The sequence below is a fragment of the Adiantum capillus-veneris genome, chromosome 6 (genome assembly GCF_014529385.1).
Source record: "Adiantum capillus-veneris isolate H3 chromosome 6, ASM1452938v2, whole genome shotgun sequence".
NCBI classification, from domain to species: Eukaryota; Viridiplantae; Streptophyta; class Polypodiopsida; order Polypodiales; family Pteridaceae; genus Adiantum; species Adiantum capillus-veneris.
The window spans coordinates 12027116-12099204 of record NC_140936.1 but is presented as its reverse complement, the minus strand read 5'-3'; the positions used below and the strand labels follow the sequence as shown (position 1 = coordinate 12099204).

Below are 72089 nucleotides of genomic sequence, written 5' to 3'. Positions count from 1 at the left end.
CCAACATCCACGTGCGTCCTAGGTTTACATTGCCTTCCATAGCTCCTGCGGGCATGACTAGAAACTTCTGCAATATGCTTCCATTGTCATAGACAACAGGGGTCTGAAGGACTCCAAGAATAGCAGTTTTCTTTTTATTAATGCCCTTGACTTGCATCGTACTCGGGGATAGGGTCGGTTTCCCTAATTGACACCAAACTCCATAGGATAACAAATTGTGTTTAGCTCCCGTATCTAATAAGCCATTGTATAGTACTTTCCCATAGGGGCTATTTAGCTCAATTGGGTATTGTAGGGGTGGCTCAGATTCTAATGAGTCGTCATCTGTGTCCTCGAAAAATGCTTGCGTGATTCCCAGATTAGCCTCTCGTTGGCGTCTAAGACGTTGTTGTCGTTCTCGAGCCTCAACTCTTGCTTGGATTTTTTTAAGCTCTGCTTGTTCCTTGGCAGCCTTCTTTTAATGGATGGCTTACAACTCTTCCTGCCTTAGAGGATCATAATATCTTTTGAATTTACTCCCATTAAGGAATCCAATGGTTTCAACTCCATCTAGAGTCTCCACACGAATGGTACCTTGCGGGGTAATTTCACACACTCGATATGGTCCCTTACCAGCGTATTTCAATTTCCTTGTTTATCCTAGCTCTCACATTTGCTCGATATCATCGTCTCTTATATGACCTTTGTTTCTTGTTAAGGTTTTGATTTTGGTAAATATTTGAACTCGACTCGCTTGATAGGTCTTCGCTTGTATCTTCTTCACTCTCATATAAATTACCATAGATGGTCGTACTAGACCTTGAGTGTTCAGTTTCTATACTTGGCTCACTCGATGTTTCCTCAGGTTCTGATTCCATTTCTCCCTAAGATTCCGTTTCTGATGTGTATTGGCCTGAAGCCTTTGAGGAATCATCGGTTTCACTCTCAGGTAGGTGTGCCTCTTTCTTATCATCGGATGTTACATGCGCCACACCTAACATATTTACTGGTGCAATGTGTGGTATCTCTTCCCCATCTGGTGTTACCCAGGTTGTTCCTCTAGCTCCCCATGTATCCATAGTTGCCGCTAGGTGTACCCAATCGACATTGTCTCACTCAGCCATTCCGGGTAGGATATCCATATAAGGAGAGTTCTCCCCAATATCCGTGTCTTCGTTACACGTGTAACAATACTGTAATGGAGCTTGTGGCTTCAAGGTGAGGTCGCCCCATAAACTCCCAACAACTCTTTGTCACCATGCTGACTCCCGCACCACCGTCAAGGACCCCCTTTACAGTTAATCCTTTAGTAGTGATTGGAAGAGTAGCATTAGATTGATCACCTTCAAAGTATTGCCCCAACTTGTTAACGGGTACTTCAATTACAGATTCATGTCCCGCTAGGTCAGATGGTGGTGCTAAATGTTCCTCATCATTCATTACCGAGTCAGGTTTGTTCATATGTGCAAATTGTGGTAATCCGGCTTGTAATTCTCCATTGAGGAAGGCTTGAAGAGCTGAGACTAGCTCGGGGACTTTATATAGTTTGGACATGATGGTGGTTCTAACTTCTGAAGACATGAAATCCATCAATTTGGCAACATTTAATGGCATCTTGTGGGACATAGGACCCTGACAAGAGAATGGTAAGATGGAATCTCCACTTCCTCAAGGGGGTCGGGCATTCCCTCACCAAACATTCTCTCTAGTAGGAAAGGTGTGTGTCCACTTTCAGATGTCCTACCCTCACTCTCTTCCCGAATGATACTGGGTATAGCTAACGGCCTGTAGTTCTTGTGAGGTTGAACTTGTGTGGGAAACGCTGTGTCCGACATCTGGATATGTTTGGGTTCAGGTTCTAATGTTCGTTGAGTTTCTTCCACCAAACCCCTCAGTTGTTGGACTCGTTCAATTTCCACTGTTGGGTTTGGATAGGTTCCAATCTTTCTCTTGCAATCCCCATTTTTTGTCTCTCGTGGCTTATCTTGGGGGTTCGCAACTGGGTAGTTTAACTTTGAATACTCTTTCGGTGTTCGTCGTAATTCCCTCTCGTGATCCTCCTCACTGGCTTTTTCCTTTGTAGTAACAGTTTTGGTCTCCGTGGTCTCTATCGAATCTGAGTCATCCTCAGGGTCATTCATATACACGGGATCCTCTCCTGTCCCTATGTTAGTCTTTGAACTAGGTTTTGAGCTAGAAGCATTAAGGGATTTCTTTCTTCGTGTTTTCTTCTTTCTCGCTCGGCCAATGGATGCAGCATCTCTCTCTTCGAGGATGTAATTTTGCTTTTGGAGCATCGACCGTGTGAGTGCATTCACTGGTGCTATGTTTATAGTTGGTGGTGTCCCATCAACAATCTCTATTATGTTCAATGGTGTGATTTTCGGTGCGTTTGGATTGTTAGGACATTGTGCGATCAAATGATCTATGCCACAACGATTACAAGTGAGTATTGGCATTGCCAATGCACTCCCTTGACTTGTTTGCATTAGTGTGGCATTCTTTTGCATTCTAATGGGGCACTCAGCTACTCGATGTGGTCCACCACATTCGTAGCACTGAAGAGGTGGTCTCTTGGTAAAACTATTAATGTTTTGGCCTCTTGCTGCTAGTGCAGTAGCTTGATATACCGGTTTGATTTTTCCCCAATGGTCTTCCATATAGTACATGGGACACTCCTCAAGCATGTCGACTCCATAGGTGATACTAGAGTCTATGTCCTCTTCGCAATCTACATAAGTATCAGATGACTCGCAACCTATTTGGTTCATAGGTGTAACTCTTGGATGAGGGGGTCGCGGTCCTAGCACTGGAGGTGGCAACGGTGTGGTTTGGACCACATTTTGGGTTCTAGGGACCATGTGCTGTAATGGCAACTGTTGCTCCATGGGTGGGGTAGGCATCAATGCAAGAACTCGAGGTGAGTCTGCCCAAGCTATAGGCGGGCGGTCTATTTTCCATGATGCGTTTAAGCATTAGGCAATCCTTCGCTTGATGGCCATACCTACCACACGCGTTACAAGTCCCGTTAAACTTTACTCTGAAAGTAGGGCATTCACTCGTAGTATGTGGGCCCAAGCAAATTGAGCACCATTGTTGCTCCCTTCTTGGATACATATGAGTGTTTTGTGGAGCACGATTACCCCTAAGGCTTTCTTGGATGGCCTTGGTGAGATCTGCCAAAGTCATCTCAGATATCGTTTGCTCTTTCACGATTGGTTTTATCTTCATTGGCTCATGCCCTGATGCTTGCGAGCTACTAGACTTTGGCTCGGTAGACACTCTTTCTCCTGCAATCATTAAATTATCCTCCAATTGGATTGCATTCATGGTGACTGCTTCCCAAGTAGTGATACCTCTAATGACTAGGCCATTATAGATACTTTCATGTCGTAGTCCCCTAATGAATCTATCGAGCAATTGGTTGTTGTTGAATCTCTCGTTTGGATTGCATCGAGAGTTCAAATTCTTTAGGCGACTAATGAAGTCTCTCACGGATTCACCTTCTTCTCGTTGGGCTTTCTGGAGGTGAGAGGCTACACCCCAAAGTACTCCCTCTCGTATGTATTCTTTTAAGAATAGTCTCCTAAGAGTAGAGTAGATCGTTTTTTCTTCTACTCTTAAGGTTCTATACCAATCTCCAGCCTTTACACTTAGGGTCAAACTCAAAGCCTTACACTTATGTAGCTCATTGTGCTCTTCCAAGGAATCGCACACATGTTCAAAGACTTCCATATGCTTTCTAGCATCTCCGTCTCCATTGAATTTCTGTGTGAGCTTAGCTACTTGAACTGCCTTGCTCCTAGGCTCTCTATCAGGTGCACTACGCATGTTTTCCGCAATAGAGCGACCGATAGTTTGAGAAAATGCTGCCAAATCTCCTATTTGAGTAGGTATAATGGGTGTATGTGCTCCTGGAACCACATGTGAGATGGGAGTTGGCCTTGGCCTTGGTATACGCGCGGCTCTTGGGTCCCAATTTTCGTATGGTGGTGTACCAGACGGTGGTCCAAAGTTTACAGGCGTGGCCCTAGGTATAGGGGGTGCCTGATATGGCATGTTATTATTAAATGGCATGGCTCCACTTGTATAAGATCTTGGATAATTCCATTGTGGATTGTAAGCTCTTGGAATAATCGGAGGTGTAGGAGCTACATGAGGCTGAGGTACGACAGGTGCACATGATTGATACATACATGTAGGTATAGTTGGGGGCACTGTGCTACTAGGCATCGGCGCAGTGTTAACAAATGAACTCCATGGTGTACTTCTTGTCATGCTCACCATTGGGATATGCATGGTAGCCGTAGTGTCATTAAGAGAAAGATGAGCTAGATCTGGGAAGGTAAAGCTACCACTTGTGGGCTCAGATTGTACTGAGGCTCCTGGCCAAACAACATATGGAGGATCAATGGGGCTCACTGAGGGAGTCTCCATTTGTGACAGGGTTGGTTGGTTGGCCTTTCCCGTATCCAAGAATCTCATTAGGCTTGTTGAAGGCATGTTGATCACTGTGTTCTATCTTTCTAACTCGACAATCCTATGGAGGACATCACAGACTTTCTGTTGTTGCTCATCTATGCTAGTAGCACCCGATGTGGATTGTAGAACATCTAACCAACCCACATGATAGGTGTGTCCTGTGTACCGATCAGTTAAAGCTTCTGCTTGTAGGTCATACTCCCAATTTTCGTTTAGGAATATCCCATCTAGGCATGGCGTGCTGGAGGTTTCCCTTGAAGTGGAAGCATTATTGCTCCCCATAGCTTGCCCCTCCGTGAGTGCTACCTTGGGAGCACTCGGTTGCTCGGCTGGCATGATTGTTGTCATAGGAGCCTTTGCTTTCAGGGCTCGACTTTGTTCTAGCCCTCGTAGGTTCTCAATTTCCCTCTCCCTTGTTGCTTGCATATAGCGTTCGATCTCTTGCACTTCGGCAAGACTCCTACCGTCGGGTAGTAAAACCTCAGAGGGAGATAGTCCTAAAGGATCAGGAGGTACAGTGGATGGAACATTCACATGCACACTCTCAAGAAGCATAGGGTCCATTTTAGGCATGAATGACGAATTTACTTCCCCACTCCCTTCATTTATTTCATTAACCGCATGTTCGGAGCGAGTAGCTCTACTAAGGGTCTCTTTTAAGCGGCTAAACACGCTGGACCCGGGCCGTGGGACCATGGCATGCATGTCTTGACTTGAACTATCAGGGTTTGGTGTAGGATACCCCTCCGTGACTTCGTAGTCAGAGGAAGAATCACTAGACGCGATATGAGGATCTTGGGTCGCGCTACCTTGAGTCCCGGCCGAAGGTCCAGAACCTAGGGTGGAGGAATAATGGGTGCCCGCGTAAATGGAGGCACTACCAATATGCTCGTGCTCTAACACTCGTCCAGAGCGTAGTTTCATATGACTTGGATCCCCTAGATGTGTCAGTGAAGGCCCGTGAAGGCTGCTCACCTAGTAATTTTGGGTGTTTTGCAACCCAAGTCTTTTCTATTTTTTTGATTTTTTGGTCCTTTTTTTCTGACCTAGCTATAGAATAGAACGTATGATAGCTCAAAACGAGCGTCTCGGTCAGAGGGACGTTCCGTGCTTTACAGCCCTTCGTTTGGTCACTTTATGCCCTCGGAATCCCTAAAACCGTCAATTTCAAGTAAGGAACTAGGCCCAAATTAGAAAGTCTAAGGGTGCAAGTGGGAAGAGAAGGGAGGAGAGTGGAGGACTTGCCCCACATGCTCTCATTCCCTCTTGAGGGGGTAGGGTATATATATCAGAGTGAGTCTAGTATATATCATAAGATTGAGGACTGAGGCCTGGGCTTGGGCTTGGGCTTGGGGAACCGATCCCGATCAGAATTTTAGTGTAGCCCCCCAGTCACTCACGCTTAAATATTTTCGATTTTTTTTAAATTATTATTATTATTATTATTATTTTGGGCGACGACCGCGCGCAGATTTGGTGACCCTTTCTTGGCCACACACACTCTCACCTACCTAACCTCCTAGTCAACAGCTCACAGACAGCTCACTACCTTATCTACTTACTAACAGTGCTGCTAACCACTAACTAATCTGTTAACTGCTTGCTGACAGTGAGCTAACTGTCCACCTACTTCCTCTCTCACTACTTGTTGTGCAAACACTGTGTGCAGCCAAACCTTGACAGAAAACTGTGTGCAGAACTGTGTGCAAACAGAAATTGCTAACTGCCTTCCTGCTTATTCATTCACTGCAAACAAGCTAACGACTACTAATTGTGCAAAGACTGTGTGCAAACAGAAAACACAACATTATGCAGAAATCACAGAACTCCAAGACAACACAGAAATTAACAACTTGTAGAAAAACAACTCATTCCTCTTCCTCTTCCTCTTCTTTCCTACTACAAACAACTCATAGGAGAAGCACAAAGTGCCTCTTGGGCTTAGTGCAGGGCGATTCCCCGGCAGCGGTGCCAAAAATGTGCGCTCCTTGCCGCACTGTCGAAGCAAGGGACTTGCCGATACACCGTGTGCGAGCCACAAATGGCTCCAAGCACACAACAAGACTAATCTAGCAAGCTCAAAAGAGGGCAATGGTGTGTCACTCACCGCTCTATGCTCCTGTCGTGGAGGATTCCTCGCCGCGATGAAGAAGAAGTTGCAGTCGTGCCGCGCTCAACCGCTTCGCCGCCGTCGTGCCTTCGTAACGCTCGATCGCACACACACTCTCCCTCTCTCTCTCTCTCTCTCTCACATGCACACACACACGAGGAGGTGAAGAAGAAGAAGATGGAGATGGAGATGGAGCAAGAGCACTCTTCTATTGCACAAATGAGAGAATGAGTGAATTTTAGGTTTAGTTGGCTTTTATATGAGCTCACCCCATTCACACTTGGGCGCCCATGCTTAGCCAACTAATCCCTTGAATGTCCCAGTTAGAGTGCGCCTCTCATCGGCGATCACTCTTACCCTTTTCCTATTGGTCCGACAAGCCCGATACCTGACTCTACCAAATACATAATGCACGTCCGTCGTAGGTGATGGGGTGTCCGTGAGCCGTGAGGGTTAACAGGGACAACTACCCAATGTGTGCTTATATGATAACACATGTCTGTTGCTACTAGAGTTGTTTTTCCTACGGCTAAAAAGCCTCGTTGGGATGTTAGACATGCTCAGGCTCATGCATTGATTGCATTATTTGTGAAGCGCACTATTACTCCTCAAATTTGCTCAATTAAATCAGCAAAACAAGCTTGGGATATTCTGCCTGGTATTTATGCAAGTTGAAATGAGGCTAAAATTGCATTGCTACATAAAGATACGGAGTCGAAGATTATGCATGAGAGAGATGACATGGACACTTTCCTTGTTGGTATCAAGGACATTAATGAGTAACTCATTCTTGTAGGCAGAGTCGTTTTTGACAATTCACTTGTGAAGAGTCCTCCTCTTGATGCATTTACCAAACGTTTGCTAGTACTTGGAGACTTATGACCCAAGGAAACCCTCAAACTATCAAGTCTCCAAGTACTAGCAAACGTCTGGTAAATGCATCAAGAGTCCTCCTCTTGATGCATTTACCAGACGTTTGCTAGTACTTGGAGACTTATGACCCAAGGAAACCCTCAAACTATCAAGTTTGATGCATTATGCACATTGATGTTGCAAGAGTCGCTTTCAAGAAAGAATAGGGCTAAATAGTGTGCAGTTGAACAACCTTTTATTGTTGCTCAAAGAAAAGGTGGTAACATCACTTACTCACTTCTCATGGTTCTTTGATGAGTAGCAAATCACCTATTTCTAATGCTTCTGCTGGCAGCACCTCATCTAGGTATTTTGGTGAAAAAGGGAAAAAGAAGATGCGTTGCCATTATTGCAAGGCTAATGATCACTTGATCAAGTAGTGTCCTAAATTGAAGTCAAAATAGGCCAAGAAGAAAGAGGCTAGTTCCACTACAAGTGCAACTATTGTAAAATATTTTGTGAAAGGAGATTGTGATGCTAATGTAGATGCAGAGTGGGCATTTTGTGCAGAGTGCTCTTATGATCCTTCTGTCCATGATGTATGTATGTCAGTTGCTACAAATTCACATGTGTGGTACTTTGATAGTGGTGCTACAAAGCACATTACTTCACATCAGGACTTGTTTACCTCTCTCGAGGCTATCACTCATGGGAATACAATCACTTTTTACCTCTCTCGAGGCTATCACTCATGGGAATACAATCACTTTTTACCACTTGTGCCAACAATGCCTATTATCCCGGTTAAGGGAGTTGGAAAGATTGTGCTAACTGCTACGAATGACCGTTCTTTCACACTTGACGATGCACTTTATGTATCATGGATCAAGAAGAACCTTTTGTCTATACCTGCACTTGCGAGACTTAGACTTGTTGTCAAATTTGTGGATGATAGATGTACAGTTCATGATCTCAATTTTGGTGATGAAATTGTTGCACCTGGCATTTTGTGCCATGGACTGTATAAGCTCACTTTGTATGACAAGTGTGGGTAGAATTTTATAAATGTACCTGTGGATTCAAGAGTTGTTTTAGCTACAAAACTTTGGCATGCACGTTTTGGCATTTGAGTTTTCTAGTTTGTTGTGTTTGCAAAAAATTGATATGGTTGCTTCTTTGCCGCCTCTTAGAGCACCTTCAAAGCATGGTTGTGAAGGCTATATTTTGGGAAGATGCAACGTTTAAAATTCCCAAAGGATAGTTCACTAAGGGCTACATGCAAATTGTAACTTGTGCATAGTGATGTTTGTGGGGCTATGAAAACTCGGTCCTTAGGAAATTACCTATACTTCACGACTTTCACTGATGATTACTCTAGGCATGCATGGGTGTTAACCCTCACGGCTCACGGACACCCCATCACCTACGACAGACGTGTATTATGTATTTGGTAGAGTCAGGTACCGGGCTTGTCGGACCTATAGGAAAAGGGTAAGAGTGATCGCCGATGAGAGGCGCACTCTAACTGGGACATTCAAGGGATTAGTTGGCTAAGCATGGGCGCCCAAGTGTGAATGGGGTGAGCTCATATAAAAGCCAACTAAACCCAAAATTCACTCATTCTCTCATTTGTGCAATAGAAGAGTGCTCTTGCTCCATCTCCATCTCCATCTTCTTCTTCTTCACCTCCTTGTGTGTGTGTGTGTGTGTGTATGTGTGTGTGTGTGTGTGTGTGTGTGTGAGAGAGAGAGAGAGAGAGAGAGTGATCGAGCATTGCTACGAAGGCACGGCAGCGGCGAAGCGGTTGAGCACGGCACGACTGCAGCTTCTTCTTCATCGCGGCGAGGAATCCACCACGAATGCGAGCGTAGAGCGGTGAGTGACACACCCTTTGCTCTCTTGAGCTTGCTAGATTAGTCTTGTTGTGTGCTTGGAGCCATTTGTGGCTCGCACACGGTGTATCGGCAAGTCCCTTGCTTCGACAGTGCAGCAAGGAGCGCACATTTTTGGCATCGTTGTCGGGGAAATGCCCTACACTAAGCTCGGTGAAGCACTTTACGCTTTCTTGTGATGCAATTTCAATTGAAGGATTTGTGAAGAAGGAAGGTGTGTGGTTGTGTGGAGAAGATTTTTGTTACACTGTACTGTCTTTTTTGTTTTCTGTAAAGGAGTTACAATTTTTTTGCAATGTATTGTTAGAATTAAGGTATTAGCTATGGAATGTTAGTTCTGTAAGGTTCAATGTTAGTTCTGTAAGGTTAGTTTTGTAGATCTGTTAGCTACTGTAGTACTGTGTAAACAGTGTTAGAGTGTGTGTGGCAATATCTCTATTAGCTGTAAGTAGATAAGTTAGGTGTAGGTTAAGTGTGTGTGCGCGTTGGGGATCATTCCCCAAGCCCAAGCTCAAACCCAGACCTCAGTCCTCAGTTTTAAAATATAGTTTATACACCTTTTTATATTTAAAAACTATTTTTAGGATTTCGAGGACTATAAAGACTATTTTTAGGATTTCGAGGGCCTCACGTAGCCGAATAGGGAGCTGTAAAGCACGCCACGTTCCTTTAGCCAAAACAATCGTCTTGAGCTATTACACGCCATATTTTGTGGCTTGGTTACAAAAAATAACAAGGAATAACGAAAAACTTGGGTTATAAACACCTAACAAAACAAAAAAAAAAAACTAAGTGAGCGGCCTTCACGGGCACTCACCAACGTGCTTAGAGTGTGGAGGTCACATGTACCTACGCTCTGGAAGAGTGTTAGAGCACGAGCATATTGGTAGTGCCTCCATTTATGCGGGCACCCATTATTCCTCCACCCTAGGTTCTGGACCTTCGGCCGGGACTCAAGGTAGCACGAACCAAGATCCTCATATCGCGTCTAGTGATTCTTCCTCTGACTACGAAGTCATGGAGGGGTATCCTACACCAAACCCTGATAGTTCAAGTCAAGACATGCATGCCATGGGCCCACGGCCCGGGTCCAGCGTGTTTAGCCGCTTAAAAGAGACCCTTAGTAGAGCTACTCGCTCCGAACATGCGGTTAATGAAATAAATGAAGGGAGTGGGGAAGTAAATTCGTCATTCATGCCTAAAATAGACCCTATGCTTCTTGAGAGTGTGCATGTGAATGTTCCATCCACTGCACCTCCTGATCCTTTAGGACTATCTCCCTCTGAGGTTTTACTACCCGATGGTAGGAGTCTTGCCGAAGTACAAGAGATCGAACGCTATATGCAAGCAACAAGGGAGAGGGAAATTGAGAACCTACGAGGGCTAGAACAAAGGCGAGCCCTAAAAGCAAAGGCTCCTATGACAACAATCATGCCAGCCGAGCAACCGAGTGCTCCCAAGGTAGCAGTCACGGAGGGGCAAGCTATGGGGAGCAATAATGCTTCCACTTCAAGGGAAACCTCCAGCACGCCAGGCCTAGATGGGATATTCCTAAACGAAAATTGGGATTATGACCTACAAGCAGAAGCTTTAACTGATCGGTACACAGGACACACCTATCATGTGGGTTGGTTAGATGTTCTACAATCCACATAGGGTGCTACTAGCATAGATGAGCAACAACAGAAAGTCTGTGATGTCCTCCATAGGATTGTCGAGTTAGAAAGACAGAACACAGGGATCAACATGCCTTCAACAAGCCTAATGAGATTCTTGGATACCGGAAAGGCCAACCAACCAACCCTATCACAAATGGAGACTCCCTCAGTGAGCCCCATTGATCCTCCATATGTTGTTTCGTCAGGAGCCTCAGTACAATCTGAGCCCACAAGTGGCAGCTTTACCTTCCCAGATCTAGTTCATCTTTCTCTTAATGAAACTACGGCTACCATGCATATCCCAGTGGTGAGCATGACAAGAAGTACACCATGGAGTTCATTTGTTAACACTGCGCCGATGCCTAGTAGCACAGTGCCCCCAACTATACCTACATGTATGTATCAATCATGTGCACCTGTCGTATCTCAGCCTCATGTAGCTCCTACACCTCCGATTATTCCAAGAGCTTACAATCCACAATGGCATTATCCAAGCTCTCATACAAGTGGAGCCATGCCATTTAATAATAACATGCCATATCAGGCACCCCCTATGCCTAGGGCCACGCCTGTAAACTTTGGACCACCGTCTGGTACACCACCATACGAAATATGGGACCCAAGAGCCGCGCGTATGCCAAGGCCAAGGCCAACTCCCATCTCACATGTGGTTCCAGGAGCACATACACCCATTATACCTGGTCAAATAGGAGATTTGGCAGCATTTGCTCAAACTATCGGTTGCTCTATTGCGGAAAACATGCGTAGTGCACCTGATAGAGAGCCTAGGAGCAAGGAAGTTCAAGTAGCTAAGCTCACACAGAAATTCAGTGGAGACGGAGATGCTAGAAAGCATATGGAAGTCTTTGAACATGTGTGCGATTCCTTGGAAGAGCACAATGAGCTACATAAGTGTAAGGCTTTGAGTTTGACCCTAAGCGAAAAGGCTGGAGATTGGTATAGAACCTTAAGAGTAGAAGAGAAAACGATCTACTCTACTCTTAGGAGACTGTTCTTAAAAGAATACATCTGAGAGGGAGTACTTTGGGGTGTAGCCTCTCACCTCCAGAAAGCCCAACGAGAAGAAGGTGAATCCGTGAGAGACTTCATTAGTCGCCTAAAGAATTTGAATTCTCGATGCAATCCAAACGAGCGATTCAACAACAACCAATTACTCGATAGATTCATTAGGGGAATACGACATGAAAGTATTTATAATGGCCTAGTCATTAGAGGTATCACTACTTGGGAAGCAGTCACCATGAATGCAATCCAATTGGAGGATAATTTAATGATTGCAGGAGAAAGAGTGTCTGCCGAGCCGAAGTCTAGTAGCTCACAAGCGTCAGGGCATGAGCCAATGAAGATAAAGCCAATCGTGAAGGAGCAAACGATATCTGAGATGACTTTGGCAGATCTCACCAAGGCCATCCAAGAAAGCCTTAGGGGTAATCGTGCTCCACAAAACACTCATATGTATCCAAGAAGGGAGCAACAATGGTGCTCAATTTGCTTGGGCCCACATACTACGAGTGAATGCCCTACTTTCAGAGTAATGTTTAACGGGACTTGTAACGCGTGTGGTAGGTATGGCCATCAAGCGAAGGATTGCCTAATGCTTAAACGCATCATGGAAAATAGACCGCCTATAGCTTGGGCAGACTCACCTCGAGTTCCTGCATTGATGCCTACCCCACCCATGGAGCAACAGTTGCCATTACAGCACATGGTCCCTAGAACCCAAAATGTGGTCCAAACCACACCGTTGCCACCTCCAGTGCTAGGACCGCGACCCCCTCATCCAAGAGTTACACCTATGAACCAAATAGGTTGCGAGTCATCTGATACTTATGTAGATTGCGAAGAGGACATAGACTCTAGTATCACCTATGGAGTCGACATGCTTGAGGAGTGTCCCATGTACTATATGGAAGACCATTGGGGAAAAATCAAACCGGTATATCAAGCTACTGCACTAGCAGCAAGAGGCCAAAACATTAATAGTTTTACCAAGAGACCACCTCTTCAGTGCTACGAATGTGGTGGACCACATCGAGTAGCTGAGTGCCCCATTAGAATGCAAAAGAATGCCACACTAATGCAAACAAGTCAAGGGAGTGCATTGGCAATGCCAATACTCACTTGTAATCGTTGTGGCATAGATCATTTGATCGCACAGTGTCCTAACAATCCAAACGCACCGAAAATCACACCATTGAACATAATAGAGATTGTTGATGGGACACCACCAACTATAAACATAGCACCAACGAATGCACTCACACGGTCAATGCTCCAAAAGCAAAATTACATCCTCGAAGAGAGAGATGCTGCATCCATTGGCCGAGCGAGAAAGAAGAAAACACGAAGAAAGAAATCCCTTAATGCTTCTAGCTCAAAACCTAGTTCAAAGACTAACATAGGGACAAGAGAGGATCCCGTGTATATGAATGACCTTGAGGATGACTCAAATTTGATAGAGACCACGGAGACCAAAACTGTTACTACAAAGGAAAAATCCAGTGAGGAGGATCACGAGAGGGAATTACTGTTGGGGTATAAAGCCCAATGTGGTCGACCAGGTAAGTGGGCGGGCCGCCAGGTATGTACACATATTCTTTTGTAAAAACCTAATAAGAACTCACTATGCTCTACACATTACAGCAGAGCGAGTTCACCATATCGTTGTGCTCTTCTTCTCGCACTCTCTCTCGCGTCGCACTTCCGCTCATACTCCTTCAACTGGTATCAGAGCTCAGATCGAGGCTCGGGGCAGCACTACAAGAGGCTTGAGTCACCAGCTCAGATTGGAGTGAAATTCGACAGGCGAAGACACGGCCCCAAATCCTGTGGGACAGTCCGAAGGGCTTGGTGTTCTCAGAATTTCATTCTGAGGTCATCTCGGCCACTGTTTAGCTTCGACAAAGGTCTGCGCAAGCCATTTTTGACTACGTGGTCTCGACGGGTGCAGATCCGACTCTGCAAATTTGGGGTTTTTGGCCTACGACTGCAGGTGCTGAGGATATCGACACTCTCAGAGTGTTGATTTGTGGATGTCTACACATCGAAGGACGGCTCACAGTTCTTGGAGGCGTGTCACATACGACACGGGCGCATCTACACACAGATTGTACTTCCACATGGGATGTATTGTCAGAGATGATGTATGTCTGTTGAGGGTTTGCTGGCTATGAGTCACGCAGTAAACAACCGCCGCAGCGGTTACAGCATACAGTGGGAAATTTGTGGATGTATGACTTTGTGGGAAGTCTATGTACTGTCAAATTTACTGCAGCCTTTGTTGAGGGTCCAGTGAGGTTTTATTGAGCTGGGGGATTCTCGAATGTTGAGATCCTTTCGGTGATACAGGTTTTGGAGCGATCTCTCGAGCACCCTTAGATAGGCAGCTAGGATGTATTGACTGTGAGTTAGACAGTTGGGATTGCATCTTTGCTTTACTGCCGTTGAGGCATTGTCACAGTCTATGCCAGTGACAGGACAGTGAGAGACAGTACAGGTGCAAGATAGGTTTACCCGCAGCTTACAGTGTCATAGAGACAGTGTTTTTTGAGCTTTTTTTTTTTTTGGTCTGTTTTTTGAGTACACCAGAGCCATTTTACAAAGGAGACTCTGCCGAAATTTATGTAGAATCTGAAGCTTTCTTGGTTCATTTGAAAGGTTGATATTGGTTCAGAGGTCAGTTTACAGGGAAAACTCTGCCAAATTTTTCCCAGGAAAGTAAACTACTGTGAAGCGTAGCTATGGCTGGATCACAGGACACTGCTCTTTACAATATCAAGAAGCTGGATGGAATCAATTTCCCATTGTGGAAGAAGCAGATTTGGCACGTGTTGGTACAAAAGAAGCAGATAAAACCTATAAAGCTCAAGGGGATAAAACCAGAAGATATGGACGAAGATGAATGGAGCGAAATGGATGAATTGGCACTTTCTACCATTATGCTGACTTTGGCAGAAAGCGTTTACTTCAATGTAGCAGACGAGATGTCGACTTATCAAGCATGGTTAAAGCTGAGTGATCTTTATGAGAAGCAGAGTGCAGCTTCACAGGTATACTGGGTTAAGAAGCTTGTTGACTTGAAGATGAAAGAAGGGACACCTATGTCCAATCATCTGAATGAATTCAACACAATCTACACTCAGTTGTCAGCTCAAGGTGTCAAGTTTGATGAACTTGTTAGAGCTATGTTCCTGTTGATCACATTGCCGGAAAGTTGGGACACTTTTCGCACAGCTTTGAGTAATTCTGCACCTCCAGATGGTTTGAACATAGCAGGTGTAGAAGGAAGTTTGCTTATTGAAGAAACCAATAGAAAGACAATGGACAAAGGCAAAGGAACAGCCTTAGTTGTCAGGGGAAGGACCAAAGAAAAGTACAAAGGTGGAAAGAGGAATCAGTCTCGTAGCAAGTCCCGCAATGCTAAAGGCAAGAGTGACATAGAATGCTACCATTGTGGCAAGAAGGGTCACATGAAAAGAGACTGCAGAGAATGGAAAGCAGAAAAAGGCAAAGAGAAAGCTGAAGACCATGGTGAGAAGAACAAGTCCTCAGTGAAGATTCAAGAAATAAATGTGACAAACACTGCTGCAGAGTATGACAGTCTAGTGTCAGGAGACATCTACTTCTTGAAGAATACAATGGACTCAGCTCTTCTTACAGCATCTGATGGAAATGCACTGAGTGACTGGATTATAGACTCAGGGGCATCACTTCATGTGTCTCCAAACAAGGAGTGGTTTACCTCTTATGTGACCACTAAAGATCATGTTCGGCTAGGCAATGGGTAGACATGTGAGATCTTAGGTGTTGGAGATGTTCAATTGAAGTTTCAGAATGGCTCTTCTTTCACGCTGAAGAATGTGAGACATGTTCCCGCAATTACAAAGAGCTTGATCAGCACAGGTTTACTTGATGATGCTGCCTACGTCACCACTTTTCGACAGAACATGTGGAAGATATCCAAGGGTTCTATGACATTAGCACATGGAGTAAAGTCTAGAGGACTTTACATGATTTATGTATCAAATGTCTCTAAAAATGTAATCAATGTAATCGAGCAGCCGAACGTTTCTTTGTGGCATAGCCGGTTAGCACATATGTCCAAGAAGGGAATGGAAATCTTGTCTCGTTCTGGTTATTTGCCTGGCTTTTCATTTAATGATTTTGAATTCTGTGAACATTGTCTGTATGGTAAGCAAACACAGCAGCCACATAAGCATAGAAGCAGTAGAAGAGATACACAGTTGGCACTTGTTCATAGTGATTTGTGTGGACCTATGCCTAACCTATCTCTAGGGGGAGCTTCTTACTTTATGACATTTATAGATGATTACTCGAGGAAAGTATGGGTTTACTTTCTCAAGCACAAGGATGAAGCGTTTAGTGTTTTCAATTACGACGAACACCAAAAGAGTATTCAAAGTTAAACCACCCAGTTGCGAACCCCCAAGATAAGCCACAAGAGACAAAAAAATGAGGATTGCAAGAGAAAGATTGGAACCTATCCAAACCCAACAGTGAAAATTGAACGAGTCCAACAACTGAGGGGTTTGGTGGAAGAAACTCAACAAAAATTAGAACCTGAACCCAAACATATCCAGATGTCGGACACAGTGTTTCCCACACAAGTTCAACCTCACAAGAACTATAGGCCGTTAGCTATACCCAGTATCATTCGGCAAGAGAGTGAGGGTAGGACATCTGAAAGTGGACACACACCTTTCCTACTAGAGAGAATGTTTGGTGAGGGAATGCCCGACCCCCTTGAGGAAGTGGAGATTTCATCTTCACCATTCTCTTGTCAGGGTCCTACATCCCACAAGATGCCATTAAATGTTGCCAAATTGATGGATTTTATGTCTTCAGAAGTTAGAACCACCATCATGTCCAAACTATGTAAAGACCCAGAGCTAGTCTCAGCTCTTCGAGCCTTCCTCAATGGAGAATTACAGGCCGGATTACCACAGTTTGCACATATGAACAAACCTGACTCGATAATGAATGATGAGGAACATTTAACACCACCATCTAACCTAGCGGGACATGAATCTGTAATTGAAGTACCCATTAACAAGTTGGGGAAATACTTTGAAGGTGATGAATCTAATGCTACTCTACCAATCACTACTAAAGGATTAACTGTAAAAGGGGTCCTTGACGGTGGTGCGGGAGTCAGCATGGTGACAAAGAGTTGTTGGGAGTCTATGGGGCGACCTCACCTTGAAGCCACAAGCGTAGTGGTAAAAATGGCTAATGGATCTATTGTTACGCCTATTGGAATGCTAAAGGATCTCAGGATCAAGGTCTTGGGACACAAGGTAAGGCAAACTTTCATTGTTATGGATTTTTCCAAGCATCCTATGTCATTTGAGATGATCTTAGGGCGTCCATTCATGAGGGAAGCAAAAATGGTGCATGACTGGTCCAAAAACCACGTCTACTTACAGTTCCAAGACTCTGTCATTCGAGTTGATCTTTTAAGTGGTCGAACGCATCCTCTAGGAAATAAATTCATCATTGATAATCGATCAGACACAACAATTCACTCAGCTCCATTACAGTATTGTTACAGGTGTAACGAAGACACGGATATTGGGGAGAACTCTCCTTATATGGATATCCTACCTGGGATGACTGAGTCGGACAATGTGGATTGGGTCCACCTAGCAACAACCATAGACACTTGGGGAAATAGGGGGACGACCTGGGTAACACCTGAGGGGGATGAAATGCCTGTACCCTTAAATATGCTACAAGCAATGCATATAGCTTCTGACAAGACTCATCCTAATGTAACAAAGAAAACATACAAGTGGGTCCCTAAAGCTTCTTTAGTGACCATAGCTAGTGCTAAAAAACAGAAGCCTTGTAAGAAACGTACCACTCGCTCCAGGAAAAGTAAGAAAATGTTGCGATGGATCCCTAAACGACTATTGGAAGCCAAGGAAATTATCAAATCTGGGTGCCAAAACGTAGATTGTGCTCTTACCTATCACCTAACCCATGTGAGCCCAATCCCGTAGCTCCAAAACGAATCAATGATCGTGGAAAGAAAAAAATGACAGAATGCTACACACCCGCTCCAGAGCTAGTTTGGGTACCAAAGAAAGAACGATTTGTTCCACCTAGCTCAGGAAGGGGGGAGTCCCATGAAGCTTCTAGCTCCTCATGTAATGCATCCGTAGATGTAAAAGCTTCTCCACAGCCTCCACCTACAATAGTGGACCTCCATAAAGCTACAAAGGAATCCACACCTCCCAGTGTTCAAGAATCACCTGATGAACTACTTCAAGTTCGATCTTGGGAGAGTACCTTACCACCCTTGCAACTCGACGAGGAGCAAAAGGCAATAGAAAACTACTGGCAAAAATCTCCACCTATTACCAACTGGAACAATTGGTTTCAAAGGGTGACAAGCTCATTTCAAACGGTATGATCTACCCAAGGAAGGGGGGAGTGTTTGCTGACAGTCATCATTCACTTGCTTCCCTCTCAACCTTTCTCTCTGACCTCTTAATCTCCAATCTTAGGGAATGTATATATAAAGCCTTATACTCACAAAAACAAGATAAAAAAGTAAAAGATCAAGAGCCATAACACAAAATCATAAAAACAAATTATGCACAAGAACACGACCCTTGTAATATTTGCACTCTAACCATCATCTATTTGTGTGTACAGATATGGCTAGTACGCTAGAGTCATCCACTCCTGCCTTGGGTGAGAGGTACCCTCGTTACTTTTCACAAATATTTCACATGGTCTTTCCAGTGCTTGCATGTGAATGGGATTTGATAGGTACGCTAGCATGTGAGAGGAATTTTGAGGAGTTAGAATGGCTGGTACGTCTCTTGACCACGTATGATCCATACTTAGTAGAGAGCGTTTCTCCCATTGCACAAGCCTACGTTTTTGACCAAGATGACTATAGGCGTCTAGTGACCTTCTTAGTAAACATGGGCACCTATGATGAAGAAGAAAATTTACAGGACTACACGGATGGCACATATGGTCTCATGGATGATGACTTTGTTTATCTCGACGACGAGGATAGGGGTTTAGCCTTAGGGTTTCCCCCCAACCTCTACAATATCCTATTCCCTTGACTCTCTAGGGGGAGTGCAAATAATTAGGTTAGGGTTCCTTATGTTTTTTGTTGTGTTCAATAAGTGCTGGTACCTTTTCCCACTAATGTGCCTCCTGGAGGTATTCCTTTTGTTTCCTAGTGTGTACAGGAGCGTGTTGCTATTGATAGGATTTGGACCTTCATGCAATCTTTATCTCGACTCACTCTTCAAATCAAGCGCGACCATCGACACAAACAGGTGTTTCTTGTCCATTAGCATTGCCCCTTATCTTTTTTGCATCTATGATTGTCTGCTTTAATTGTGATTGGTAGCCTAATATTCACCACATTTGCTTAGTATCAAACATTTAATTCAATGTAATTTTTTGTCATAATCATTTGTCTAGGTTTTAAAATCAAGCACTCCGACTAGGCTAGTTTGACCAAGTTAGGTGTTAGAGATCTTCTCTTAATACCATGGGGAATGCCTTCCTAATAATCAATGGTTACTTAGGTTATTAATCCGATCTAGGCAGCATTGTGTGAAATGTACTAGGGCTTTCTAGTGGGCTTGACACTATTGACCTTTAGCTTAAGTATTATAAAGGGAGTTTACTAGTGTGATGAGCCTGGGGAGGTGTATCAGTGTTATATGACCCCCCAAACTTACAAAATTAAAATGATGAAAATGAACAAACAAAAAATCAAAGTGCCACATTGTAAAATCTTAAGCTGGAAGAGAAATCTCAGTTTGATTGGGTACTTCACTCACATGTATCGCCTATGGTACTAGAGCCCAAGAGGTTCCCAGTATGGGCGCTTTTTCTTGAAAAGCAAAAAACCCAAGGCATACAAAATAAGCACACACATCAAATTGAATCACTGTGAAAAGACTTTGGGGGATCAAAGAAAAAGTAATCAGTCAGGCGATGATTTCATGAGAAATTCCTTTTATGGTAGCTTAACTACAAGGTCTTCTAGATATAGCCTCTAGTGAGCCCTCGAACATGAAATACTTGGCTCTCGCGATTAAACAACTTAATTGACCACAGAAAATTAAGAAGCTTACCCATGGTATTAATATTCGATCTCTAGTGCCTTTCGACCGTCAAATTAGCGACCCCAGACTTGTTTAATTTTTTACCTTTACATCTGTTTATGCATTTGATTACATTGCAATTTAATGTTCATTGCTGACAAATTGTTTGAAATTCTTTTACCAATCAATTTGTCTACCTAAAATTGCATATGCTTTTTAATCACTTATGAGAATGCAATTACTGTGCCAATGTTGTTTGATTTTGCAGTGACTGAAGAAGGCTAAGGACATTCATCTCAAATGCTCTTCCACCTCGACGAACGAGCTTCAACTCAATAGCTTCCGAGGACGGAATCTACATCACGAAGGGGGGCATGTTAACCCTCATGGCTCACGGACACCCCATCACTTACGATGGACGTGTATTATGTATTTGGTAGAGTCAGGTACCGGGCTTGTCGGACCTATAGGAAAAGGGTAAGAGTGATCGCCGATGAGAGGCGCACTCTAACTGGGACATTCAAGGGATTAGTTGGCTAAGCATGGGCGCCCAAGTGTGAATGGGGTGAGCTCATATAAAAGCCAACTAAACCTAAAATTCACTCATTCTCTCATTTGTGCAATAGAAGAGTGCTCTTGCTCCATCTCCATCTCCATCTTCTTCTTCTTCACCTCCTTGTGTGTGTGTGTATGTGAGAGAGAGAGAGAGAGAGAGAGAGAGAGAGAGAGAGAGAGAGAGTGTGTGTGTGATTGAGCATTGCTACGAAGGCACGGCGGTGGCGAAGTGGTTGAGCGCGGCATGACTGCAGCTTCTTCTTCATCGCGGCGAGGAATCCACCACGAAGGCGAGCGTAGAGCGGTGAGTGACATGCCCTTTGCTCTCTTGAGCTTGCTAGATTAGTCTTGTTGTGTGCTTGGAGCCATTTGTGGCTCGCACAGGGTGTATCGGCAAGTCCCTTGCTTCGACAGTGCGGCAAGGAGCGCACAATGGGCGTATCCACTTAAAGGCAAGTTCAAAGTGTTCATGTTCTTCAAGAAACTTTTGGCTATGGCTGAAAATGCCTCTAAATGTGCTAAAGACACCCTCTATTCAAATCAAGGGGGGGACTCGGGAGTATATGTCTCATGATTTTACTGTATTTCTGACTAATCGTGGGATAAAACACCAATGTACAGTTCCATATACACCTCAACAAAATACTATTGTTGAAAGGAAAAATAAGTCACTTACGGAGATGGCACAATGTATGGTCAAGAGTCAAGCTTTGCCACATTCGTTTTGGCATGAGGTCATCATGTGTGCTACTTACATACTTAACAGGCGCCCTATGAAATATTTACAGTCTATGACTCCTTATGAAGCATGGCATGATAAGAAGCCATCGATTGGTCACGTGCGTGTTTTTGGCTATTTAGCTTATGCTTTGGTGCCACAAAAATAGCACAAAAAATTGGATGATAAGGCTATTAAATGCATCTTTGTTGGTTATAGTACTAAAGCAAAGGTCACAGGTTATACTATTTGCAAAAAAAAAGTATCTTAGTTTCACGAGATGTTGTGTTTGTGGAAGATTCTATTCATCCTTTGTTATTGTTAGGAATAAAGCATAGCTAAATAAAGATTAGAGTGGTTTACTTAATGGATAGAGATAATTTTCACACGAGAGAGAACGAGAGAGAGAGAGAGAGAGAGAGAGAGAGAGAGAGAGAGAGAGCAGTATATGTGGTTCACCCACTGTGGGCTACACCCTCTGAAAAGCAGCCACTCAATGGCTTTGAACTTCAAACTAGAAGTAGATTACAAAGGGATTATACCGTTAATGGAACTCCCACCTTGCTTCACTCTCACCACCTCACACACATTTTGCTTCACCAACTCCACAATCTGTTTTCAGTGTAGAAGAAGCCTCCTTTTATAGGCCAAAAGGGCTTTCCTCTCTCATGAGAGACACCCGTGTGTGTAGCCATCCATGTGTAGATGAGTTTAAGTAGAACTCTCCCATGCGCACATGTGTGGCCGTTCTTGAGTAGATAAGTCCGCCTGAAGTTTGCCCATATGTAAGCGTAGACAAGTCTACTTGAAACTTGTCTACCAGCCAAAGACTTCCCACCACTGATCACCAACCATTGACTATCGGGCGGCCACTGGTCAATAGGCCAACCGATCGGCCGTTTTTTGTCACTTTCCAGCCGTTGTTCTACCACAATATTCCACAATATACCGAGCGTGAATTTTTTGTTTTTTGATGAGTGATTTTCTCACGCATGATGGCTTCTCCTCATACAAGGGCCTTACAAATGTGAGTTTTTGAGTTTTTTTTAAAATTTACAAGAGGTGAATCAGGCTCCATACTTAACAGTTATCATGTACCAGAGACAATAATGTATGCTCACACGACATTTATAACACGTTGTTGCCTCTTTTTAATGGTGGAAACTTGGAATGTAAATTCAAATGAGTCAAACGTACAGCCTATGGGGGTTTCTAAAAATGTTACAGATCAACCTATTACTAATGCAGATGTACATGATGTATTTGATGTGGAAATGGCTGAGAATGAGGAGCCTAGAGGTATACCAAAATGGTTGGTGCATACTTTGCCTGACAATAAATTGGATGCACCTATGTCTATTCGTACTCGTTCAGGTTCTCATCATGCATCTTATGGGTTCAATTGCTTTGCTTTGGTTGTTTTTATTTTATGTTGTCTTTTTATCTCATCACCTAAAATAGTTGTCAACATGTTGTCCATAGGATGTGGTTTTCTGTCAAGAGTTTCATTGAAGATTGATCAGGTCCTCTACAAAGGGATCTCGTTTATGAATTGCTTGGAGAAGATAAGCTAAGAAAACAGAGACCATACGAGATCAAACTGAATCATAGACCTTATAAAGAGCTTATAAGTACACGATTTTGAAACCCATCGTATCACATGACTTGCGGGACAGCAGTGCCACATGCTACGATATATGAGGTAGTAATGTGTGTGAACACACTAAGGACTGTCAGGGCATTTTTTGCCTCACTAGCAAATGCTTAGTTTGCTCAAAATTTTGATTCGGGCAAATTTCGATCTCCATTTCCACCGCAGGTAGTATTGTGCACACAATTTTATCCTTTTCTTCAATTTTTTTGTCATTGTAATTTTCTTACAATGAAGTCTTACATGATGCAACATGTTTTTGTGTCAGAGGGTGTCTGGAATGTTGTGCAGGTCACTGATGTATGTCCACCTTTTGTGGATACAGGCTCTATTGAGGATGGTGCAGGTTCTGGTGGTAGGTCTGTTGTGCTGCTAGATTTTTTGTGCCCATGGCTGAGCAGTCCCGTTGGGATTTTAGAGATGCGCAGACTTATGACCCAGGGAAACCCTCAAGCTGCCAAATTTGATGCATTATGTGTTAGGAAATAAGATGTAGCTAAATAGATAATTGAGTAGATTACTTAATGGAGAGAGACATATTTACATACACGAGATTATAGAGTAGAGAGAGAGAGAGAGAGAGAGAGAGTACACACGATATACATGGTTCACCCAATGTGGGATACGTCCACGGGAAAGCAGCCACTCAATGGCTTTAGTACTTCAAAACAAGAAGTAGTTTACAAAGGGATTATACCCTTAATGGAGCTCCCGCCTTGCTTCACTCTCACCACCTCACACTCACCTTGTTGCATCAACTTCACACTATGAAATATGTGTAAAAATGGACTCCTTTTATAGGCCAAAAGGGCTGCCCTCTCTTCTGAGAGGCAGCCATGTGTAGCCGCCCTTCTGTGAATAAGTCCAAATCGGACCCTCCAATCCGCCCATGTGTGGCCGCCCTTGAGAAGACAAGTCCGCTTTTGAATTCGGCCACTGGCCATTGACTTCCGGCCACCGGCCACCGGCCAACCGACGGTTGTTTTTCGACCACTTTCCGGCCGCCGTCCGGCCATAATATTCCGACGAAAAGGAATATTCCGGTGAGGGAAAAAAAGTATCGGGGGCTTGCCCCTGGTTTTTGACTGTGAAAATTTTGGTTTCCGGTGAGTGATTTAACTTCACGTACGATGGCTTCTCCTCATAATGGGGGCCTTACAAATGTGCGCTTTTACCACAGAAAATTACAAGGGTAAATCAGGCTCCATACTTAACAATCTCCCACTTGGAAACTGATCTCCAAACCAAACCTATGACTGCTTTCTATCCTGGCTTCTTATCCTTCAATGCCGATTGAAGATGAGCAAAAGCTCAACTTCTCCTTGTTGACCACCTTTGTAAACATGTTTGCAGGATTTTCACTTGTATGCACCTTTCTTAGCTTTAGTTGTCCCTCTTCCAAAAGAGTGCGTATGAAGTGATATCTCACCTCAATGCGCTTTGTCCTTGAATGAAAGTTTGAGTTCTTCGCAAGATGGATAGCGCTTTGGCTATCACTGTACAAGACACAATTGTCTTGTTTGAATCCAAGCTCTTCTAAGAATCTGTGAAGCCACAGAATTTTTTTGCTTGCCTCCGTCATTGCTACATACTTCTGTTTTGAAGTGCCCGCTTACCTTTAGGCAACTCAACCAACTCCCATGTTTGGTTGCGATGTAGTGAGTCCATCTCCACTTGCATGCTCTTCGTCCATTCTTCTTTGGATTCATGTTGCATAGCTTCTTCGTATGATTCCGGCTCTCCAGAATCTGAGATCAAGAGATGGTTGAAGGAAGGAACAAACTTTTCTGGAGGTCTACTTGATCTTGTAGATCTTCGGGGAATAGGTTGAGGCTCCTCATTTGGTTGACGTTGTTGCATATTGTCATTGTTTGCAGTCCTTGAGTCTTCACCGTCCTCAAGCTCCATGTACTCATCACCTTTTTCTTTTGTTTGTTTTCTTTCCAAGTAATCTTTGTACATATTTTGTTCGTTAAAAATTACATCCCTACTCCTTAAGATTTTACCATCTTCAGGATTCCATAGGCGATACCCAAAGTCACCTTCTCCATATCCAATGAAGAAACACTTTTTAGACTTTGCATCTAGCTTTGATCTTAGGCTTCTATCTATGTGCATGAAAGCCTCACACCCAAACACTTTGAGAAATGCATAGTTCACCGGTTTACCTGTCCATGCCTCTTCTGGAACTCCCCCATCCAATGCCGTTGAGGGTGACCGATTGATTAAGTACACAGGCGTACTTACAGCTTCCGCCCAAAGCTCAAGCGGTAGTCCTGCATGTAGCCGCATGCTTCGTGCTCGCTCCATGATTGTCATGTTCATCCTTTCCGAAATCCCATTTTGTTGAGGTGTCCTTGGGTTTGTCCTTTGCCTCCGAATGCCATTGCTAGCACAAAAGCTTTCAAAAGCTTGGCTGCAATATTCGCCTCCATTGTCGGATCTGAGGCATTTAACCTTGGTACCTGTTTCATTCTCCACAAAGGCTTTCCACCTTTGAAATATGGAAAATACATCGGATTTATTCTTCATGACATAAACCCACGTTTTTCTAGTCGCATCGTCTATGAATGTTACATAGTACAATGAGCCACCAAGTGATGGTGTACTTGCAGGACCCCAAACATCGGAATGAACCAACTCCAGTTTTTTATTTTTTCTTTCATTTCCTCATTTTTGAAATTTTACCCTCTTTTGTTTACCATAAACACAATCTTCACATAACTCTAAGTCCACTTCTTTCAAACCTGGTAGAAGGTTCTTTGTTTGAAGGATTGGCATTCTTTTGGCACTCATATGCCCAAGTCGGTAGTGCCACACTGCACTGTCGACTTCTGTAGTTGCTGCACAAGCTGAAGGTTGCGTGCTAACAGTACACAAGTAAAGTGTACCGACCTTTTCTCCCTTGGCAACCACCAAAGATCCCTTTGAGATCTTCCACCGTTTGTTTCCGAATGCAATGTTGTGACCTTCATCGTACAATTGTCCTGTAGAGATCAAATTTTTGCGAAGAGAAGGAACATGCCTAACATCTTTAAGCTTCCATTCATTTCCGTTAGCAGTTTTGACAGAAACAGTACATTTGCCGACAATCTCACAAGCTTCATCATCTCCCAAGTATACATACCCAAAATTACCTTTGGTGTAGTCTTGTAAATGTTGCTTGTGTGGTGTCGCATGGAATGAAGCCCCGAAATCTACTATCCAGGAATTAGACACATTGTCTAATGAGAGAATTAGAGCATCTTGCTCTACTTTACCTACCACATTGGCCTCCGATGTTGGCTTGTTGTCTTGAGACTCGGTCTCCTTCTTCTTCTTGGACCAGCAATCCTTCTTGACGTGGCCCTTCTTGCCGCAGTTCCAACATTCAAGAACTGACTTTGTGCGTGACTTGCTCCGTCTTGAGCGATCACGACCCTTTTGGTTTTTGAACCTCTCCTTAGGCCTTCCTCTTGTTTCCACTGACAATGCAGCACTTGATGATTCTCCTGTGCTTCTCCTTCGTATTTTCTCGCTTAGGAGAACACTCACAACATCATCAAACTTAAGAGTATTTGTAGCAGAGATAGAATTACTTACAGCCATCACAAGGCTGTCCCAACTATTTGGTAGAGATGATAGTATAAGGAGAGCTCGCACTTTGTCATCGAAATTGATTTTCACCGATCGAAGTTGACTTATCTTTGTGTTAAAGTCATTTAGTTGTTCTGCAACTGAACCATTCTCTGCCATCTTTAGATTGAACAAGCGCTTCATAAGAAATACCTTATTGGATGCCGATGGTTTCTCGTAGAAGTCATCAAGTGACTTCATCAAGTCCTCCATGGTCTTCATCTCCGAAACATTGAAGGCCACCATTGATGCCAAGCTTAACCGGATTGTTCCGAGTGCCTTTCGATCAAGGACAATCCATGCTTCATCTGCCATTGTTGCGGGCTTCTTCGCAAGACCGCCTAGTGGCAAATAGAGGTCCTTCTGGTAGAGATAGTCTTCAATCTGCATCTTCCAATGTAGGTAGTTTTTGCCGTTGAAATTCTCAATCTTGAGCTTCCCTTCCTCCGCCATAACTCCCACTCAATTCAAGGAATCCTTTCCTTGAGATAATTTAGCTATTAGCAAACCTTGCTCTGATACCAGTTGTTAGGAAATAAGACGTAGCTAAATAGATAATTGAGTAGATTACTTAATGGAGAGAGACATATTTACATACACGAGATTATAGAGTAGAGAGAGAGAGAGTACACACGATATACGTGGTTCACCCAATGTGGGCTACGTCCACGGGAAAGCAGCCACTCAATGGCTTTAGTACTTCAAAACAAGAAGTAGTTTACAAAGGGATTATACCCTTAATGGAGCTCCCGTCTTGCTTCACTCTCACCACCTCACACTCACCTTGTTGCATCAACTTCACACTATGAAATGTGTGTAGAAATGGCCTCCTTTTATAGGTCAAAAGGGCTGCCCTCTCTTATGAGAGGCAGCCATGTGTAGCCGCCCTTGTGTGAATAAGTCCAAATCGGACCCTCCAATCCGCCCATGTGTGGCCGCCCTTGAGAAGACAAGTCCGCTTTTGAATTCGGCCACCGGCCATTGACTTCCGGCCACCGGCCACCAACCAACCGACGGTTGTTTTCCGACCACTTTCCGACCGCCGTCCGGCCATAATATTCCGTCGAGGGGAAAAAAAGTATCGGGGGCTTCCGCCCCCGAGGCCCCTAAAGTTGCCCCTGGTTTTTGACTGTGAAAATTTTGGTTTCCGATAAGTGATTTACCTTCATGCACGATGGCTTCTCCTCATAATGGGGGCCTTACAAATTTGCGCTTTTACCACAGAAAATTACAAGGGTAAATCAGGCTCCATACTTAACATTATGCACATTACTATTGCAAGAGTCACTTCAAGAAAGAACATGACTAAACAGTGTGTTATTGAACATGCTTTTGTTGCTACTCAAGAAAAGGTGGTAACAGCTATGTAGCCACTTCTCATGGTTCTTCAGTGAGTAGCAAATCACTTGTTCCTAATTCTTCTTCTAGTAGCACCTCGTTTGCAAATTTTAGAAAAGGGAAAAAAGGAGATGCGTTGCCATTATTACAAGGCTAATGATCACTTGATAAAGCAGTGTCCTAAGTTGAAGGCAAAAGAGGCCAAGAACAAAGAGGCTGGTTCTACTACAAGTGCAACTATTGTAAAATATTCTGGGAAAGGAGATTGTGATGCTGATGGAGATACAAAGTGGCCATTTAGTGCAGAGTGCACTTATGATCCTTTTGTCCATGTATGTCAGTTGATGCAGATTCACATGTTTGGCACTTTGATAATGGTGCTACAAAGAACACTACTTCACATCATGACTTGCTTACCTCTCTCGAGTTTGTCCCTCATGGGAATACATTCACTTGTGCCAACAATGCCTCTTATCCACTCAAGGGACTTGGAAATATTTTGCTCGCTACTCCAAATGGCAGTTCTTTCACACTTGTTGATGCACTATATGTATCATAGATAAAAAAGAACCTTTTTTCTATATCTACACTTGGTCTTGTTGTCAAATTTATGGATGACAAATGTACAATTCATGATTGAGCAGTTTTGGTGATGAAATTGTTGCATCTGGCATTTTCTGTCATGGGCTATATAAGCTCACTTTGTATGACAAGTGTAGGTAGATTTTTGCAAATGCAATTGTGGGTTCACAGACTATTTTAGATGCAAAACTTTGGCATGCACCTTTTGAGCATCTGAATTTCGCGAGTTTGCTGCATTTACAAAAATATGAAATGGTTGCTTCTTTGCCACCTCTTGAAGCACCTTCAAAGCATGTTTCTGAAGGCTATATTTTGGGTAAGATGCAGCCTTTGAAATTTCCAAAGGATGGTTCAGTAAGGTCTACATGCAGATTGCAACTTGTGCATCGTGATGTTTGTGTGCCTATGCAAACTCCATCCTTAGGCATTACCTACTTTCATTGATGATTACTCCTGGCATGCATGGGTATATATGCTTAAAGATAAGTCCGAAGTGTTAATGCGGTTCAAGAAATCTCTGGCTATGGCTGAAAATGTCTCTAAATGTACTATGGGCACCCTCCGTTCAGATCGAGGGGGGGAATATATGTCTCATGAGTTTAATGCATTTCAGGCTAATCGTGGGATAAAACAACAATGTACATTGTTGTATACACCTCAACAAAATGGTGTTGCTGAAAGGAAAATCAGGTCACTACAAAGATGGCACCATGTATGGTCAAGAGTCAAGATTTGGCACATTCGTTTTACCTGAGGCTATCATGCGTGCTACTTATGTACTTAACAGGTGTCCTACCAAAGCCTTGTAGTGTATGATTCCTTATGAAACATGGCATTATAAAAAGCCATCTATTGATCACATGCGCGTTGTGGATGTTTAGCTTATGCTTTAGTGCCTTAAATGCAACACAAAAAATTGGATGATAAGGTTGTTAAATGCATTTTTGTTGGTGCTAGTACTAAAAGCAAAGGTTACAAGTTATACCATCCACAAACAAAATGTATCTCGGTTTCACCAGATGTTGTGTTTATGAAAGATTCGGCGAGCCTTTGTTATCAGGTACCAAAGACAATAATGTAAGCTCACACGATATTTATGACACTTTGTTGCCTCTTTTTAATGGTGAAAACTTGAAAGTAAGTTCCAATGAGGAAAATGTACAGCCTATAGGGGTTTCAAAAAATGTTACGGATCAACCTATTACTAATGTAGATGTACATGATGAATTTCATGTGGAAGGGCTAAGAATGAGGAGGCTAGAGGTATGCCAAAATGGCTGGTGCATACTTTGCGTGATAGTAAATTGGATGCACCTATGTCTAGTGGTACTCGTGCAGGTTCTGCCATGCATCTTATGCAAAAAATTGTTATACTTTGGTTGTTTATACAATGCATAGTAGCCACATAGGTGCCACTTAACCTCAATAACAATGGCATCTACAACAAACTCCTGTCAAAAAATCACAGAAAGCTTTTTAATCCTTTTCTTTTATGTGTGGTAGGAAGAGGCCAAAAAGATGTTCTTATGAGCACCACTCACCTATGGTAGCTATGTAAATTGTCCAAGTTGTTTGCAATTTCTCTAGCATCGTACACTAATGGTAGGTTACATGGTGTTGTGGTGACATTCATGCCTGCATACAAAGAATTTGTGTCTGCTATTTAAATTTTCCAAGTTGTTTGCAATTTCTCTAGCATCACACACTAACTGTAGGTGATGTGGTGTTATGGTAACATTCTGCCTACTTACATTCATGACATTAGTGCCTGCATACAAAGAATCATAACAAAACAGGAAAGTGGTTATGCTTTGACTATTGACAAACAGATGAACACTAAAAACCTATGTAAAAAGCACTCGAAATCTCTCTTTGCTCTATGTATGTTGTTTTGATCTTGGCACATTTATGAGAAGAGGCCACCTCCACGTATGATTGTCATGGGCGAGAGTTTCCATGGCTTTCCTCCAATCCTATCCTTTGATAGCTGTTACCCTCCATGTAAGCTTTGTCGTTGCCCTTCTTTGTCATATCAGCACTCGCTTCTCCCTCCATTACTTTCTCTTTTGCCCATGACCTTGATCCTATTAGCGAGAATGAAGATCTAGTACTTTTTTGAGCCGTTCAACCATATATAATCCAAAAGACAATACCTCTCTTTATGTCAATCTCATTTGGTAGACACTCTCCATTGAAATAGTGGATGAACCAAGGGCAAACTCTCCACCAATATTTTTCTTCAGATCTTTGTTTCGTTTAGTGGTGTATATACTTATCTCCTTTCGGTCGCTATGAACCTACACATCACTAGGATGCTACTTTGAGACCATTGGCCCACCACGTACAAAGCAAAAGTTTAATTGTTCTAAACAATCAATAACCACACATAATGAAGCAACTACCCTTAGCAACTATAACATAAGGTCTATTTTTTGTACATGTATAACAATTGTCATGCCGTGCAGCCTATGTGAGATTGCTTTTTTCTTTGTCCCGCTGGCCTTTATTTTAGGATGCCACATGATGAATTCATCCTAGAAGTGATCAATATAAGATCGAACAAGAAACTCCTCCAAACTCACATTTTTCGCTTTAAGTCACCCTCTCATGGACACTTACCCAAGTTAGATTACTACTCTTATTGTCAATCTTAATCAATTGCATCATATTCAAAAGATGATACCAATAGACATGAGGAGCAATGCACTCTCTGTCCTATTGTGACAAAGGATTGTAGCTTTTATGAGTGCATGTTCACCTTGCTGCAAAATGTTGGCAATTCTAGCTTTTCTACGGGGATAAAGAACCGAAGTTATGTTCATTGTATAGAAAACCCTTCATCTAGCATACGATTAATCAAAATTGAAACTTGCTCTTCTTGCGAGAGAAATCCTTGCAATTTTTGTTATTTTGTTGATTGTGAACTTGTTGACTTTGTCCCTCCATTTGTCGTATCAAATGCACAAATTAAACCATGCCAAGCCATTTTTGGGGCTCACAATGGCAACATAGTCTTATGCCCTCCTCATGGACGTTTTTTCCACTTCGGCAAGAGCTTTTTCTTTCCTCCTCTCATAACCATTCCACATCTCATAGCGCTCTAAATGTGGGATGTCTCTAGTTCTTGAATGACCTCTTTCTTTTGATGAAGCACAAAATTCAAAAAATTGGATGGCTACCATGCAATTAGAATATGATGCACTTATAGAAAATGACACATGGACTTTATGTGATTTGCCTCTTGGCAAAAACGCCATTGGTTCGAAGTGGGTTTACAAGTTGAAACGTAATCTGGATGGTGAGATTGATTGCTACAATGCTTGACTTGTTGCAAAAGGTTATACACAACAAAAAGGCATAGATTATGAAGATACTTTTTCTCCCACTTGTTGTATGACTACTATTTTTTTCCTATACACATTGGCAGCTCACTTTGGATGGGATGTACATCAATCAGACATTGTTATTTCTTTCTTTAATGGTGACATATTTGAGGAAGTTTACGTAATACAACTTTGCGGTTTTGTCAAGAAAGGACAAGAAGATAAAGTGTGCAAATGTAAAGAAAGCTTTGTATGGGTTGAAGCAGTCTCCTCGTGCTTGGTATAGAAAGTTGACACTCATTTGGTTAAATGAGTCTTTTGTTACAATCCAACAGAAAGCACTTTGTATGTCAAGCATGAGGGTGATGTATCTCTTATCATAATTTATATGTAGATGATTTGCTGATTAGTGGTCCAAATGAGACACACATTGCTAAATTCAAGGCTATTTTGAATGCTACTTTCAAGATGAAATGCTTGGGGCTTCTGCATCATTACTTGGGCATATGTTTAAGCAATGTGATGGTGGTATTGCCTTGTGTCAAACACACCACATAGAGACATTGCCATGTAAGTTTGGCCTTGAGGAGTATAACCCTATTGCTACTCCAACGGAAACAGGTTTGAAATTAAGTCTTCATGATGCTGATGATCTTGAAGATGTCACTCTTTATCTGTTGGATGCCTTATTTATGTATGCAATATGAGGCCAAATATTCAGCTTGTAGACTCATAGGTTACCAGATTTATGCATAGCCCAAGTTCTAAGCATTGGCAGGCTCTTAAGAGGATCTTTCACTACTTGAGTGGCTTGGGTTGTTTTATCCCAAGGAGGGATCATTGCCACTAGATTTACATGTTTTTTTGGACTCATATTGGGCTGGTTGTTATGACACGTGAGTCTCCACAAGTGGGTTTTGTTTCATGCTCGATAATTGATGCATGTCATGGTTGAGCAAGAAGCAACCTATTGTGGCCACTTGCAGTTATGAAGCTGAGTACAGGGTAGTCTTCACAGCTACGGTTAAGTGTGTATGGCTCAAACGCCTTATGGGTGATTTAGGTGTTGGACAAGACACTACCAACATCATCTACACTAACAATCAGAGTGCATTGGTAGTTGTGGAGAACCCAGTTTCTCATGCTCGCACAAAGCACATTGAGAAGCATTACCACTATGTCAGAGAAAGACTCTTAGCATGAGAGATCAGCTTGGCTCATGTACCAACACAGGAAAATCTTGCAAACCTTTTCACAAATGTGTTGCCTCATGAGAATTTTGAAGCTTTCCACAAAGCTTTAGGCTTGCTTCCCTTTGTGGATTGATCATGTCCTCAGGGCCTGGCATTTCCCTATACACTATGTGCTAGCTCTCATTCATTGCATCACTCCTAGGGGAGATTGTAGTAGTGATGTGTGTGCACACACTTAGGACCATTGGGACATTTTTTCCCTCACTAGGAGGTTTTTTCCCCGGTGCATTGTATATACGCCCATCATTCTAGGACTAAATTATCTTTCGATTGTGCACTAAGCAATATAGCCTCTTTTGTGTGCCTTGAGCTTCTTCATCTTCTCAAAGTTGTGTGTGTTTCCCTGCATCCCTAATTTCAACATTCGACTCATACACTAGTGGCCTTTAAGATGGTTCATTGCCTCTTCCAATCTCTTTGTAATGTTTCAGTTAGGCTTTGGTTGATGGAACCATTGCACTATTTGTGCATGTTGGATTTTCGGTTTAATGTATGCCACTTGTGTCTCCTTGTTGCTTTTCTTTTTTAAACAATTAGCTCCTATTGTGAGCATTGCTTTAAAAAAAAGAAAAGGATGACTCTTTCAATGAGAAATCATTTGCCATGGCATGCCAAATGATGTGTGGACAAAGCATATTTTGTGAAAGAAAATTGCACTTTTATAAGAGAACTGTAATTTATCTCCATAAGTGATGGGGATATACTCTAACATAAGAACCACCCTTTTAAATGATAAGCTTGTATAGTTTTTTTAAAAAAAAAACTTTTGGTTTATAAAAATCTTATCTTGTTTGATTAGAGTTTTTCAAGGCCTATTATTTACCTTTAGAGTGTATAGCGTCTTTTACTTTAGCTAAGATTTTCTTTTTGGAAAGGAAAATTGAGCTGGCCTTCAAGTTTAATGAAGCTATATAAACTTTTTTGTGCCTTGCAAAGTCAATTTATAGATCGAGTTATACTCATAAAAATCAAGTGAACTTTAAACGAAGGGACTAAGTTACAATGTAAAAGCATTCTAAAGCAAAGAAAGGACAAGAAACCTTACAATGTAAAAGGAGGACCTAATCTTTACAAAACCTTACCTTCAACCAAAGAGGGCACGTGTCAACCATTGACAAACTTTGCATCAACGGATCACAAAATTGCACATTTTCTCTACCATCCCCTATGGCCTTTTACACGCCAAAAAGGGCAAATCAATCTTGAATAATGCATGTTTTGCCGTGAAGATCTCTTTCTTGTTTGATTAATGTAGCAATGTGTGTGGGTGCATTACATTTTTCAAAGGTTTAAGGAATCAAAGGCAACATGAATTCAAGGTATGGGAAACAAACATAAGTCTATTCATCCGTGTCACATTCTCAATCTTTCTTCGGCGTCATTTTCAACATCTCTTACTTCAGCTCGTAGCCCGTACGTACTGGCATCGATATAAAGATATTCATTAGTTTATAGCAAGATTATTTCACTTAGAAATTGTAACTAAGGTTTCATATAGTTAGAAATAGTAACTAAGGTTTCTACCTAGGTGAGGGTGGATGCGAGGGGCATTGACAGCAACAGCAACCCTGGCGAAGGTGTTCCTGACGACATGTGCACAACCACAATAGACTGGAACGATTCAACAACATGGTAGTCCCCATAGGAGCCTATCCCCAAACTAGAACAAACCTGATGTAGAGCCCATTGTCCCCACAAACAAAACCTCTTCCATCTCTTATGCTAACTTCTTCTCAAGAGTAAAAGTTTCTTGCTTGAAGTGAAAAGTACATTTAGAACCCCTCCACATCGGTAGTATTAGTGCTCATATCATCAAGAAAAAGCAAGGTTTTAATCATTTTGAAAAACGTAAAGGTAGCACTATAATAATTCGATCTGAGAGCTAGAACCCTATCTTTTAACTTTGTCTAAAATCCCGTGGGACACATAATAATTGCCAAAATGAAAGTCAAAAGGTTGAGAAAAGGGGGGGGGGGGGGGGCGCGACACACTATATACCATACGGTAATGTTTTTACAAAGCAAGAGATAGAATCATTGGTCAATGGAAACCTCCAGGAAAATTGATGGACACAAGAAGAAATTGACCGCATTGGCCAACTCCCTCCCACTTGTGTCTCACAACCTCCTGATTGGCAACCTAATGCCCTAACCACGTGGGTGCATGCATTTTGTTGCTCCCATAGCCACTTCACTTGGTAATAAAGTAAACCGCCCATATAAAAGTAAATTCAGACATAAAAGATAAAGTCAAACAAATTGGATGGATCACGTGCACTATGATATCGTATTTCAATGGCACGTAGGCCAATTGGATCCCAAGCTAGAAACTAGAGAGCAAAATTTTCCTCAAAAACTTAGTGTTGTAGGACTCTTCAAGTGTGACTTGTTGGAGTGGGAGAAGGATGCATATGGTAAGGCACCCATATGTGGCTAGCGATCGAAGCTAACAAAACACGAGCAAAGACAGTATTCCCTTTCACAAGAGGAAAAATAAGCTAGTTGTAGCAATCCATGAGAACTAGGTTTCAATTGTGAATTTAGCCCTCGACTAGCAATCACATCATGAATTCAAATGAACAAAAACAGAGAGGGAGAGGGAGATTACCAACCTGCAAAAATATTCAAGGGAGACTATTTTGCATGTTGGTACTTTTTTTTCAATCATAACTTGCACACTAGAACTGCTACCTTAATATGCAAGACATTTTAAGGTGGGGTTATTTTCATCAGTTAAGCACTTCTCCCAGGAGTTCGTAGCTTAACAGCTTACTGGACTTCATGATATGCTAGCATTGAAAAGCTTGCAACTCATTTCAGACCATCTACAAAGTATGTGTGAGGTAATTTTCTTGTAAATAAAAAATCTGGCTTTCCCTTCTTACAAGTGGCAAGCATACATTAACATGATTCTTGAGACATTAAATACCTTTATTCAAAACTTATAAGGACTAGTAGATTTGCCTGTAATTTCTACAGCTCTGTAAGTAAACCTATGTAAAAGAGGTTTATTTAAAACTCTTTAGGATGGAAGGAAAGAGTTTTGGGTGATATATTTATTGTGGTCCCATAGGTCATCTTTGACTCTTACCTTAGGAAACCATCATGCTCAGCGCTTAACTCTCTACTTTAATGGCATTACAGCGTTTCCGCCTTTGTCAAAGAATTGAATGCCTCAATTAAACCGAAAACTCTTACAAGCTAGCAACAATGTGTTGCCAATATGTATGTCTCTCATTTGCAAGCACTTCAAAATTGGGGAGGAGAGGCTTGGCTCCCCTCTGCAGCAAAATCACATCTATACATTGAAGCGGAATAGCATTACATCTCCCTCTTGTACCACATACTCTTTTCCTTCAGATCTCAGCTATCAAGTACAAAAATCATCCAAAAGATTGAAGTAAGAAAGATCGTTTCCAGGAATGCTAAGATTCCGAGTGAAAACGACAGGTAGGATTAACTTACCAGACCCTTCTCCCGAGCGGCTGCAAGGGAGCCTGCAGCTACAAAATCATTATATGCCACCTGCAAAGGGAATGATAGATGAGAAATTTCATCTCCATCAAGGTAGAAAGATGCGTAGTCTCTGGTATGTAATCAATACATAAGGTACGTACCTCTGTACTGATAAAAGTTTACGTACGTATCAATCCATACTATTTTCTTTAACAGCTAAAATAATAATATATCTCCACATTTTCATACAAAACACTAGAGCATAGCCCATTGCATTGAATGTGATCCCAAGTCTCACACCTTTAAACACCCCCTTACCACATCAAAGCACCAAAACCCGAGCCCAACCCTAAATGGCAACCTGCCTCTCAAATTTGTATTTTATGTGCTGATCCATACAGTATGTACTGATACGTACCGTATGTATGTACTGTACTGTATGGACCAGTACATACATAAGGATGCAGCCTTGATCTCCATTCCAGTAAATTGTACTGTACACTGTATGGACCAGTACATACCACACTGTGTAACATAACATAAGGATGCAGCCTTGATCTCCAGTCCAGTAAATTGCACCCAAGACTCACTCAAGCAACTGAGATAAAAATGCAACATTCACCCCGTCAACATATTTTATCACTGTGTCGCATAAGCTACGAGAGTTTGGCCATGCATCATACTGACAATTCACCAATCTTTGTGCAACTAGCAAGGGCATTCAGATTGAAGATATTGGAAGTAGGAATCACTTACTGTCTCTGCACGAATAAAGCCTCTTTCAAAGTCTGAGTGAATAACCCCTGCTGCCTGGGGTGCTGTCATCCCTGCAAATCATCACTCATTACATTTCTGCAACCAGAAACTACATGCTCAAAGCGTTACGAAAATTAGAAAAAATCTGTCACCAGCACGAATTGTCCAGGCCTTCGATTCCTACAACAAGCAGCTGGATGTTAGATGACCCATCAATTGTATTGCCGCAAAGCTCACAATGCCTTCAGAATGCTCAGAACATATGAGACCGGTGAAGAAATTCATGTCACCTTCTCCCCACTGGTGAAGTAGGTCCTCAATCCCAAGAGATTGTACGTGGCTCCTACCAGTGAGCCTAATCCTCCCTCAGGCACTCCTAGTGATTTTAAAAAATCGAGCCTTTCGTCTGGATCCAGCTCCGTTAATTCAGCTTCAACCTGTTTAAGCATAGGGTAGTGATAATCTTGGGCAGATAAAGAGAGAGATTGTGATATAGTGAAAGAGAAAGATAATTACCTGGGCAGAGACAACAACTACCTCTGATCCCAATTTGTTTGCCAAGTTTATGACCTTCTCTACATGACCATTCTTTGATGGATCAGCTAAATCACTTTCTGCAACATTTGCTGCAAATATCACGGGCTTCATTGTTAAAAGGCAGAGTTGTTGTACAAGCTTTGTCTCCTCCTCTGACAGCTCCACTGACCTCGCTGGTTTCCCCTCCATCAAAGCATCATTGATTCTTTTGAGAGCAGATACTTCTACCTCTTCCTAAATGCAATTATAAGCCAAAAGGCAAAAGAACTTGGACAATTATCTGAGATGGACAAGCAGCAACAAGTCCCAGAGATACACTCTTGCTCATCTGGGTAGAACGAATTAAAACCTTGATTGTTGGAAGTACCTTTGCTTTAGCCTGTGGATCTTTCGCTCTTGTCTTCTTCATTCTCTCCATTCTTTTCTCAATCTGTGCACTTCAAGCATTCAAATAGCTAGACTTATCAGCCCTTGCACAAAGCTCCAAAAAGAACACACAGAATTGCCTTCACAGACTGGTTTTACCTGAGCAATATCCGAAAACACAAGCTCCAAATTAATCACATCAATGTCAGCCTCAGGATCCACTCTGCCATTCACATGAATAATATCGTTGTCTTCAAAACAGCGAACGACCTGCAACATTGAAACATTCAGCTTATTTAAATAGAATGCACGATTTAAGAAAGTCATAAAATGCATACTTCTAATAAATATGGCAAAGGTAAGTACTTCGTAGGGTAAAGGGGCCAATCTAAGGCCACTTAAGAACTGGGTGCCAATAGAAGGCTATTCAATCTAGAATGATTTGACTCATAAGTTAGGATTCACAATTTATTAAGAAACTTATGTCAAAAGATAGCTTGCATCCCATTCCCAAGGCCATCCCCAACCATAATTCTTATAAATCTAGGAGATAATCTGCATTTAATTCCAAGGTGTCCTTGTATTGGACCCCCGTCTGTTATTGGCTCCTTTAGCCTACGGTATGTGAAACTTGGTACATTCTGAAACAGGCCTATGGGCCCACCGAAAAGCGGTAAAACACAAATGGACGCAGATATTTCAGTCTAGCTTTCCCCCAGCTTAATGACCCAAAGTTCTCATGTAACCTGTCAATCGAATCAGCACTTCACGTGTAGAGTGATAAAGAGATGAATTGAGAAAACAACACCACAATGGCCCCAAAGATTGACGCCCTGTTGTGTTTTTCATTACACTATGCATGTGTGAAGGAAGCCTCTACCATTCAACTTGAGCCTAAAGCCTGGATCTTGGTTTTGATTAAGCCCCCTTACTCATATTTCTATATTTGGGTTTGTGTCACAAACTGCTGACATGTCAAGCCACTGAAGACCTGATCCGACATGCATATTCCAGCCGAGGGCCTAAACTCTAAGTGAAGAAGCAGTAGAAGAAGAAGAAGCATATGTTTTTACCAACTTACAGATCCTCGCCAAGCGGGACCAACAACTAGGCCCAAGTGACCCAAAGACAATAAAATAAAGCAGGACACACTCACAAACTCTCTGGCATAAAAACTGATGACATGGCAACTATTCGAACGCCCCGCGTTTTGCGTTCACTGCCACGTGGCATTGTACAAATTTTCGCGAATCGCGCTGCTTGCTGATGACGTGGCAGATTCTGCAGACAGCTCTTTTGCACAAGCTTTTGAAAACCACATGCTTTTAAGTTTGAAGATTTTCATGTAAAGTGCTTTTCATGGGCCTAGGGCCTTTGAATATGTGCAAAGGGCTCATTCTTTGGCATGCTCCCGCGTGGAGGTGCAAAGGATGGAGTATTGGCTTGTGTTGTGTTGAAGCAATATAAAGAAATACTGAAAGGGGTGCAAGCCAGTGCTCTCTTGGGGTGGAACTCTGCGATTCCCTGTCTCATGTGTCGTGCATCTCTTTCAGTTCAATGTTATTTGAAGTGCTAAAAGTTTGTTCCGTCTATTCGTTTGCTTTGGCATGTGGTGCCTTCCCATTACAGTTTGTGTCTATGTGACACTTTTAAACAGAGTTTAGAAGTCCTTTTTTTGGAGGCCCCTCTTCAATTGTCATAGTCCAAAGCCCAAGAGGAGGGTTGTTGGGTATGTGGGCTTTGTAATGTGACCCCTCTCTTGGTTATCCCTTTGATGAAACTAGGTGTGTATCTCATAGTTACCCGAAACGAGGAACGGGAACGGCGATGGGCCTCCCTGCGGAATGGGGGAACGGGAACGGGTGCGGAACGGGAACGGCGTGGAGCGGGAGGCTTAAAAAAACACCCAAATAATGCTCTTTTTAGCGTTATGTGTTGAATACTAGTAGTACTAGAGTCCTTTGACTCTTCTAATACCCACAAAAAACACGATTCGAAGACCATTCAACCTTATTATGACTTGATTGGGATGTGCGGCGACGCGGCCATGGATAATGGTACATACAAAACATTGAACAAACACAATGCCGATACACAATAACACATGTAATTACAGATTAGAGCTCTCAAATAATTGCAAGAGTAGAAGTCACAGATAACACTTTTCGCTTAATTTTGGCTAACAAGGCCCACCAAGGCGCTACAAAAAGACCAACAGTGACATATACCATAATGAGACTACAAGGGGGCCAAACCAGTGATCACAATACCAAAAGACTAAAGGTGACAAATACCATAAAGATGCTACAAAGAGGGCAAGGCTGCAAGCAACCATACAAAAAGGTAAGGATAATGGAAATCCTAAAGTCATAACTCTCAAGTCTCAAGACTCAAGAGCCCACTAGCCTGAGAGGCCTCCCAATTCGTAGTAGGCGGCTGTACATCATGGACATCCTCCCATTCCTCATCATCGAGCTCTAGGTCCGGCTCAATCTCATCGAGCTGTCCACTCTGCAGAGAGGACATCAACGGACTTGCCACTTTCGGTGGCATCATGAGAGTGCACAAAGTACATCTCTCCACTCGAGTATGCGACGAGGCCATGGATAGATCTCTTCCTTGTATCGCTCCACCCGTCGGCAATGAGGGAAACGCCATGTTTTGTCCAAAGCCGTTGAATATTGAGTGTTGCTGACTCCACGATCGCCTTCTCTCGATCGAGCAAAGTGGTTCAGAGAGCCTCTGAAGATGGGGGCACATAGCCGATGCCATACTCTCCTATCCGTTGCACCATAACTTTAATATTTGACCTATTTCGATCACACATAGAAGAGGTTAGTATCAAAAAGGCGGAAACGACGATAACGGAAGAAATGAGAGAGAAGATTGATAAAACATACCTCGCCGCGACAAATGGGATATGGTCGTAATAGAAGAATCGGGCCACGGCGGCATCCACCTTTTCCTTCTTCTTTGAGTCCCAAGAGGTGGCAAGGGTCCTTTGGCGACGAGTCAGACCTAATGAAGATCCACCGGCACCGAGACCGGGTAGAGAAGAAGAAGGGAAAATGAGCGTCCTGAGGGTGTGAACGAGAGAGAGGGCTTGAAAGTTGAAAGTTGAGAGAGAGGCTTTCCGAATGCCGCTTGAGCCACGACTCCTTCAAAGCTTGAGAATCGCGATAGAGAGCTTGAGAGAGGCTTCACTTCTTGAGAAGTTGAGACCAAGTGAGAGAGAGCTTGAAGCCTTGAGAGCAAGAGAGAGCTTGAGAGCTTGAGTAGACAGTAGCGGCGTAAAGGTTGAGAGCAAGGGAGAGAGCCTTGAGAAGTTGAGAGCAAGAGAGAGCTAGAGAGCTTTGTGAAGGAAAGGGGTGAGGGGATGGGACAATTTATAAGGAGGTTGTCTACCCGTTTTCCAATTTTCTGTCCGTTTTTGTCCGTTGGCCGGATGTGACCGTTGGCTGGCGTTCTGTCCGTTTCGGTTGTTCTCCCCAATGTTCCGATGATGACTAGCCTGTGGAAACGGCAATCCGTTCCAGGACGTTCCCCTCATTCCCAACTAGCCGGAACGCGTTTCGGTGTTCCAAGTCCCAAAATAGCCATTCCCAGGCAACTCTGGTGTATCTAGCTTAGTTGGAAGTCATTCATGTGATGTGCATGTGGTATGATACGTTGTATACCCCAACATTTCTAGGGTCAGCCCACTCTTGTAGGGATGCTTTACGCATTGTACTACACATCTTATACTAGCCCATGATGCCATCCCTCTCCAATATAAGGAGCATACTTGTACACTCTTTCATCTCTCTTATCATCTTCATCCCCAATTAATTCCATTTTGGTTTTCTACCAATGCGTTGAGCTCTTTCTTGACCATGAACGCTACTTTAATTAATCATGCACACGCTCTAACACTCCATCCTTCGAGATGCTCATGAACTCGCCTCTTGTTAGATGCAACACGTTTGAGAGATTAGGTAGAAAGCAATATCACAATCCCTTTTGTAAACCTTGCCTTAGTGAATGAGACTTTGCGTTTTGATGTTTTCTTACCTAGAATCAATAGAGAAATATATGGAGAGATAGTTCGCTCAACGTACATAGGCAGATCTATGTGGAGAATTGGAGATCTCTTAAAGAGAATGATGTCATTAAGAAGGGAGTCGGGGAGAGAGAGAGAGAGAGAGAGAGAGAGAAGGTTTTGGCACCTAGAGTTCTGCAAGTCACCACCAGCTTTGTGTCTGAGAGCAAAACCTCCAATTTCAGGTCAATGGGTGCACAAAGTGTGAGGAAAAGCAGCCCTTGAGTTTAGTGCACTAGCCACAATGTCACATGCACATCTAACCCTCTGTGCATGTGGACAAGCTATACCTCCTTCTGAGGTTTAGGATAGCCTAGGAAGTGTTATGGCACCCTTGTGAGCCTGTACGCAAGACGTGCACATCCAGGCACTTCAACTTAATTGCATACCCTCTGATTACCACATGAGCACCACCAGTGTCTGCTAGGTGTAGGCAATGGAGAGAGTTCGCATTTAGTACCTCGGTACCCAAGCCTATCTGCATATGAAGCACCTCTTATCACAGGGTTATTAACTCATTAATAATCGACATTTTAGCCAGCATATTATAGAGACGTGAGGTTATTTCCAGATATCTGCTCGACCAAGCATTGATTCCCTGTATAAGTGAGCACCTTATGGGCAGCAAGCTCATCAGCATCCCAGATCCTCAAGCATTTTTCATCATCACTCTAGCACCCTGGTGTTTTTGCCGAGCATTAGCCTATATCAGCCAGCAGTTCCAGTTCAGCCCTAGCGTTTTTGTATTCATCAGTCACTCAGAAGCAGATCAGCCCTAGTGACACTATCTTCAGTCCTAAGCATCAGTTTTCAGCCAGCGTTTCAGAATTCAGCCCAAGCGTTCCGGATCAGCCAGCATTTTCAGATTTCAGCCAAGTCCGCCATCATCATCAGCACCTTTGACATCGGCAATGGTAGCTCAGTCCATGGCCCCATAGCCTCATCGATTTGCAGATCTGGACTCAAATTCCTTAGCGTATTGCATTTTCAGCCCTCAGCCTTGCAAATCCAAGCACCCATAGCTAGATCCCATCAACATCTAGGGCCATTGTATCAGCATTTGTACAATCTAAAGCAGACACCTCTCTGGCGATAGAGAGAGGGGGCCCCTTGAAGGGGGGTTGGGGATTGTTAGGTGCAGCGGAATGATTGTTTGCGATTTGCTCAAGATGAGTGCTCCGAACTGTGCTCAAGGGTTCCTTTTAGTTCTTCTGGAAGGGAGAGCCTTCCGTTCTTAATGGAAAGTGCTATGATCACAAACAAAGTGAATGGACACTGAGCGTGCAAGTGTATGAGACTTAGACTGAGAAATAGAGAGAGAAGAGAGATACGACACCAGAGACGTTGTAAAACCCTCCTCCGAAGGCCCCACTCTCGTCGGCGAGAGTGGTCTACTTATGATCGCACAATCTGGTACAATGGTATCTATGGGATTGATGCAAGTCTAGGCTATGTCGACGATGACGACGGTGATGACGAAGTCGACCTAAGGGCTGAAATCTGCAATCTTTCTACTGCTGTCCACAAACGCTATGTGCTGAAATCTCCTAATCTTCTATCTGCTGAATTCTGACTCTATGTCGATGACGACGATGCGACGACGACGCGCTGAAAACGCAGATGCTGAAATCTGCGTTTTCCGGGCTGAAACTGTAAACCTTGTGGAAACTGACCGTGCGGCAAGGAACTGCTGCGGGAAGGTGAGATCTACGAGGTTCGGGACTTGATCTGCGATGTCTAATTGCTGAAAACTGAAAATGCTGGTCCTAGGGCTGATTCTGTCGCGATAGATCTGCAAAACGCTGAGGTTGTTGGCAGATGCAAAAACGCTAGGGCTGAAAATGGGGTTTCTGTTGCCGAGGTTCTGCAAATCGCCAGACTGGGCTGCAAGTTGCAAAAATGCTAGGCCTGTTCTGTTGTCTGCAAAAACGCCAGGCTGATCTGGGGGTTCTGCAAACGCTAGATGATCTGCTGCAAAATCGCCAAGGGCTGTCTGCTGCAGAAAAACGCTAGCTTGGTCTTGATGAGGAAACGCTAGGTCCTCCTGATGGGTTCTGCTGAGAAGTTGCCTGTTGAGCGGGAAGCTCCTGCTGCCTCTTCTGTCATTTAGTGCTAACTTGGATTTGTTTATATACAAACTTAGCAAAATTGCCCTACCTACTTTTGTTGGAAAGTCACTTAAAAATAATAAGTGAAAAATGTCAAAAATAGGGAAAATAGGCTAAAATCACTGGAAAAATCCCCTAACTGATTCTAATGGATTCTGATGGGAATACTGATGATCATGTTGTGTGCAACCAGAGGATATGCATCTACACTAAGTGACTGGGCATGCACGGTCTACGAGACTCACAAAAGTGCCAGATCACTGCTAATCTAGACTTGATTGGACTAACTGAACCCTGATCATGCTGTAGCTTGTCCACGGACACATAGGGTTCGATGTGTACGTGACAAGGACCCCATCCAGTGTTGGTCTTGAGGTGCTCAGCTGGCAGGGACGTGGATCCCATTGTTGTTATATGCTGATGATCTCTGACTCACCAGAGGGTATGCGGCGACAGTTGGATGCATTACACAGTTTTGCAGAGGATAGTCGATTGTCTGTAAACCTTGGTAAAACCAAGGTTATGGTGTTTAACACCACACCACAGTGGATCGGGAGATCAGCACCGACTTTCACATTTGGTCCGAAGATTGTAGAGTATACAAATGCATACACTTACCTTGAGGTTGTCTTCACTGGGCCGAGGTTTTCTTTGGGGAGAGCAGCAAAGACTAGACTGACTAAAGCTTTTGCGGCCTTGGGAGGCTTGGAGAGGATGTGTTCGCAGGTTCAATTCCAAGAACCTCGGACAAAGTTATGGCTCTGTGATACTTTAGTAGCCTCAGCTATGTTGTATGGGGTGCAGATATGGGGACCTTCTGTAAGCCAGGATGGTTGGAGACGTATGGAGAGGCCCTTGGTATCTATGATCTCTCGACTGATCAGAGCCAAGGCCTCCGTACCCCACACTATCATTCGAGCAGAGCTAGCTGCCCCTCCTATGGAGATTGAGGCGCTTACCAAATCAATCTCCTTTGTGCACAACTTGTGGGGTACTACTAGAGACAGATATGCTAGACTGGCACTTGAGTCTTCCAGACAGTTAGCTCTTCAGGGGGATACTTCATGTTGGTATGCACAGATGACATCATGGTTTCAGACGCATGGCTTCACCATGGACAGGCTGCCCCCTTTCCACTACTCTCTTCAGGCACCCTCGATGTCTCTTACACGGGAGGAGATTACTAGACTCATTCGTCAGGACCTGATCCGGCTGGACACCAGGAGGACATGGATAGAGCCGCCACAAGAGTTGGGCACGAAGATGGCTTTCTATAGAGAGCATCTTCTCCACCTCACAAGAGATGGGTTTGTGATTGAACCCAGCTACATGGACACACATATGTCTCATGGTTTGCGGTGTGCCCTTGGTCAGATACACACATCCTCACATTAGCTGGAGATTGAGACTGGTAGATTCAGAGTGATATTAGCAGACGGCAGGATATGAAGATAATGCCAGCTAGAGCCAGAGACAAAGCTACATTACATATGTCATTGCACAGTGTACTATGAGATACGGGGCAGAGCATCTTCTCCACCTCACAAGAGATGGGTTTGTGATTCGACCCAGCTACATGGACACACATGTCTCATGGTTTGCGGTGTGCTCTTGGTCAAATACTCACATCAGCTGGAGATTGAGACTGGTAGATTCAGAGGGATACCAGCAGACAGCAAGATATGCAGCTAATGCCAGCTAGAGCTAGAGACAAAGCTACATTACATATGTCATTGCACAGTGTACTATGAGATACGAGACAGAGCATCTTCTCCACCTCACAGGAGATGGGTTTGTGATTCGACCCAGCTACATGATGGACACACATATGTCTCATGGTTTGCGGTGTGCCCTTGGTCAATACGCACATCCTTACATCAGAAGGAGATTGAGACTGGTAGATTCAAAGGGATACCAACAAACAGCAAGATATGCCGCTAATGCCAGCTAGAGCCAGAGACATAGCTACAATACATATGTCATTGCACAGTGTACTATGAGATACGGGGCCGTTTCCACTCCTTATTCAGAGAGGGTTTCGGTCTCTCAAAAACTTCACTCATAGTATCTCTCTCTCTCTCCTCTCTCTAGTCTATTGCACATCCCTCTCCTGAAATAAAAGGAACCTCGAGTACACCTTGAGCACTCATCTTGAGTTATCACCTTAACTCACTTCCGCTGCACATTACACTAGAAGTTCGCAAGAGTACATCCTCGAAAGGAAGCGCACTACATCTGACTTTTACTTCAATATTGCACAAATGTACACATCTCCACACACAAGATTTTAGGGTACTGTGAGGCTTGTACTTCACAGCTAGGAAAGTATTTGACCTAGGAACTCATCGACATGTTGCATTTATCCTAAGGCTACATGCTGATGTTGCCAAATGCCCACCAAAGTGTAATAAGACCTGTCAAACATGTGTACCAACCATTTATCCAAGTGGGTTCTAACTCACAAAAACCTAATCTAATGGACTTGGTTTGGAGATGCTAGTCCTGCGAACAGGCTCACAATATCGCCAAACTCAATTCCCTAGGCTTTAGAGATATTATTGAACGTTTGGCATGTCCATGCGGCACACAGAGCCAATGTCACGTGTGCACGTGACATCTTTGTAGTATAGAATCTTCAACAGCAAAGGCTGCTTGCGTGACATCCATGTCTCCCATATGTAGAGCCAGCGATCCTGCCTCAATACTCTGTTCCTCTTGCTATAGGTGAGAGGTGAATGTGCTAGGTAGTTGTGTCATACTAAAATGGTGGTAAGTGGTCGATATCTATCTCATATATACCTAGCCCAAATTCACCCTTAAAGGAAAGTGCGAGGTATAGACCCGTGGTAGTCACCCACACGACAATATGACCATCGGCTCCATCATGCATACTATTGACTAAGTACCACGACATCCCCACTAACGTCCCTAGTGCCCAATGGTGGGTGTAGAACAGCGAACATATGCTCTCAAACACAACACACATCACACGCCCACACATGAGCATACATCAACACAAAGTTCAACGTACTAAGTTTATGTCATGACTCCGGAGATCAAGAGCAATTCAGCCATAATGAACCCTAGCACTAAAACAATCATTAACTCGAAAAAAATAGCACAAAAATGAGGTAGTTGATAGGACATACGCACCATAAAAGATAGAAAGAATTAGCACAATATCAACTGGTCGTAACTCAAATGAGAACTCCACAATGTGAAGTTTGCATGTCCGCTATACGACTAAAAAATATGCCTAGATGAATCCAGGATAAGCCCAGATTCACCCTTAAAGGAAAGTGCAAGGTACAGACCCGTGGTAGTCACCCACAAGACAATAAAACCATCAGCTCCATCATGCATAGTATTGACTAAATACCACGACATCCCCACTAATGTCGTCGATGCCCAATAATGGGTGTCAATATCTATCTCATACTATGTGATCCACTATGTCACCTATGCATACAATAATCCTTTGCCTCCTGCCTCGGCAAGCTATATAGACACCTCCAAAGCTCTATATGAGAGACGACAAGAGAAATCTCTCTGAATCCCTCTATTAAGCAGAAGGTACATCCCACCAAAATAGGAGGCACAACAATCTCCGCTTCGATGATATCATGTTTATTGCATGTCACTCAAAATCATGATTACCTGGGGTCGCTCTCCACTAAGCCTGGTGCCCATAACTGCTGCTCCACGAATCGGTGCCGGGGTGACCAAAGTATCAAATAGCCACCCCTTTGTCTAGGGTTCCTACAAATGTACCTAGTGACACTGCCTCTCTAGCATGGGTAGAGCTGCATATCATCAGGTAGATTGGGGCTCTGGTGGCTGCTCCCATAATGAAGCAGACCACAGCTACCAAAAAAAGCACCCTATAGAAAGTAGAAAGTGACTATTTCTACCTGACCAACTGCAAGTGTGAATGCGGCATGGCTCCTACCCTGTCTCTGGTAAAGTTTTGGCATCTCAAGTGAACTGCCCAATGTGATCCCATTATTTAGTTTGGCTTTTAGGTATTTATTTTACTTATTTGTCAAAGTCTTGGGTAGGGCAATTTATTGGGATTGCTATATAAGCAACCCCTTGCCTCCATTTTATACACATTCAATTATTCATTGCCAAGGTTGATTGGTTCAGGAGACTCTCTCTCTCTCTCTCTCTCTCTCTCTCTCTCTCTCTCTCTCTCTCTCTCTCTCTCTCTCTCTCTCTCTCTCTACGCTTCCGCATCGTCGACTTTGACAAGGTATCACAGCTTGTCGACGTTGAAGGCCTTGGAGGAGGAGGAGCTGCCATTGAGGAGAAGGTGTGTGCGATTGGCTTGGTGGCGTTTTCTGTTGGAAGACCCTCCGCTGGCGTTTTTGACAGACAGCTTGCTGCAGCAACAAGCGCTGCCCCTCTTCCCGGCCACACAGCTCTTAAGGCGGCGTTTCAACACGCTGCCCCAATGCCCTGCCTGTTTCATGCAAGCCTTGCTGCTGGCACCTTCAGCCTGCCAGCGTTTCAAAATGTTGCAGCCTTGGCACTCACCCTTCCTCTCTTCCGCCCACGCTCTCTGCCTTCCCTGCCCTGTTGCGTTTCAAAATGCTGCATGGGTAGCCTACTGCTGGCGATGGCAAAACCTCAACGAAGGCAGCCCACTGTCCAGCATTTTAAAACGCTACTGGCAGTTTTGGTCTTGCCACCTTGAAGCCCATCAGAGAAAATTTTTGGGACATGTTTCAGCAGTCAATAGGCTTGGCAGGAAAGACTTCGGCGTCCTAATGTGTGTTGGGTCTAAAGGCCCTTTGGCCACCTCTCTTGTACATTACTTATACTCACTTATACTTCGTGTGTGAACCACCCCTAGGGTCACTTAAGTAACCCTCATATTTGCGCCCTAAAGATAATAAAACATAACATTGAAAGGTGTGCTCAACAACACATGAAAAACAACCCACTCTCTCTCTCTCTCTCTCTCTCTCTCTCTCTCTCTCTCTCTACAGCGCATGCAATCTTCTCTCTCTGCTCATTGGCTCTCAACACCCATCGCTAGCCCTTCTACTCCCTTCAAACTGGTATCAGAGCAAGATTGGCAACTCCTGGGCGCAACCCCTAGCGAGGAATCAACATTTTCTCTCCTGCGCAGTTTTCTCTCTCTAAAAACAGCAGCGCAGGTACTTTCTCTCTCCTCCCCCACCTCAAGAACGACGATATCTCAGCCTGCAGGTGTTAATATGCTGAAAACAAGCTGAAAACAGGCCATTTTAGGCTGTTTTTCTTCAAAAACAAGTGTTTTTCTGTTGATTACAGCAAGCACAGGTATTACAGGCACTTTTGGGACACTTTGGGCAACACCAATTCACCCACAAAATTGGGGGTTTTGCTCTATTTGCTGAAATTTCAGTAAATTGTCGCTCTAAACTTGGGGGTTTTGCACATTTGTGCAAGATTATTCAAGATTACTACTTACAGGTGCAATTACAGGAGAAATTTCGAGGATTCGAGTTCGGAAATTTGGGGATTTTGCTGATTTTTCAGAAATTTCAGCAAATTGCTCAGTAAATTTTTTGGGGCTTTTGCAGAGGTGATCCAATTCAGGACAATTTGTAGCATGTATTACAATTTGTCGTCCTGTTGAGCATAGTTTGGGAGTCTTTTCACATGTACAGGAGATTTATGTGATAAACACAAGTATATTACTTGCGGAATGTTCCCTTCAGAATTGATGTATTGCTGAAATCACATGTTGCAGTTGCTTTAGACCTCTCTGCACATGCCTTTTGGTGATACCACTGCAGTGGGAGTGTTCTTGCATTTTGTGTGAAAATTTCAGCATTTATAGCTGAAATTTACCCCTGTTTTATGCTGCTTATGCATAATTACATTGTCCTCTATACAGTGTCTTTGTTCCTGGCTCATTTGTACTGAGTTTTGGGTAGTAATTAGGCTGTTTTTCTCAGGTATTAATTTGTTGTCACAAAATTTCAGCAGCACATTTTTGCGTCTTTTGCCTTGAAAATGGCCTCTAATGCATCTACCGGTAGAAATGAGTCAAAGTCTTTGATGGAACTCAAAACATTTCACGGCACAGGCTTTGATTTGTGGAAGGAAAGGATGCAAGGTATTCTATTTCTTAAAACAATATTGCGAAGATACATTGCTTGCGATAAAGCCTGAAAACTTGTCAGATGCAGATTGGGCAAAGCTAAACAAAAAGGCTATTGCTTATATCAAAATGGTTGTGTCACATGATGTGCTTACTGACATTAAGCGTCTTGACACTGCATATGCTATCTGGGACAAGTTGACTAGTTCGTATGAGAATAAAACTCCTGTGAATCAAGTTCATCTCATGCGGAAGCTTGCAAACATGGAATTAGATGAGGCAAAGCCTGCATCTGAGCACTTGAATGCGTTTACAGGTGTTTTGAGTCAGCTTCAGGATTCAGGGCTGCAACCATTTGATGACAAGTTGAAAGCTATTCTTCTTTTGATGACTTCACCTGATAGTTGGGAAGCCCTTGTTGTGTCGTTGTCAAACAATGATGCTTTAACCTTTGATGGTGTAAGAGGCTCCATTCTCAATGAGGAATTAGGAGGAAAGCTAGTGGTGAAGATAGTGGCATAGCTTATAATGTAAGGGGCGGGTAAGATAAAAAGAACAATGTGGCCAATAGGGGCAAGAGCAGGAGTAAGAGCAAGGGAAAATCTCAAGATATAACTTGCTATCAATGTGGACGCAAAGGGCATAAAAAGCCCGATTGCAGATTTTACAAGCAAGAGCTTGAGAGGAAGAAACAGCAGCATGGTAAGAAGAAGAAGGATGCAAAAGATGCTAAAGGTGATGATGACACCTCTTCTTCTAAGGATGTTAGCAAGGCCAATGTGGCCTCCAGTGTGGTCATAGAGGAAATTGTTGATGTGGACGAAACACTTGTCATAGCTTCGAGTGCTTTTGATGATGTTGTGGCTATGGCAAGTGATATGTACATCACAAAGCCAGATCTTATTGATGCTTTGAAGTTTGCTTTCAGCACATGAACAACATCAGCATTGCTTACACTTGGTGGGAGTTACTTAAAGGTACCACATCGGGCCTTTAAGTGGGAGGTTGTTGGGTCTGAAGGTCCTCTGGCCACCTCTCTTGTACATTACTTATACTCACCTATACTTTGGGTGTGAACCACCCCTAGGGTCACTTTAAGTGACCCTCATATTTGTACCCTAAAGATAATAAAACATAACATTGAAAGGTGTGCCAACAGCACATGAAAAACCAACGTACGATCTCTCTCCCTCTCTGTCTACACAGCGCTTGCAATCTTCTCTCTCTCTGCTCATTGGCTCTCAACACCCATCGCTAGCTCCTCTACTCCCTTCAATGTGTTTAGGAGCCGGCTTGGTGCACATTCTGCAGCCACCATTAAAGTGCTACGCGGCGGCTCGGAAGAGGCGGAGACGGAAGCTAAATTCGAGCGGCTTGAGAGTGGCAAAAGAGGGAAGATTTTGGTGCAGTGAAGAGATTTTTTGTGGCCTATTGGAGTGCGAGAAGGTACGAAATACCAAGTTTTGCAACTTCAACAAGGCACCCCCTTGCTCGAGGCCCGACGACAACGACCAAAACCAACCAAAAGCTATGGATAACGGATCGACAACCGTCCAATTTGCGGCCTATGCACCGGCACAGTTCTCAAGGAACCTGACAAATTGTTTGGCTCGAGTTTGTCAAGTCAAAAGCAAATGGAGGAGTTCACTACAGGGCAACGGCAAAGTCAGTTGGACACGGATAGCGATACCAGTACTCAGTTAGCTGCCTCGGTATCCGAGAGGTACGACCACAATCATGATTGTGATTCGACGCTTTGTTTGGCTCGAGAGTTGGAAGCCAAAGTCAAAAGCAAGAATTCACTTGAACACAAGGAGAAAGGCAAGCTGGACAGAGATTACGATAATAAAGATTTGGCAAAGGAGATCGACATGGCACTCGTGGCGGTGGCCACAGTGGCCTCGACGTCAGATTTCTAGTCAAATGACAGGTGTCACCACTAGCTTCAGTCAAAGAGAGGCTTGTGAGTAACAGAGAGGGGCAAGCAATGCTCCCTATAATTAATTTGGACCCTTGTGTTGGAGTTCAAGTTATTGGTGTTTGGACCCATAGGTCGGAGTTCAATGCACATGCATTTGGCAGGGAACCAATCAGACGTCTAAAACACTATGGATCGGCTAGCCAATTCATTGTTGTTGGTCAGATTATGGACAGGATGTGTTCCAACATTTCATTATCTTGGAGTTTTATATTTTGGACGTGATGTGTTCACAGTTCATGAATGGGGATTCTTGGACATAGTATGGTCTACAGTTCAAAGTTTCTACAAAGGGCAACCGATGCTCAAGATGGCATTACTTTCAGGTACAAAGTTGAGGAGAGCAACATCGAGGTGTATCCAGTATCCCGACCGGTGCTGGAGTGTCTATGGTAGCTTCTCCATCGACTTGGTCTCACTATTGATGTCCACTATGAGCTGCAGAGAGGGTGTTAAAGTTTTGGCATCTCAAGTGAACTGCCCAATGTGATCCCATTATTTAGTTTGGCTTTTAAGTATTTATTTTACTTATCTGTCAAAGTCTTGGGTAGGGCAATTTACTAAAATTGCTATATAAGCAACCCCTTGCCTCCATTGTATACACATTCAGTTCTTCATTGCCAAGGTTGATTGGTTCAGGAGACACTCTCTCTCTCTCTCTCTCTCTCTCTCTCTCTCTCTCTCTCTCTCTCTCGTGCTCACTCCCCTTGGTCTCTACGCTTCCACATCGTCAACTTTGACAGTCTCAAGGTATGGAAGATCACAACCTTCACCTTCCCAAGGTGTAAGATCCCTCCCTATCCAAAAATTCATCTACTGCCTAGAGTCATCAACTGCCTAGAGAATCCTCCCATCGATTAAGAGACCAGCATAATATCGATTCTCCCATCGATTAAGAGACCAACATAATATCATCCGCATATAACACGATATGGACTAGTGTACCTAATAAGTGGACCCCGTTTCCACCGCCATGCATAGTGAAGTCAATTCCCTTGTCGATGTAGAGTCTAAATAGGGTGGATTACAGTGGGCACCCTTGCTTCACACCAATAGTGCCAGCAATGATCTCTTAGATCCCTGCTGCGCAACAGACCCTATCACTAACAGACCCTATCACTAACTCGCTCATACAAAGCATAGATGCCCCATATCATCTCCGATGTTATATCCAGTGACTATAGGTGCCAGGATAGCCTCTCTTGTGGTACTGCAAGGCTTTGCAGAAGTCCACAAATCAGCAATACAACTTCTTCAGCACCTTGGCCTGATCAATCATACATCTCAAAGTAAAAAAATGGTCTATGGTAGACAAGGTTCTCCTGTAGCCCACCTTTCCTGGTGCTACAGACTGTCTTGCTTGATATACATGCTCAATTGTCCTCCTGTAGCCCACCTTTCCTGGTGCTACAGACCGTCTTGCTCGATATACATGCTCAATTCTGCTTCTAGCACTATTCCACAAAGTTTGAACAAAATATGACCAACCATGCCTCTAGCACTACTCCATGGAGATTAACCAAAATATGACTAACCATAAAAGTCTTGCTGTACCGCAATGCTGCATGGTCAAGGGTAACCAGTACAGCGAGCAGTGACTGAGAGCAACAGCAGCGGCACGCAAGTGACAGCGTGAGAGGAAGGAGGGAGACGACTAAGGGCTGGGGGCGACGGGCACAAGAGACGAGTCCTCTTTCTTAGATTTTGAAGATTGAAAGCACAATTGAGTGGTCAAACTCGTACCATACCCTCCTAAACATGCATCTTAAATAGTTTTTTATATACCTTATCTGGAGATTGAAAGTAATGTACCACAATTGAGTGGTCAAAGTCGTACCATACCCTCCTAAACATGCATATTCAATAGTTTGTTATATACCTCACCTGGAGATCGCAAGTGATGTAGAAAGTAATGTAGCCCATTGAGTGGTCAAAGTCGTACCATATACTCCTCAACATGCATCTTAAATAGTTTGCGTCCTGATAGAAATTCTCTGCAACTGGTCTTCAACGTGTCAATACCTCAAACGCGACACATGACCATTATGCAAAGTCTTGTATATCTTGAAACCTAACCTAAAGAGTTTCAATCAAGCCCCACTTACCACCCCCCTACAACCTATCCTTTTGAGGTAAAACAACTCTTTGGATCCTTGCACGTTGGAGAAAACAACATTGTCACTTATGGCAAAAATTAAAATTGGAAAACTAACATGAGCATTGAGTCCGTAGTCTTCCTTCTTCTTTTAGCGATGTGGAACAAAACTATGTCACTGACTGTTTGTTCAAATCAGCGATGGTTATGGATGTTACCGAAGAAAAAAAAAAGGAAGAAGAATGTAAGAGTGAAACAAAAAACAGTCTCAACAAAATATTGTTGCTGAACGTTAAAGTTTAGACAGAATGAATTGATTAACCAAAAGGTTATAACAAAGAAAAGAAGATAGCAAAAGAGGGCCTTTGAATTGACATTGTCTGCATTCAAATAGTCATAATAACTGTTACAAATTGAGTCCAAGATGCAATGTGCAAATAAAACCACCTGCACTATAGAATCCACCTCTCGAATATGTGAAAGAAATTTGTTCCCAAGGCCCTGAAAGATATGACTGGGTTATAGATGATACACACAAGCCTCTTTTACAAGTAAGATACCATAAAAAAGTCGAAGCAGACAATGCTATTTAAAGTACCTCTCCCTGACTAGCTCCTTTCACAAGTCCAGCAATGTCTACAAACTCCACACTGGCTGGAACAGAACGTTGTGACTTGCTCAACCCAGAAAGTACATCTAGCCGAGGATCTGGAACAGCTACCACTCCAACATTTGGTTCTATGGTACAGAACGGAAAATTTGCGGCTTGTGCCTTCCCATTTTCCACCTGAACGATCAAAAAAGAAAACACCGAACGACATTTAAAATCTGTCTCCCCTTCACTTGGCATATACAACTTGAAGCCAAAGTAGCAGATCTAGCACATATCTATATAAATTTCAAATAATCTTCAGAGAAATAATAACGTACAGAGCAAGCACAAGGCAAACTATACGAGTACGCACTTTTAGCTGGCCATTCCCCAAAGAAGTCATGCTGAATAACAAAACATTTTCTTTCATGGATACAAAATTTCCCCCAACATGTGACTATGCTGCAACCACAAGTTTCCACGTGGCAAGGTAAAGCCACATTTGTGAATGCCACAAACATCCGTCCTCAAATAAAAGCAATCCTCTAAAAAAAACTGAACTCTGCAGCATAAGCTATTTCCAAAGTTTACTGTGCAACAATTTTGTATGTCTCTAACCAAGATGTTGTCACAAGGCATTGATGGTGGGAAAAGGTTATGGCAAGGAGCAACACAAGCAGCAATGGCCACTGTTAATGGAGTGATGTGAGCCCATTACGGCAGCGCCACTATTGCAGGCGAGAGTGGCAGCAAAGATGCTGGTGGCTATGTGCTACCCAACACTCTCTACAAGCTTCCTTGGATGCAAGCTGAGGACGTTTCTCCAAGTGCATCTGATCATGCAAGGTGCTTCCACAAGTGAGAATGTTCACAATGAGATTGTCGAGGGCTCTCGGATTTTGTGCTTGACCTTTCTTTGGTTGACATGCATGCAAAATGTAATTTACTTGCAAAGACACTAGACATTATGGGTGGTTACTATCCATTGTCACGTGCACAAGGCTCTGCGTGCCACGTGGACATGCTTCATCGACTATCTACGTGCTCAAAATCAAACGTGTGTGTAGGTGGGCTATCCTCACTGGCCATGGTAAACACACACTAATGCAAAGAGAGAAAAAAAAACATCAACTTGTACCTTGTGAAATTGAAGTCTTTGTGTTTTGTATGCTCCGCGTGTCACGTGACACATCCAACCCTATGTGTCCGTGGACAAGCTACAGCATGACTAGGGTTCGGTTCAGTCAAGTCAATCTAGAATAGGAAGTGATCTGGCACTTTTGTGAGTCTGTTCGCAGACCGTGCATGTCCAGACACTTAGGAGTAGATGCATATCCTCTGGTTGCACACAGCATGATCATCAGCATTCCCATCAGATTCCATCAAGATCATTTTACAGAGCAAAAAACCTATTTTCCCTATTTTTGACATTTTTCACTTAATATTTTTAAGTGACTTTTGTTGGAAAGTAGGTAGGGCAATCTTGCTAAGTTTGTATATAAGAAACCCTAGCGCTAGCACTTTCTAGCAGAAGAGGCAGCAGGAGCACCTTGCTCAACAGGCAACTTCTCAGCAGAGCCCCATCCAAAGACCTAGCGTTTGCAGATTGCCAGACCTAGCGTTTTTGGATGTAGCAAAACAGCAGCACAAAGCCTTGGCGTTTTTGCATTGCAAAGCAGCTTCGGCATTAGCAGACACAGCAGAACCCCTTCACGACATCAGATCAGCCCTGGCGTTAGTGGATTTCCCACAGCATCAGAATTCAGTCCCTAGCGCTTTTTGGATCAGCTTGGACCTCAGCGTTTTTGCAGTTCCGTCGCGACAAGGCCACAAGAAGACCAGCGTTTTCAGTTTTCAGCAATTAGTACCCGCAGTACAAGTCCCGAACCTCGCAGATCTCACCTTCCCACAGCAGATCCTCGCCGCACGGTCAAATTCCGCAAGGTTTACAGTTTCAACCCGAAAAACGCAGATTTCAGCACCTGCGTTTTCAACGCGTCGTCGTCACATCGTCACCGACATAGAGTCAGAATTCAGCAGATAAATATTTGCAGATTTACCATTAGCATTTTCAGATTTCAGCCCGTCTCGTCATTGTTCTCGTCATCGTCGACAACGTCGGCAAGTCCAAGCATTGTAGAGATTTGTGCAATCAATAGTCGACCGCTCTCGCCATAGAGAGTGGGGTCTTCGGAGGAGGGTTTGACAACATTCTGGTGTCGTATTCTTCTCTCTCTATCTCTCAGTCTCAGCACCTTCATTCACAGTGTTTACCACTTTGTTTGTGATCATTTGCACTCTCACTAAAGGAACGGAAGGCTCTCCCTTCTGTAAGTAAAAGGAACCTTGAGCACAGTTCAAAGCACTCATCTTGAGCAAAGTTCAACATTCATTCCGCTGCACCTTACACCGTGATTTGCGTTACATGCGAACCTCGCCTTGCGGGAATTGGAACGCTTCACGTGTCGTTCGTTGTAAGAACCCTTTGTTGATTCTTCACAAAAACCCGTCGTTTTTGTGAAGGCTTTTGTTCACTTTGAAGCTACCTCTTTGAAGAAAAAAGAATTTTTGGAGGAAAACTTGCCTTCCTCCAAGAAGTGAAAAGGAAGGGTGAAGCTACTTCCTTGAAGTTTGAAGCTTTCCCTTTCCTTCTAGTTTTCCTTTCAACACAAGTATGCTATCTTTCCTTGTTATACACAACAAGGATCAATAGCCTGATGGTAAAGTGTTGGCCTCTTACCCTCATGGGGTGGGTTCAACCCTCCTTCATGCAAGGGTTAAGCGGGCCTTCTTACGGGTGCAACCAATGGCGCCAACGGAAGCCTTCGGAGCCTCGGTGTCGTAGAGTTGCAGGTCGAGTTTTGCCTGGTCGCCCGTCTTAGTCGTGCGTTGCGCAGGGCGTAGATGGGGCGACCGCGGTCGGCTGTCACTGTCTGTCCACGTGCGCGCGCCTGTCTTCTTTTGCTGCACAGCGGAGACATCGGTGTCTGCCGAACGTGGGAGAGAAGCAGCGCGTCGCATGCACATGCAACCCGTTTTTCCTCTTCTCCAAAAATAGCTCTGATACCAGTGAAAGGGCGGTGGTGATGCGTGTACTAGTCTCCACCCAACCGTGCTATCTTATAGCCTCTCCCTAGCGTACACACTGTCCAGCCGTACCGGTGGCCTTGCCCATAGGACCCATGTCCTTACAATGCAAGATGCCTGTGCACATGCATAAAAGTAAACATAAGTAGACTTCTCAAACATATGTACAAAGATAAAATTTGGTTGCTGCATATGTTAGAGAAGAGATCTAGTGTCTTGGTTGCTTGTAGGATGAATAGAAGAGCGCAAAACTGAAGGGAAACATCAGAATTTTCAGATTTATAGATGTGCTTCCCTGAAAGATAGCAAGCTAGAGAGAGAGAGAGAGAGAGAGAGAGAGACAGAGAGATATGGCATCTTGAGGATGAAGGAATAGTAAGCGTAGAAAGAGATGGTGATGGTAATGAAGGGAGTTTCTTGCATAGTCACAAGGGACGCATTCCGGGACAAGGAACGGGGAACGGGACTCATATGGATTTTTAGTGTAAAAAAGAGGGCGGGACGGCAAGTGGGATAGAAAAGTGGAGACGAGAAGCCAAAAAAAGGGCGTCCCCTGTTACTATGGTTTCTTGGGCTGACGGTAGAGGAAAATTCAGCAACTAGGAGAGATGGGGAACTGAGAGAGAAAGAGGCTTTATTTATAATGAAGTTGCCTCAAGAGAAAAGGGAAAAGTTGAAGAGGATTGTGACAAGTGTTTAGTAAAAAATAAAGTTGGCATGACAAGTGTCCACACACTTGTCTCTTCCTTTGAAAGCTTTTTGACAAGTATCCACACGCTTGTCTATTCCTTTGAAAGCTTTTTGACAAGTGTCTCATCTTTTGGACAGTTTGTGACAAGTGTCCCGCCACGTGTCCTCCTTTTGGAACCTTCCTTCTAGAAGCTTCTAGAATCTTCTAGAAGCTTTCATCTTGGAACTGCTAAAAATACAAGTTAATATAAGTATCAATTGAAAGCTCTTTCTGAGAACAATACGGTTTTTCTTCAAAACATGGATTTAACATCTCTATGAGGAGATAAAGCATTCAATGCATTCAGCCTACATATGCATAATTAGCAATCTTCAAGATCATACCATCTTGTTGATTGTTACTATCTTTTCAGGCGGATCTAGCCCACACTCCAAGGCATGAACCCTTTCTATGTGCAAGTATGACCCCGATATACAGGAGTTACAAATCACACGCGACTATCTATGTTCTAACCGTGGGTCCACCTTAACCTGCGACTACTCATCGGTGATCATACTACGGTGCACTGTTCTAGCTATCTTGTTTTACAAAAAGAAAACACACTTGTAAAATTTAAGATTAATAGAAAAAGGATACAAGTTCTTTTCTATTGAGGTGTTCTTTTCTATTGAGGTGTGACATGCTGAGAAAATTATTGTCTATGATAAGGAACTCTGTCATGTGCACATCTACTAACGCTATGTACATGTGGAAGAGGGAATATACACAAGCACTCCCAACCGGGGGAAGAACCAAGTGAGAGATCATGGTGCCGCTAGTAGATGGCTGCGCACAACATGGCTAAATGTGTCCCAATGGAGCGTAACACCTCAAATAGGACAAGGAAAGCCACAAAACAGCCCTCACTACATAAAACCCGCCCCTAGGAGATACAAAGCACTAGCAGGTCCGCCGATAGGACAACCAAAGAGGTTAAAAACTCTAGCAAAGCTTTCTACCAACATATGACTGGGACATTACAAATTTTGCGATGAAATGCAACCTTTCCTTCAAAATAAAATGTGTATTTGAAGCAACAGTAACCTCTTCAGAGCACCTTTCATATAAAGCAAGCCTTTTGTTTGGCAACTCATGCATTGACATTCAAGTGTATATATGTGTGCGTCCTTGCATATGCATGAGTATGTGAGTGGGTTGTCTGAGCGTGTGTTTGCATGGGGCCTACTTTTTAGGCCAACTAAGTCTGGAATCATCATGTATATATTTTTTCTATGTACCCAATTTGTCTATATTCCCTTCATTTTCCATTTATGGTCCACATTCCCTTCAATTCATTTTTAATGATCTAAAAATATGTGTTAACCTCCCTTCTTGTGCCAAATATGATGATGTGGGTCATAACGGGCGTGTGCATGTGTAGGTCATCAAAGAAATTATTGTGCACAAGGCAAAGGTGAGTGAAAGATCGAGGGTGATTGAGGGTATTGTAAGGTGTGTGATAATATGTTTGAGGGTCTTCCTACAATGCAAGCTGTGGTAGTAGTGCTTGTAAAACATATTACCCATCCTACAACTAATGCTTGTGTTTCCAAATGTACTCTCTCTCTCTCTCTCTCTCTCTCTCTCTCTCTCTCTCTCTCTCTGTGTGTGAGAGAGAGATTTCTTTTTACTTTTTTCTCTGTGTGTGTGTGTGTGTTGGGGGGGGGGGGGGGGGGGGGGGCGCATACCAAGGCATTGAAAAGAGTGGATTTGCCGACGTTAGGAAGGCCAACAATGCCGGTTCGCAAGCTCATGCTGATCTTGCCCGAGCTGCTGGAGAAGAACTTAAGTTGAGCGGCGCCAATGAAATGTAGAGCGCTCCAATGTGAGGGTGAGGAGAAGGTGGATAATGGAACAAGGGCAGCTCTGAAGCAAGGATTGCGGACTGTAGGAAAGGCCACGGCCACAGCCATGGCAGGCGGGCAGCTCTTTGAGTAGCAGCATCGCATAGCCATCACCCTCAATTCTTCACGGGCACCAATTTCTGACCGGATACTCTAGGCTAGGTTTTTAGTATGTGAAATAAAACGAAATAAAGATTTAAAATACCATTAACACAAATAGGACACCCACATCATCGATGTTGATTTTCTCGGTAAGGTCTAGAGCGGCCCCCAACTGCAGCACGTCTGAACGCAAATAATAACACGCTCCACAAGCTAATCACGCGGCTATGATAGGTCGATTGTTTTGTTGCTCGCTTGGTTATCGTGTGATCGGGAGTTTGAAAGCATGTTTTTGTTGGTCCTCTCTTGCCACTCTATTATGTTGTGCTAATTTTGCAAAGCAAGTGTGTGCTTGCAGCGAGGTTGAGAACAGAAATTTTCATGGGCAGCTTATCATATTGGAGCGAAGGCAAAAAACCAAGCGACTTGGCTCGTTCCTCTACGATGGAAGAATGCACTTGCTTTCGATATCATGCCATAGTACTAGCCCCTCTACCTTAGAATCTGAGACAATACTCAACTGAGAATGTTGGATGAAACTTTCTATTTTTAAAAATAGAAAGCCCCCCAAAAACTCAACTGCCCCCTAATCTACCTCTCTCTCTCTCTCTCTCTCTCTCTCTCTCTCTCTCTCTCTACTAGAGCGCTTAGCTTTTGGTCACATTCAAACTTGCTTCTCTCACATTTTCAGCCATGACTTAGACCTACACACTTTCATCTCCCAGCCACAACGTGGGCTCTCCATTGCGACTCTCATCACCACAATTTTGGAGCATCGAGTAACTCATTAGCCATACACATACTACATCACATGTAACTTTGGTCCCATAAGTCATATTTGACCTCCAAGGACGATAATAAAATCTCTCTCTCTCTCTCTCTCTCTCTCTCTCTCTCTCTCTCTCTCTCTCTCTCTCCCTCTTTTTGTGTGTGTGTGTGTGTGTGTGTCACTCTCGCACGCTTCCCATGCCGTTTTCGTGGTGAAATTGCCACGTCAGTGGCAATTTCTAAGGTTATAATTTTCATGTTATTATCTAATACTATCCTCCCTCTCTAAATAAAGAGAATAGGCCCAACGTGCCAGTAAGCCAAACAAACGGAGAAATGACAATTATAATTTTCATTTTATTAGCTAATACTACATTCCCTCTCTAAATAAGAAGAATAGGCCCAGTGTGTCAGTAAGCCAGACGTCAGAATATATAATAATTATCATTTTATTATCTAACTTTCTATCATTAACACTAGACTAGAAACTTAATAGGACATAAAAGTGCCCTTTCATATTTTGAAAAAAAAAACTCTCTTTAAAAAACCTACTCTTTTGAAAAACCTTTTTTTGAGTGTGTAGTTAAGAGATGGCTACTTAAGGAAAAAATGAATAACCTTCGAAATTCCTCACCATTTGTTCATGATAAGTCTTCGAAGCTGATGAACCCTTGCATTTTGCCAAAAACAACAATTTCCTGAGGTCAAATGATATTACACTACAAGAGGTTGTGTGCTCTTGTGACGCTGTTAGCGACGGAAATACATTAGGTTTTTATAACCCCCGGCGTCGCTAAAACCGTCGCTATAGGCGTCGCTATCAGCGTCGCTATATAGCGACGCATATAGCGACGCCTATAGCGACGCTCTCACAGAAGACTATAGCGACGCTCATAGCGACGCTACAGAGCCATAAATAGCGACGCTTATAGCGACGCCCGAGAGAATATTTTTTTGGTGGCAGGGCATTGAATGCCCTGCCACCCATCAACCATATTGTACTTGATTCACTTTTTAAAAAAAGTGCAAAGGTAGATAAGAGACCCAAAATAGTCACCCACAAGACGCATTGTTTGCAAAATTGACAATTGTACACATCATAGGCAAAATGAATTGATTGGCAAATGTAATAATGACAATTGTACAACATCATAGACATAAAGAATTTATTGGCAAAAGGAACTGCGGTGACAAATGTAATAATATACATGGTTCAAAAAGACGTATAAAATCCGTCTCATGATACATAAGCTATGAGAAACCCTAAACTAATGCTATCTAGCTACGGCTAAACTGACGTCGTCTAGTCAGACGTCTCATCGCGTCCAAGCGGCGTATCTGTCGGATTCTGCAAAAAAAGACAATAAGACAGTTTTCAGTAAATATAAACATATAACGACATTTATAAAACAATACAAAAAATAAAAAAGAGTAAACCCTAATACTAACCATGCCGCCGCGAGAACTGAGAATGTCCATCAGGGCGTTTAAGCCCTTCCTGCCTGCGTACTCGCGCTCGTACGGTGTGGGATCACGTCCTGTCATCGACCACTGTCAAAACATACAAAGATTTCATTATGTTAGAACTAAAAAACTCATAAACCCTAAACTATCGAACATGCATAAAGAGCAATGTGAAAAGACTTACAAAATCGGCCTCAAATGATGCCCATCCACCGCTCCCCAAGTGGTGCGAGCTCCCTGCCTCTACTCACGCTCTGGCTGCATCCTTTTATTGCTTCCACTTGTCGGGATTCTCGCGCGCTGCTTTCTTCACATTCTTCCAATCTTCTTTGGCCAGCCAATCTGGCCTATTCCACCCATTCTTGATTGCTTTTTGCACTTCGGAACGCTTGTGTTTGCAGTATTCGCGCATTCGAATCTTCATCAGGTCTTCATTGAAGCGCTGATCCCGTGTTGGAACGGGAAACTCATCATGAAGTATGCTGATGACTCTGTTTTTTAAATCACTTGGTACTTCACTCCATTTGTTTAGTATATAGTGTTTAAATAGCTGAGAGCAAAGACCACGCATGCGCGAGATCACCTTCTTGCCGTCATCATCCATGATGATGCCGCCGCTGATGTCGACGGAGTAAGGCAAGCCCTCTGGCCGGTGACGCGTGAACCTGGGTGTCCCGGCAGGGGTCTCTAGCGGCGTGTCGATGGGGGTACGGACGTCAGGTGTCTCCACCGGCGTCTGGGCCCCGAAGCGAGGAGTGTCGAGTGGGGTGGCTCCTGGCGGAGTAGGTAGAGGTGTGTAGCTTCTAGGAACAGTCAGCCGTGCAAAACCTGGCGTAGACGGCGATGTTGTGGCTGGTGTGGGGGCGGGCAAAGAAGGGGAGGGTAAAGAGCCTCGTCGAACACGAGGCGGTGTGGAGGCATCGGTGGCGGAATCCCCACAACAACCGCCACCGCCACCACTAGAGCGCCGGTGTCTAGACGAGTGTGACGCTCGTCTCGTCGACACCGAAGCTTCGGAGCGCGCCGAATGCTCCGAAAGAGAGGGAGATGCGGATGGTGTAGGAACGCGCGATGATGCGCCAGAGCGATGACGCTCCACGTACCACTGTCTCTGCTGCGGTGACAAAGAAGAAAGAAACTCCTCATCATCCATACCTGCATTAAACACACGAATATTTAAACTTAATATTGAATGAATAGAGTAGACAATGACGCAAAGACCATTAAATACAATGACGTAATGACGCATATAAATACAATGACGCAATGAATCGAGTGATAGAAGAGGCAAGTCGAAAACTCAGAATTTTCAATCAAAAGATGTGAGCGCGAGTAGAAAAGAGCGTTATACACCATGGAAGGTACTTAGAGAGCCAGAGCTTTTACAGCACGGAGCAAAATTGTTCAAATACAATATTTGTGGCTTTAAGAGATCTCTCTCTCATCCTCGCATAACTCAGCATAACTTCCTATATCTATATAGAGCTCTCCGTTTAAACACATATCCTCTGTTTCATTTTGTAGCTCCTCTGCATGCACCCCATATAGAGTAGTAGCATCTTGATGCTCGTCTGGCACCACCGCAGCGGCTTCTGATTGAGCATCTTCTCTAATCTCCTCCATTGATGTCGTTGTGATTGGCACATGGTAGCCTTCATACGTCCTTGCACTACGAGGGGCTACCTCTATGACGTACCACCAGTTTGATGTAGACTTTGTAGGATGAAATACTACCTGCCAGAGCCACATAACTTACATGAGAGCTTTCAAGCACATAACTTGTAAAAGGGGGATGTTAACTATTTATATACTTACTTGTTCACAATGCTCGGGTAGTACGAAAGTGTCTCTTAGGTCAGTCCATTTCTTAGTAGAATCCACCTCAAGAAAACCAGACTCTCCTCTACGCACAGTAGCGTTGCGACCCTCCATGATTATCTTGAACCATTGCACGTCGAATAAGTCGACAAAAAATCCTCTGTAATCGATCCTCAAAATCTCTTGCAGCGTGCCGAAGTAAGTGAGTTCCGCCACCACAGGATCTGCATCAGAGGAACGTCGTCGACTAGACTGTTCAAATTTTGCCATGATTCCACAATCTTGAGTAAAACGCTTTTTGTCGATTCGTTCCACCCTAAAATGTCGACCTTTACACCATGCTGCTGTGTATGACTTATACTACAACGAACAAAGATTATGAGTGGCCGTTCAAACGTTTATAAATAAAGTCACTTGCTAGTCGTACATTGCAAACTTACCTTGGTCGCGCAACCCCGAGAGTACTCCCACTCTTCTTCAGTCACTTCGTCACCGCATTGTTGTGCGCTTTTCAATTGGTTGTGCAACCATCTTAAGCTCATGAAGGTTGGTAGGCTCTCCAGAACCGCTGGATAGTGCATCGGTGGTCGTCTTCCCCGTCTCCACTCGATTCGTGCCCTTTGTCGCTCTTGCTTTGCATCCTCATATTGTGAAATCCACTTTTGCATCACTGGATTGTGAAGCATGCAAAATCGGTTGATTTTAGCCTCTAGATCTTCCGTCATCTTCTTCTCAACACCGAGATTGCACATGACAATCCCAGATATGCGCTCATCATCTATGGTTCGCCATAGCGTGTCCCGGGATTTATCAAATCCGTCTAGCCACTCTCCAATGTACACTAGGGACTCTGATACCAACCAACCTTCTGCCATGCTACCCTCCGGACGTGCCTTTTGACGCACATATCCCTTAAGCGTTTTCATGAAACGCTCTAAGAAGAACATCCATCTGGAATGAACTGTGCCAGCTATTTCCACCTCATCAACTATGTGAACAAGAAGATGCACCTGAATGGTTAGCATTGTAGTAGGAAAATGTTTCTCAAACATGCACACAAGCTCCGCAGCATTTAGTTTGGCGAATGGTATGGAGTCTACGTCGATCTCCTTTTGTGAGATCCATTGCACCAGCTTTGCAAGTTTGTAGATTGTGTTACGGATGTCGAGAGACAAACATCCCTCAATGGCAACCGGTAAGATAAACTGTAAAGTATGTGTAGCAATGATATTAAAGTCCACATTTTATGCAATGATATTAAAGTCCACTATGAACGTACCTGACACATTTTATGCCAATCGTGTGACTTCAAACCGGTTGAGAAGAACCAGGAGTGCTTTCAATCTAGACATACGTGCTCCATTATACAATGACGTATCGGCTTCACTTTTCATATCATCATAGATAAGCCTTTCTGAATCCATGATCGTCTCGATCATTTCATCAATCTCGGGCTCAGACATTGCCTCGTTGGGAATGTGCTCTGCATGATCATCCCCCGAGCTGTCAGAGGCTACATCTTGTGGCCTCACATATGCTGCTTGACCAAAGCGCCTGCGAACACGTCTATTGGGTTGCAAGATTGCTGCTTGTTGGCCAACGTCAGAGTCCGACGAGTTATAATTGGCAACAACTCGATCTATAATAGATGGATCGAACTCGCCAAATTCGCGAACGTGCTGCAAAGAAACACGTCTTGTCCGTCGCACAGCATGCTTGCATTGATTACAAGGACATAAGACCCTCGTTGAGAGATAGGTGTTTCGATTGGACGGTCCCACATCCTCGTCGCTACTCATAATGAGGATAAAAAACTTATAACCTGGACAACAAATTTAATATTCTATTGGCATTCTTCGTCTTATCTCTCTCTCTCTCTCTCTCTCTCTCTCTCTCTCTCTCTCTCTCTCTCTCTCTCTCTCTCTCTCTTTATCTCACATTCTCTAGTCATGTCCAATCCCCGCACACCTCGGTCTAGAGGTGCACGGAGATCAGAACCACCGGGTTATAATCTCGTCTTTATTGGTCAATACCTATATTTGTGGGTACAAGAAATCTACACACCCACGTCTACATGATACTGCATGTAGTGGACAAAATCCCTTTGCCTCTTCTCTAGCTGTAGCACTTCACTTCATCTTAACATCTTTTCACAGTAGATCTTTTCACTGTTCGTCTAACTCTAAACCCTAAACCGTAAGTAATTCTTGCGTGGACTCGATCTAACGTAAATAAGCGTAAATCTAAATAAACGTAAATCTAACTAAAAATAAAGCTAAATCTAATTTAACGTAAGTCTAATGACTAGAGGTTGTCTAGATGGTCATTGTGTCAGGGATGTAGTGACTCTTGCCGCTCTGAAGATCCACCTTCTTCCCTATCTTCTGAAGACATTTCACCAGTACTTTTGGATCGACGGAGCCCACCATGAGTGAAGACAGCAATACCCTATATTCCATTGAGGGCTTTCTTCACCCGCTTCATGCAGGCATCGCAGTCTATGGAGACCTAAATCTAATCTAATATAACGTAAATCTAAATCTAGCTTAAATAAACGTAAATCTAGTTAAAAATAAACCTAAATCTAATTTAATGTAAGTCTACATATAAGCTAATCTTTAACGTCTTTTAAGATAGTTTCCTACGACGTTATAACTCTCTTCTTCTTGTGTGTGTACGCGTGTGTGGATGTGTGTGCCAATAAAAAGAGATAAACGGTATAACCTTTCTATCACCCATGCCAAGTATGATAGATTGATTATGCCATTTCCCTCTTGAATAATAGGTCTTCAGTTCAACTCCTCGTCGGTTAGATCTTTAGGTCTTTTAATTTTAATTAGCTTCCTACGACGTTAAATTAGTTTCTCTCTCTTTCTCTTTCAATGTGTGTGCGTTTTTTTGGATCGTATGCATGTTTTCTCTCTCTTTTCCTCTCTCAATGTGTGCGTTTTTTGTTTATGCATGTTCTCTCTCTCTTTTCCTCTCTCAATGCGTGCGTTTTTTGTTTATGCATGCTCTCTCTCTCTTTTTCTCTCTCAATGTGTGTGTGCATTCTTTGTTTTATGTATGTGTGTGTGCGTTTTTGTTTTTGTTTGTACTCTCTCTCTCTCTCTCTCTCTCTCTCTCTCTCTCTCTCTCTCTCACAAAACACTGTGTGTGTGTGTGTATGTGTGTGTGTGAGAGAGAAAGAGAGGGAGAGAGAAAGAGGGGAAGGGAACATGAGAATGAGGAGAGGGAAGGAGCATACCTGGCTCTCCTTCCTCTCCTCGTGTGTGTGTGTGTGTGTGTGGAGAAGAAAAAGAGAGAGAGAGAGAGAGAGAGTGAGGGAGAGCGTTACCTGCTCTTTGCTTGAGGGCGCCGAAAAACTCAGATCTGAGATCTGAGTTTTTGGGCGCGCTCGGTTATTTTTTTTACCCCAGCCGGCGTCGCTATGAGCGTCGCAAATTTATTTGTAAATTTGCGACGCTCATAGCGACGCCGGGAATTTTTTTTTGAGCGTCGCTGTGTGAGCGTCGCTAATATGAAGAGCCTCTTGTAGTGTTACAAACACTAAAAGGTTTCTGAGATAATGAAATAGATAGCATGAAATCACGTTGAGACATACTAAGGCTAGTCATGTACAACTTAAACCTCACCTGAAGGACTTTTAGGGTGGTATAGTTGCAAAAAATTGAAAAATGGCAAAAAATAGCACATATTTGTTGGCATATTTAAGGTGAAAAATCAGTTGTTGCAACAATAAACCTAATGGTGGAATTGATGGCCCAAAGCAAATGCCAAGTTTTTTCAGGCCATGAGACCACTTTGTGGATGTAGAGCACTCAAAAATGCATTATGTAACGCTTAAAATAATTCAAGGAAATTGGCCAATTAAAAGGACATAAAAGTGTCCCATTATAAGTCTAGTGTTAAGTTTAAGCAATTAATATATGTAGGGTTTGATTGATGGGATTTGAAGCACTCATATCCAAGAAATAATCAAAGTTCAAACTCACTCTCGTGATAGTCATGTCTCTTTTTGGCCTATCGAAAGAAGGACTATGTGGGAGAGTGAAATTATTTTTTGATAAGTCCTAAATGATGGTGGTTTCCTATGTGAGGTGCTCTCTCAACTCAAAGAAATGATCAATTTTGTATGGCTTGAGTGCTTTTTTGAGTTTCTTTAAAAAAGAGCATGATAGGATATCTATGAAGAGTTTACAACTATATTAAAAGTAACATGATAGAGATCTCTTAAGATTTTGAATATTTCTGTAAGCTTAGTTAAGTGTATAGGAACAAACAAGGGGTGCCTAGGCAGGTCCTCTTACTGGGTTTGTATAGGCTGGAATATGTCTAAGATTGTAATGGAAATGGCCTATTAACTTTGAGAGTAGCAAAAATTAGAGAAGTACTTTTATGAAATTACTATGTGAGCATAGCGGGTGAACTTAATTGATGGTAGCAACATAAACATAGCATTTAGTAAACTTAGCATGAACAATACTTTTGCAAGAGAGATAGTTTAGAGAACATGACAATAGTTGAGGACCAGATTTATATGGAGCCGGAATAGGCATTTGTATTATAGTTTCTCCCATCAAGAGAGACTCGTTACAATACAATCTTTGTATTCCTTGTGACCTAGGTGATGCAATGAAGATGGAAAGCTTCATGCATCACGAGCATAACATAAAATTTGTGGAAAGCGTTAACTATCCCAAGCCTCAGTCCCAAGACCTCAAACACGTTCGAAGGTGGAGAGAGCTAGCAAGGAATGAGGGTAGAGAAGAGGAAGAAGAAACATTTCATAGAAATAATTAGTTCCTCACTTATCATCACTCTTCTTGCTAGCATACATAATAGCATAGTAATGAAGATGGAGAAGATGGCAAGCTTAAGCATTGAACCATGGCTCTTGGTTGGATTTGCATTCCATAGCCAAGACTATTGGTGTAGGCTCTCAACCTCTCTACTTGCTTGGAGAAGGACAGGGAGCTCTTGCACTTTGCACCTTACATAATGACAGTGTGTGTGAGTGTGTGTGGGAGTGTATACCCCCCAAGCATGCCCCTAGCTTCCTTGGTTGACTCCCCCTTGTAGCTCATGCTCATTGGAACCCTCCACGCCTAGCCAATCACAAGCAGGAGGTATTACAAGCAACAAGGGTAATCTTAAAAATAATTAATTAATTATACTAAATTATCATTGGACCCCTTGGGTGACCAATTAATAGGCTTTAGGCACACCATGAGGGCAACATGAGGAGAAACTTGACAAGTGTCCTAAATGCTTCTTTGTACAAACCTTACCTTGTGTGAGGGTGTGCGTGTTCTCTCTCTACCCCCCTCTTGTAGGGCTCGCCCCCTCCTTGTAGGGATAGACTTTGACTTTTGCACACCTTACCTCAAGCACCTTAGTCAACAAGCATGACAAAGCACCTCAAGCTTGGGTGGTGTTCCCACAAGCACCTCAAGCTCTCTAGTCGGCAACCACGACATGCACCTCAAACACCTTAAGCTTGGGTCCAGTTCCCACCTCAAGCTCAGCCCTAGCTTACCTAATGTCAAAGGAATTTTTAACACTAACCTTTTGAGGTTTTTAATGAAGCTAACCCTAAGGTCTTTAAGCTCCATTAGCTAGCTTTGCTCTTTGACATACCATCTCTCATTTGGACCCCTTTACCATTGGCCCCGTGGTGAGATAGATCTGTAAGCACATGCCAATATTCTAACCCTTGTTCCCGTTTATTCTCCCACATTAAATGATCAGTTTAATTTGAGAAAACCATTTAGGCTGGTTAGATATTAGATTTTATGACATTACCTCTCTCTTGAAATCATAGTCGTCCTCGACTATGAGGTAGAAGAGATAAAGCCTTAGTCATTAGTCAATCTTTCTTAGCGGGTAGAGGATCCCTTTTAACCCTACGACATCATTCCAAGATGGATAACTAATCCATTTGGTGTTTGGGAGACATAGGTGCCGCAAGCATGTCTACTCCTTAGTCCATTTCATTCTCCCAAAGTAGAGTGACAAATTCTACTTGGTGTTTGAGAGAGGTCGTCATCACAAACATGATTCTAAGCATGCATACTATTTAAACTTGTGCACAATAAAAAGAGAATTAGTCTTATAAGACAAAAAACATTGATCATTTGAAAGACATTTGTACATTTGCTTACTCTAATGTAGCATTGTAAGCATTGACAAGGTTCATACTATCCTTCAGATGTATTCCTTGCATCCATCTAGCATCTCCAGAAGGATAATTTTTGAACTTAATAAGATACCGTCGGATAATCTTACCATGTCATAGTACCTTGTCTTCATGCCGAAGGATAGCTTCGGGTTGTAGCACCTCTTCTTGGTCTGCAACTTTGGGAGGGTCTTCAATAATTGGTTCACTTGATGGCTCTCCTTTGTAGGGCTTAAGTAGGCTCACATGAAAAGCATTGCGTATGAGCCAATGGTTGGGCAACTTGAGTTGGTAAGCCATCTCATTGATGGGCTTCAAGATTTGGAAAGGACCATAGTATCTTTTTGCTAGCTTAGCATAATACTTTTGATGGCCGGTAGAATTTTTGTCCGTCATGTGCCTCAATCGAGCCTTAGTAAACTTAAGTAAGATCCAATCATTTTCTTTGAATGTTAAGGCCCTTCTGTGCTTGTCAATAGCAGCCTTTTGCCTTTGTTGAGAGATGGATATAGCCTCCTTAATCTTTTAAAAAGATTCTTGTAGGTCATGGCTATACTCATCGGCAGCGAAGATCTTCCCATGTACTTTAAGTAGCAAGGGACTTTTAGGTCTTCCCTCAATTACTTCGAAAGGTGCTTTTCCCGTAGAAGTATGTACAGTATTATTGTAGGCATACTCTACAAGAGGTAAGTACTTTTCCCATTGTGAGTGTTGATCTACTTCTGTAACACAAGTCTTTAGTAGATCGAGTATCGTAAGATTGGCTATCTCATTTTGGCCATCCGTTTGTGGGTGATAGGCCAAAGAGAAATTCAATCTTCTTCCTAGATTTTCAAAGAGACCTTTACAAAATTACTAGTCATTCTAAGATCTCTATCTAAAACAATGGATGTTGGTAATCCACGG

At 43.2% G+C, this 72089-nt stretch overlaps 1 protein-coding gene and 1 pseudogene across 3 annotated transcripts; one reads left to right on the top strand and one right to left on the bottom strand.

Moving 5' to 3' along the window:
- Positions 1-36049: 36049 nt before the first annotated feature.
- On the bottom strand, positions 36050-60993 carry LOC147455155 (GTP-binding protein-like protein). Of its 3 annotated transcripts, none has more exons than XM_086513994.1 (11): positions 60698-60993; positions 55199-55387; positions 55045-55101; positions 38407-38517; positions 38249-38311; positions 37861-38115; positions 37635-37781; positions 37497-37524; positions 37345-37415; positions 36598-36657; positions 36050-36499 (listed from the first exon to the last, which is right to left on the bottom strand). In XM_086513994.1, the coding sequence occupies exons 1-11, from the start codon at positions 60962-60964 to the stop codon at positions 36431-36433; spliced, it is 1317 nt and encodes a 438-aa protein (XP_086370120.1). In that variant the 5' UTR covers positions 60965-60993; the 3' UTR covers positions 36050-36430. The 3 variants fall into 3 exon arrangements, with proteins under 3 accessions (XP_086370120.1, XP_086370121.1, XP_086370122.1); XM_086513995.1 differs by having other exon boundaries at positions 55048-55101; XM_086513996.1 differs by lacking the exons at positions 36050-36499; positions 36598-36657 and adding an exon at positions 36914-37186.
- LOC147455156 (uncharacterized) lies at positions 50166-51704 on the top strand (annotated as a pseudogene).
- Positions 60994-72089: the final 11096 nt, after the last annotated feature.

Coding starts and splice junctions, on each gene's coding strand:
- LOC147455155 (XM_086513994.1), bottom strand. CDS start 60,964: ATGGCTATGCGATGCTGCTACTCAAAGAGCTGCCCGCCTGCCATGGCT. Junction 37,782..37,860: donor TAGTTGTTGTCTCTGCCCAG/GTAATTATCTTT, acceptor ATGCTTAAACAG/GTTGAAGCTGAATTAACGGA. Junction 37,416..37,496: donor GGCCTGGACAATTCGTGCTG/GTGACAGATTTT, acceptor GATGATTTGCAG/GGATGACAGCACCCCAGGCA.